Here is a 72,089-nt window from a genome sequence, read left to right on the forward strand (position 1 = left end):
GCGGGGCAGGCGAGACGGCGGGGCGGTGGGACGGGTGAGACGGGCAGGGCGGGGCGAGCGGCTAGGAAGGGGAGAGAAGGACCCCATCGAGGAGGTGGCTAGGGTTCTACGGGAGCTGGTGAGCTTTTATACCCAATGGTGAAATGACGAAAATGCCCTGGCACGGTCGAGGTGAAACTGTTCATTGCAACAGTAACTATTTTTTATCCGACGGACGCGGTCATTCCAGGGCTCGGTCCGATGGCCCAGATCCGATCAAGCACGCAGATCCAACGGCCAGGAATCGAAACGGCCGAGGAGCCGGGAGGATGACTCTCATTCTTATTTCTCGATTCCTATGTAAGAAAGATAACCAACGGGTCAACAACTAATTCGTCGAACCCCACACACGACGTGCACTTTATAATCATACACGCATCATGCACGTCCTGCGGTGGAACAACATGTATCGCAACATAAACTCTATGGTTCAAAGCATATATTTAAAGGTTCTATTGAGCAAAATATAACAGTTATTATAGGCAGGGGCACATGACCCAACACTCAAGCTACAAACAACAATGCCGCGACTGCTCCTAAATTTTAGGATCGGGCCCTCCCACATCGCTTCCATGGGCGACGGGGAGGGCACTCTCGTCGTTGCCGCTAGCACCCTCCTCCCTTGCCGCCGCCAGAGGACATGGTCGGGCAAAGTCTAGCCGGCGGCAGCGGGGAGTTTCACCTTCTCGTGCAGGGCCTGTGCCATGGGACGGCACAGCTGGGCTGGGACACTACAATGGCGAGGGTCGTGGTGGTGCGGCGGCAGTGCTCGGGACCAGCGGCGTACGACGTGCTTCGAAGTGGCGAATCGTGCAGGCTAGGGGGTGCCAGCGGATCGGATCTGCCTCGTTCTGACCTCCTTCAGCCGGCGGCGCAGGTTGTGGGCAGCACTGGCCGATGTCCTTTGATACATCTCCATCGTATCTATAATTTTTTATCGTTTCATGCCAATATTCTACAACTTTCATATACTTTTGGCAACATTTTATATTATTTTTTGGACTAACATATTGATCAAGTGACCAATGTCAGTTCAAGTTTGTTGCATGTTTTTTGTTTCACAAAATATCCATATCGAACGAAGTCCAAACGCGACAAAAAATTACGAAGATTTATTTTGGAATGTATGTGATTTTTGGAAAGAAGAATAAACGCAAGACGTTGTTCGAGGGGGACCTCGTAAGTTGGTTGCATCCCTTCTTTCACCGCAAGAAAGATAATATCCGGAAGAAAATCATGTTAAAATTTCAGCCCAGTCAGAGTTACGGATATCCGTGAATTTAAGAAACAGTTTTCGGCCAAAAAACACAAACGCGAAACAGAAGAGAACAGAGAGAGATCCAAGCTAGGAGGGGCTCCTGCCCTCCAGGAGCCATGAATACCAAGGACTAGAGGGGAAACCCTCCTCCCATCTAGGGGGAGGGGGTCAAGGAAAAAGAAGAAGAAGAAGGAGGTGGTCTCTCTCCTCCTCTCTTCCGGTGGCGCTAGAACACCGCCAGGGCAATCATCGTGTGACAGTGATCTACTCCAACAACTCTGTCATCTTCACCAACACCTCCATCACCTTCCCTCATCTATATTCAGCGGTCTCTCCCTCCCGCAATCCGTTGGACCCTCTAGTTGAACATGGTGCTTTATTCTTCATATTATTATCCATCCTATGATGTTTGAGTAGATTTTTTTGTCCTCTGGGGTAATTGGTGAATTGCTATGATTGGTTTAATTTGCTTGTGGTTATGTTGTTGTTCTTTGGTGCCCATCATATGAGCGCGTGTGTGGATCACACCATAGGGTTAGTTGTATGTTGATAGGACTATTCATTGGAGGGCAAGAGTGACAGAAGCTTCTTCCTACCATAGAACTTGATTCATACGGTATTGAAGAGGGACCAATATATCTTAATGCTATGGTTGGATTTTACCTATAATGAACGTTAGTAGTTGCGGATGCTTGATAATAGTTCCAATCATAAGTCATAGAATTCTAAGTAAGGGATGGCATGCTAGCAATGGCCTCTCCCACATAAAAACTTGCTATCGGTCTAGTAACTTACCCAATTGCTTAGGGACAATTCTGCAAATCATACCACCACTTTTCCACACTCGATATACTAATTTAATCGTTCTTTTAGTAAAACAACACCTAACTTTTATTCTCACGTTCTTTACTGTCTTGCAAACCTATTCCTTTACACCTACAAAATACTTCTAGTTTCATACTTGTTCTAGGTAAAGCAAATGTTAAGTGTGCGTAGAGTTGTATCGGTGGCCGATAAAACATGAAGGGAATATAAATTCTACCTTTAGCTCCTCATTGGGTTCGACACTCTTATTTATAAAAAAGCAACAATTCATCCCCTTGTGGGTTGTCATCCTCTGTCGTGGCAGTGATGGTCTCGGCGTGGTGGAGGAAGCGGTGTGGTGGCGGTCCTAGTGCTCTTATCGCATCACGGCCACTGTTCAAGAATTCATCTGATTAATCAGTTAATTGGCCAGTTAATTGCTACCCATCGGGTGGTCGACTCGAATAACACCTATTTATCGTGTTAACTTGCCAGGTCGATTAAATGGTCTGTTAGACCGATTAATCGGTTGTTAAGTTGACTAATCATTGCTAGCGAGTTAACTCGTGGGAAAATGAATCCCGATTATTAGCCCATAACCCTCCCAGCTCCCTCCTGTTGGGGAACATTGCATGGGAAACAAAAAATTTCCTACGCTCACTAAGATCAATCTAGGAGATGAACATCTACGAGAGGAGAGATTGCATCTACTTACCCTTATAGATCGCTAAGCAGAAGCGTTGAGAAACGCGGTTGATGTAGTCGAATGTCTTCGCGATCCAATCATGATCCGTCCATGATCTCCTGATCCAAGCGCCGACCAGATGGCACCTCCGCGTTCAACACACATAGGGCTTGATGACGCCTTCTGTGACACCCCGAGACCGACGCTCCAGAAGACTTCCAATTATTCTGAGTTTCTCCATGTGTTTGTTTTGCTTGTTGCATTCATCACTGCATCATTTGCATTGCATCATGTCATCATGCAACCCCCTTTTTAAAAACTCACCTAAATAAATTGCATAGATCTTTGATCTATTTAAATCGAGGGAATTCAAATGGTGATTTCTCTTTATAACATATATCCTCCCAATATTATTAGGGAGCTATAAAAATTATATTCCATTAATTTGGAATTTACCACAATACACGTGCATGTTAAATCCCTTGGCCTTTCCTTCTTCGAGTTTTGACTCTGTAACCTTGCCTATAATTCTTTTCCCCTTTATTGAGGCTCCTCCTTAAATCTCAACATTTTTGACCACACCAAACCTAGTACCAATTCAAACCATTTGAATGATATTCAAATGAGTTTGAATTTAAATCTTGCATTCGTGCCTCTTTTCTATTTTTCTCGGATCAAGCTCATTTTTATGAGTCTGAGAAAAATACCCTCCTGCTCAAGCTCCACCTCTAACCTCCTTTTCTTTTCTCTTCTCATCTTTGTTTTGTTTTTATTTTTTAGAGTGAGAGAGAGCCGAGCAGGCCATCTAGGCCCATCCGTAGCCCAGCTCCTCCATGGCCCAAGGCCCAGTTTGCCCCAACTCTTAACCCTAGCGAGCATCTCCCCTTGTTCCCTCATCTCGTTCCCCCTCCGCCGCCACCCACACGCACGCACGCAGAGGGCAGCGCTCGCGCCCGTTCCCCTCACCAGCCACCGACCGGATTCGTCCGTTTTCACCGTTCCCGGCGCTACCGGAGCCCCAAGGCCCTTGTACCAAGTCCGTCGCCGCGCCATCTTCAAGCCATCGGGCACCGGGTTCCCTGCCTGGCCCGCTCGTTCTCTGCATGAGGGAGATGCAACGCCAGCGCCTCGTCTGCCTCCCCTGCATCAAGCCTTGTCGCCAGGAGCTCGTCCCCAAGTCTCGCCAAGCTGTCGCCATCCCTTCTCCAGTGCCCCGTCCCCGTCGGATTTGCTCAAGCTCACCACCCCTGCGCCTCAAGACTCTCCCGTCGGAGCCCCCGCAGACCCGCGCCATCGCCTCCTCTACATCGAGCGGGAGGACGGCGAGCAGTGCATTCTCTGCGCCCGAGTTTCCCCTCACTCGAGGTCATCGTCCTCGACAGCGCCAAGTCCCTTGTCGCGCCGCCCTTCGCCAAGTCCCGCTCACCGATGCTCCTTGACTCCGTCCTTCCCGCGCAGAACCTGCCTCGCCAAGCCCCTATTGCGTCGTTGTTTCCTCTCCTTCAACCCGCGTCGCCTTTGCCAGCCCTGTGCTGCTGCTTGCATCCGCCAAGCTCCTCTTCCCCGTTTCGCTTGGCCTCGACTGAGAAGGACGAGCAGCATTGTTGCCTGCTTGATCCGCCTGCACGCGCGCCTTGCGTGTTGACCGCGACCAGCTCCATGCCCAAGCAAGCACGCTCCTGATCCCGATGCCCAACACCGCCCAAGTTGTCGCCTCTACGCACCATGCAGTGTTACCGTGGACGCATGCACCCCCGGATCGGAACCTCAAGCACCAAGTACACCACCGACAAGACCCAGACTCCGAACGCCAAGTACAACTACGAATCGAAGACCTCAGATGCATCAAGTTCCTCTACGACCTGTGTACAACTACCGTCGCCAAGACCAGACCGACAAGTACCCCGACAACGTGTGTACCACTACCGTCGACCCTCGAAGACTCTGTGGACGTCAAGTTCCTCGCCGTGACCCCGAACATCTACGAAACGTGAATCCACTACTTCCACTACCGTCGCCGTGTACCACTACTTCCACTACCGTCACGAGAACGTCTACTTCCATCTACTCCGCATTGAACTCGTTCTGCCCCGAAAAGACACGCTTCGAAGGTATAACCGCCGAGACGACCGCCGAATGCATGTGTGTGTGAGATGCACCCTATGTTTGCACTGTGTCCGAGTTGTCATTGCACGTCCCTCCTCGTTTGCCATGCCGTCGACCCGTGGGAACCCGATTACCGGGATCACCCCACCATCCTTACATGACTCGCTCACGTCTCACGTCCTTTTGCACCGGTATCTCCATGAGCTACCGGAACCGATATGTTGCCGTGGCATCATTTTTGGATTCGTTGTCGTGGCACCCCTTTTGTTCTGCCATGGTGACCAAATACTTCATAACATGCTCATGTTAACATTTTCATGAAATTGCATATAACTTGTATATGTCATCCGCATCATGATAACAACATTTAAATGCTTAAAATTTGTTGTTGCTTTAAATTGCTAAATGACATGTGGGGATTTTCCGGAATTCTTGTTTGTTGTTCCGGCCTCATTTAAATTTGCTTAAATAGTTAGTTTACTTATGCCTCACCTCTTGCCATGTTTAACAACATTTAATATTGTTGAGTAGCTTATAACGAGATCAAACTAAATAATTGCATGTGGTGTTTTGTCAATATGCAACTCGTTGCATATTGAGCTCCACTTAACTTGTAGTATTGTTTGTTGCACTTTGCCATGCCATGCCTCATTAAACCGGGCATGCATCATATTTGATTGTGCATCATGCCACGATTATGCTTGTGTGTTTACCATGTTGTTTCCTCCTTTTTGGTTTGCTTCTCTCGTTAGCTTCGGTTTCGTTCTAGAGTTGTGAGGATTCGTTCGAAGGTTCGAAACCGAAGCTAACGAGGGAAGCAAACCGGAAAGGAGGAAACAACATGGTAAACACACAAGCATAATCGTGGCATGATGCACAATCAAATATGATGCATGTCCGGTTTAATGAGGCATGGCATGGCAAAGTGCAACAAACAATACTACAAGTTAAGTGGAGCTCAATATCCAACGAGTTGCATATTGACAAAACACCACATACAATTATTTAGTTTGATCTCGTTATAAGCTACTCAACAATATTAAATGTTGTTAAACATGGCAAGAGGTGAGGCATAAGTAAACTAACTATTTAGGCAAATTTAAATGACTCCGGAACAACAAACAACAATTCCGGAAAATCCCCACATGTCATTTAGCAATTTAAAGCAACAACAAATTTTAAGCATTTAAATGTTGTTATCATGATGCGGATGACATATACAAGTTATATGCAATTTCATGAAAATGTTAACATGAGCATGTTATGAAGTATTTGGTCACCATGGCAGAACAAAAGGGGTGCCACGGCAACGAATCCAAAAATGATGCCACAGCAACATATCGGTTCCGGTAGCTCATGGAGATACCGGTGGAAAAGGACGTGAGATGTGAGCGAGTCATGTAAGGATGGTGGGGTGATCCCGGTAACCGGGTTCCCATGGGTCGGCGGCATGGCAAACGAGGAGGGACGTGCAATGACAACTTGGACACGATGCAAACATAGGGTGCATCTCACACACACATGCATTCGGCGGTCGTCTCGGCGGTTATACCTTCGAAGCGTGCGTTTTCGAGGCGGAACGAGTTCAATGCGGAGTAGATGGAAGTAGACGTTCTCGCGACGGTAGTGGAAGTAGTGGTACACGCCGACGGTAGTGGAAGTAGTGGATTCACGTTTCGTAGATGTTCGGGGTCACAGCGAGGAACTTGACATCCACAGAGTCTTCGAGGGTCAATGGTAGTGGTACACACGTTGTCGGGGTACTTGTCGGTCCGATCTTGGCAACGTAGTTGTACACAGGTCGTAGAGGAATGATAAGTCTCCAACATATCTATAATTTTCGATTGTTCCATGCTATTATATTACCCCTTTTGGATGTTTATGGGCTTTATTTTACACATTTATATCATTTTTGGGACTAACCTACTAACTGGAGGCCCAACCCGTATTGCTTTTTTTTTGCCTATTTCAGTATTTCGAAGAAAAGGAATATCAAACGGAGTCTGATAACCCACAATTGTAGGGGATCGCAACAATTTTTGATAAGTAAGAGTGTCGAACCCAACGAGGAGCTAAAGGTAGAATAAATATTCCCTCAAGTTCTATCGACCACCGATACTACTCTACGCACGCTTGACGTTCGCTTTACCTAGAACAAGTATGAAACTAGAAGTACTTTGTAGGTGTGATAGGATATGTTTGCAAGAATATAAGGAGCACGTAAATAAAAAGTAGGGGCTGTTTAGATAAAGATGCAATAAAGTAAATATTAGTAGAGAGCTTTTTGTTACGAGAAAGTTATTTGTCCAAGGCAATCGATAACTAGACCGATAATCACTATTGTAATTTTATTTGAGGGAGAGGCATAAGCTAACATACTTTCTCTACTTGGATCATATGCACTTATGATTGGAACTCTAGCAAGCAATCCGCAACTACTAAAGATTCATTAAGGTAAAACCCAACCATAGCATTAAAGCATCAAGTCCCCTTTATCCCATACGCAACAACCCCCTTACTCGGGTTTAAGCTTCTCTCACTCTAGCAACCCACTATAAGCGAATCATGAACATATTGCAACACCCTACAGCGGGAATCCCTCACGCTTGCGCGACACGGAGGGCACCATAGGACAGCACCAATAATAAAACATGCCACTCAAACCAATCACGATCATCAATTAACCCATAGGACAAAACGGATCTACTCAAACATCATAAGATAGCCATACATCATTGGGAAATAATATATAGCGTTGAGCACCATGCTTAAGTAGAGATTACAGTGGGTAAGAGAGAGGTTACACCACTGCATAGAGGGAGGAAGAGTTGGTGATGAAGGCGGTGAAGTTATTGGTGAAGATCGCGGTGATGATGATGGCCCCCGACAGTGTTCCGGCATCACCGGAAGCAAGGGGGAGAGGGCCCCCTTCTTCTTCTTCTTCCTTGACCTCCTCCCTAGATGGGAGAAGGGTTTCCCCTCTGGTCCTTGGCTCCCATGGCGTGGGAGGGGCGAGAGCCCCTCCGAGATTGGATCTATCTCTGTGTTTCTGCGTTCTCAAATTCTGCCCCTTCACCATTTCTTTTATATCCGAAGATCCGTAACTCCGATTGGGGTGAATCTTTCGCCCAGATCTGATACGTCTCCAACGTATCTACTTTTCCAAACACTTTTGCCCTTGTTTTGGACTCTAACTTGCATGATTTGAATGAAACTAACCCGGACTGACGCTGTTTTCAGCAGAACTGCCATGATGTTGTTTTATGTGTAGAAAAGAAAAGTTCTCGGAATGTCCTGAAAATCCACGGAGGCACTTTTTGGAAAAAATAAAAAATACTGGCGAAAGAATCAAGACCAGGCGGCCCACACCCTGTCCATGAGGGTGGGGGGCGCGCCCCCTCCCCCTGGGTGCGCCCCTGTCTCATGGGCCCCCTAGACCTCCACCGACCTCAACTCCAACTCCATATATTCACATTCGGGGAGAAAAAAATCAGAGAGAAAGTTTCATCGCGTTTTATGATACGGAGCCGCCGCCAAGCCCTAATCTCTCTCGGGAGGGCTGATCCGGAGTCCATTCGGAGCTCCGGAGAGGGGGATTCGTCGCCGTCGTCATCATCAACCATCCTCCATCACCAATTTCATGATGCTCACCGCCGTGCGTGAGTAATTCCATCGTAGGCTTGCTATATGGTGATGGGTTGGATGAGATTTACCATGTAATCAAGTTAGTTTTGTTAGGGTTTGATCCCTAGTATCCACTATGTTCTGAGATTGATGTTGCTATGACTTTGCTATGCTTAATGCTTGTCACTAGGGACCGAGTGCCATGATTTCAGATCTGAACCTATTATGTTTTCATGAATAGATGTGTGTTCTTGATCCTATCTTGCAAGTCTATAGTCACTTATTATGTGTTATGATCCGACAACCCTGAAGTGATAATAATCGGGATACTTCTCGGTGATGACCGTAGTTTGAGGAGTTCATGTATTCACTATGTGCTAATGCTTTGTTCCGGTTCTCTGTTAAAAGGAGGCCTTAATATCCCTTAGTTTCCGCTACGACCCCGCTGCCACGGGAGGGTAGGACAAAATATGTCATGCAAGTTCTTTCCATAAGCACGTATGACTATTTACGGAATACACGCCTACATTACATTGATGAACTGGAGCTAGTTCTGTGTCACCCTATGTTGTAGCTATTACATGAGGAATCACATCCAACATAATTATCCATCACTGATCCATTGCCTATGAGCTTTTCACATCTTATGTTTCGCTTATTTATTTTTCCCTTGCTTTTGTTACAATCACTACAAAACCCAAAAATATTACTTTTGCTACCGTTACCTTTATTATCATACTACTTTGCTACTAAATACTTTGCTGCAGATACTAAGTTATCTAGGTGTGGTTGAATTGACAACTCAACTGCTAATACTCAAGAATATTCTTTGGCTCCCCTTGTGTCGAATCAATAAATTTGGGTTGAATACTTTACCCTCGAAAGCTGTTGCGATCCCCTACACTTGTGGGTTATCAAGACTAATTTCTGGCGCCGTTGCTTGGGAGCATAGATCTATTCTCTGAGTCACTTGGGATTTATATCTGTTGATCACTATGAAGAACTTGAAAGACGACAGAACTACGATTTTCCCCTCAACTACGAGGGGAGGTAAGGAACTGCCATCTAGCTCTGCACTAGATTCTCCTTTTGTTTTGAGTAAACTTGCGACACCTAAACCTACTACTGCTATGAATTCTGATATGTCGCATGTTATTGATGATGCCACCTCTTCTATGCATGATACTTATGATGAAACTACTTCTATGCGTGATACTACTTTGCCATTAGGTGAACTTTTGGATGAACAACTTGCTAGAGTTAGGGGGAATAAAATTACTGAAGATGCTATTATTGATGATAGTGATGGTGAAAATTCTCCCAATGATTATGAATTGCCTGTTTTTCCTGAGGGTTATGTTATGAATGAAGAAGCTGCTAGAGCCATCTTTGCTTGCAATGATAGATATGATTTTAAGAAATTATTAGCTAAATGGAAGTAGCAGTCTCTTAATGCTAGAATGAAACCTGACCCTGCTTTTGCTACTTCACCTATCTGTGTTACTGATAAGGATTATGAATTCTCTATTGATCCTGAGATTATTACTTCAGTTGAATCTGATCCTTTTTATGGCCTTGAATCTGAAACTGTTGTGGCACATCTTACCAAGTTGAATGATATAGCTACCCTGTTTACTCATGATGATAGATCTCGCTATTTTTATATCCTTAAGATATTTCCATTCTCATTAAAGGGTGATGCTAAGACTTGGTATAATTCTCTTGCTCCTGGTTGTGTGCGTAGTCCCCAGGATATGATTTATTACTTCTCTGCTAAATATTTCCCTGCTCATAAGAAACAAGCTGCCTTGTGGGAAATATATAATTTTGTGCAAATCAAAGAAGAGAGTCTCCCACAAGCTTGGGGGAGGCTTCTCCGTTTACTTAATGCTTTGCCTGATCATCCTCTCAAGAAAAATGAAATACTTGATATCTTTTATAATGGACTAACCGATGCTTCCAAGGACTACTTGGATAGTTGTGCTGGTTGTGTTTTCAGGGAAAGAACAGTTGACGAAGCTGAATTGCGATTGAATAATATGTTGACTAATGAAAATAATTGGACTCTTCCTGAGCCAATTCCTGAGGCAATTCCTGAACCAATTGAGCCAACTCCTGAGCCTATTCCTAAAACCACTCCGAAGAAGCGAGGTGTTTTATTTCTCAGTCCTGAAGATATGCAAGAGGCAAAGAAATCAATGAAAGAAAAAGGTATTAAAGCTGAAGATGTTAAGAATTTACCTCCTATTGAAGAAATACATGGTCTTAATATACCGCCTATTGAAGAACCACATTGTCTTGATAACCCGACACAGGTAGTAAAGGTAAATTCTCTCTATAGATATGATAAAGTTGAAATCCCCTCTACTAAATTTCATAGCCCATGCTTAGATGAATTTGATGATTTTATGGCTAAACAAGAAAGTTTTAATGCTTATGTTGGTAGAGAGTTAAAGAATAATGCTTTTGAGGTAGGACGTGTGAGCGATAACATGGCTAGAGTTAAAGGTGAACTCAAACTCATTAGCAAATATACTTCTATGGTTGCTACTCAAGCTGAGCAAGTACTTAAAGCTCAAAATGATTTGCTTGATGAAATAAATAATAAAAATGACTTTGTTGTTAGAGTGGCTACTAGAGCTGGTAGAATGACTCAGGAACCTTTGTATCCTGAAGGCCACCCTAAGAGAATCGGGCAAGATTCTCAGAGAAAGAATTTAGAGGCACCTAGTTCTTCTAAAAAGAAGAAAAAGAAAAACGATAGAACTTTGCATGCTTCTAGTGAACCTACTGTAGACACACCCGAGAATCCCAATGATATTTCTATTTCTGATGCTGAAACTCAATCAGGTAATGAACATGAACCTAGTGATAATGTTAATGATAATGTTCATGTTGATGCTCAACCTAGCAAAAACAATGAAGTAGAGATTGAACCTGTTGTTGATCTTGGTAACCACAATCAAAGAATCAACGTTATGATAAGAGAGATTTTGTTGCTAGGAAGCACAGTAGAGAAAGAGAACCATGGGTTCAGAAACCCATGCCCTTTCCTCCTAAACCATCCAAGACAAAGGATGATGAGGATTTTGAGCGCTTTGCTGAAATGATTAGACCTATTTTCTTACGTATGCGCTTAACTGATATGTTTAAAGTAAATCCTTATGCTAAGTATATGAAGGATGTCATTACAAATAAAAGAAAGATACCGAAAGCTGAAATTTCCACCATGCTTGCTAATTATACTTTTAAAGGTGGAATACCTAAGAAACTTGGAGATCCAGGGGTACCAACTATACCGTGCTCCATTAAAAGAAATTATGTTAGAACTGCTTTATGTGATCTTGGAGCCGGTGTTAGTGTTATGCCTCTCTCTTTATATCGTAGACTTGAATTGAATAAGTTGACACCTACTGAAATATCTTTGCAAATGGCTGATAAATCAACTGCTATACCTGTCGGTGTTTGTGAGGATGTGCCTGTTGTGGTTGCAAATGTCACTATCTTAACGAACTTTGTTATTCTTGATATTCCCGAGGACGATAGTATGTTGATTATCCTTGGTAGACCTTTTCTAAATACTGCAGGGGCTGTTATTGATTGCAACAAAGGCAATGTCACTTTTCATGTTAATGGTAATGAGCATACGGTACACTTTCCGAGGAAACAATCTCAAGTCCATAGCATCAATTCTATTGGAAAAGTTCCAACTATCATTATTGGAGGTTTTGAATTTCCTCTCCCTACTATCAAGAAGAAGTATGATATTCTTATTGTTGGGGATTTTCATATCCCCGTTGAGGTAACTTAGTGTTATTCGAAATTTCTCTGGTTCTGTGTTATTCGGAATGAGTTTGTTAACAAGACTTGATCAACCTTGTTAGCGGATTCATTTTGATGATCATGAGATGAATGAAACTAGAAGCACAACCTTCTGTACCCTCTTTTTACTTTCTGTTATTTAGAATAAATAAAGCAAAAATAGTATTATCTGTCTGTTTTCTGAATTATCCGTGCATTAAAAAATATCCCTAAAAAAGTGCTCCAAATGCCCTGCAAATTTAGTATGATTTTTTATGGAATATTTGAGGATTTTAGGCACTGAAATCAGTGCAGGAGGGGCAAGCACCAGGCCACGAGAGTGGAGGGCGCGCCCAGGTTGATTTTTTATGGAATATTTGAGGATTTTAGGCACTAAAATCAGTGCAGGAGGGGCAAGCACCAGGCCACGAGAGTGGAGAGCGCGCCCACCCCACCTGGGCGCGCCCCCTGTCTCGTGGGCCCCTGGTGGCCCCCCTCCACTTATGCCAGCACCCACACACTTCATCTTCTACCAAAAAAAAATCCCCATCCAGCTCAAGCACGAGTTCTAGCTCATTTTGCTGCGATTTTTCGATCTCCTTGCTCAAAGCTCCATTCACAAAACTGCTTTGGGAGATTGTTGCTTGGTATGTGACTCCTCCATTGGTCCAATTAGTTTTTGTTCTAGTGCTTTATTCATTGCAAATTTTTGCTGCATAGGTGACCATGTTCTTGAGCTTGCATGTTAAATTTATGAGGTCCCAAGCAATTCTAATGCATGATATAGGCTCTAGGCACTTGTAGGAGTGGTTGCTACCAATCTTGTGTAATTTTATTCACTTTTATTTCGAAGTTACTAAAATTTCAGAAATTTTTCAGAAAAAGAATTATGTCTAGGAGAATGTACCAAGGTGGTTCCTTGGTAAAGAAAGGACCCAGAATTGCTATACATGAGCAAGATGTTGAATTACCGAGGGACGCGGATGTACGAGCTTGTGAGTGGCCATCCGATGCTTTTATGGTCGAAGCAGGCTTCAAGGAGGAATTTGACGCGTATGTGCATAATGCTGAGCTGGAGGACTTCTTACAAGATAAATGTCCTCAGTACTATCAATTGACTGATTCCTTTGTGCGGCGGTTCAAATATAACTGTACGCGTAATTCTCCTAGTGTCCTATTTGATATTTATGATACATCTTATACCATGGACTTAGAGGATTTTCGACTGCTTGCAAACTCCCGCAGTGGGGTAATATTAATGATCCTCACAAATCTGAATTTAGAGATTTCCTTTGCTAGTATTACTGTGGGAGAATCTAGGGACATAGCACAAGCTACCATAGAGAGCATTCATTTTCCTACCGTACATTATTTTGCTCTCTTCATTGGTAGATGCATTAACGGTAAAGATGAAGCATGTCACATGTGTGTCCCTGATCAGTGTGTCCTCAAGAGTGCTATGTTAGGATATAAAGGTTATAACTTGGGGGCAATAGTTGCGCGTAGGCTGCAGAATAATAATAGAAAGGGAGATTTATTTGGAGGAATTTATGCAACCCGTGTGGCTAATTATCTTGGTATAGCCCCACGAGAGGGAGATATGTTGATACCTCCTGTTTATTTGAATTATGAAGCTATGGCCAATCATCAATTTCTAAGGAGGAATGAACGATTCCTCCAATATCGACTAATCTATAACAGACGCAACGTCGTCCATGTTACTCTTCCTGCTCCCCACCTTTTTGATTACCAGGCAAAGGGAAGATATGTTGTCACCAGGGAGGAAGCAGCTAAACACGAGGGGAGAGCGGAGGCAGCTCGCCAACATGCCGCAGCTCAGGAGGCAGTTGCTGCTGCATCTCAGTACGACCCCAGCTACAACTACGGATATCAGCCAGGCGGTCCTTGGTATTAGACCAACTTAGGCCAAAAGCCTAAGCTTGGGGGAGTACGTATTTCTCACCGACTTTACATTCATGTTCACACACTAGTCATTGGTTCTCATACTCTTTCATTGTATTATCCATGATAGTTTAAATTTCTTTTTCTAGTTTTCTTCTTGTGTGTTTGATAAACCTTAAGAAAAACCAAAAAAATTAGTTAGTTTAATTTCCATGCTTGTAGTAGAAATTAAAATGAAAACCGAAAAAGATTTCTTGTTCTTCTTTTTTACTTGTTGGGAGCTTTCCCGTGTAAATAGTTTCCTTTCCTTTCCTTTCCTTTGGGGGTCTAGAAGACCATATTGAAAATGTTTAGTGGCTCTCATATGCATAATTGTTTATTTAACTTAGAGCCCATATTATTTTGTCTTCTCTCTTGGTCCAATGCACGTGCACTCTTATTATTATACACATCGTTCGGTCCTGCAATTGAAAGGCAATAATGACGATATATGATGAACTTATTGAGATGAGAAAAGCTGGTATGAACTCGACCTCTCTTGTTTTTGTAAATATGACGAGTTCATCGTTTCTAATTCAGCTTATTATTAAGTAAACATATTTGCAATGACATTTAGAGATTATAGTTGCTTGTGCCATGCTTGATTAGCTATGAGTTATAATGGTTTACCTTGCGTGCCAACATGCTATTAGAATGATTATGACGTGGTATGATGGGATGGTATCCTCCTTTGAATGTATTTAGTGACTCGACTTGGCACATGTTCACGCATGTAGTTGAAACAAATAAACATAGCCTTCATGATATTTATGTTCATGGTAGATTATATCCTACTCATGCTTGTACTCGGTGTGAATTAATTTTAATGCATATTTATGACTATTGTCGCTCTCTCAGTTGGTCGCTTCCCAGTCTTTTGCTAGCCTTCACCTGTACTAAGCGGGAATACTGCTTGTGCATCCAAACTCCTTAAACCCCAAAGTTGTTCCATATGAGTCCACTATACCTTCCTATATGCTGTATTTACCTGCCGTTCCAAGTAAATTTGTATGTGCCAAACTCCAAACCTTCAAATGAAATTCTGTTTTGTATGCTCGAGCAGCTCATGTTTCAACTAGGGCTGCCTATATCTTCCATGCTAGGTGGGTTATTCTCAAGAGGAGTGGACTCCGCTCCTCATTCACGAGAAAGGGTTGGTAACCGGGATGCCCAGTCCCATGATCCAAAAAGATCAAAGCAAATCAAAATAATTAAACAAAACTCCCCCAGGGCTGTTGTTAGTTGGAGACTCGTTGTTTCGAGCAAGCCATGGATTGATGCTTGTTGGTGGTTGGGGGAGTATAAACCTTTACCATTTGATTTGGGAACTGCCTATAATGCATGTAGTATGGAAGATACAACCATCTCATAGTTGTTGCGTTGACAGCAAAAGTATGCCGCTCAAAATGTTATTCAATCTCTATTTTAAAATCAAGCTCTGTCACCTCTACAAATCCCTGCTTCCCTCTGGAAGGGCTATCTATTTACTTTTATGTTGAGTCATCACCCTTCTTATTAAAAAGCACCCGCTGAAGAGCACACTATCATTTGCATTCATTACTATTAGTTTATATTGGGTATGACTTGACTGGATCTCTTTTACCATGAATTACAATGTTTAGTCAGTCCTTGATCTTTAAAGGTGCTCTGCATTTATGTTTTGCGGTCTCAGAAAGGGCTAGCGAGATACCATTTTGTTATATCATGCTATGACTGTTTTGAGAAAGTGTTGTCATCCGAGTTTTATTATTATGGCTCGCAGCTGATTATGCTATTGATATGAGTAGTTGTGAGACCTGGGTGTTATTATGAGTATGGTTAGTTCATAATATTTGCTGAAACCTGAATGATGGCTTTGCATGTTTACAACAACAAGAGCAAACAGAGTTTGTAAAAGGTTTTCTTTATCACTTTCAATTTATCAACTGAATTGCTTGAGGACAAGCAAAGGTTTAAGTTTGGGGGAGTTGATATGTCTCCAACGTATCTACTTTTCCAAACACTTTTGCCCTTGTTCTGGACTCTAACTTGCATGATTTGAATGAAACTAACCCGGACTGATGCTGTTTTCAGTAGAACTGCCATGATGTTGTTTTATGTGTAGAAAAGAAAAGTTCTCGAAATGTCCTAAAAATCCACGGAGGCACTTTTTGGAAAATATAAAAAATACTGGCGAAAGAATCAAGACCAGGGGCCCACACCCAGTCCACTAATGACCCACAAGTATAGGGGATCTATCGTAGTCCTTTCGATAAGTAAGAGTGTCGAACCCAACGAGGAGCAGAAGGAAATGATAAGCCGTTTTCAGCAAGGTATTCTCTGCAAGTACTGAAATAAGTGGTAACAGATAGTTTTGTGATAAGATAAATTGTAACGAGCAACAAGTAACAAAAGTAAATAAAGTGCGGCAAGGTGGCCCAATCCTTTTTGTAGCAAAGGACAAGCCTGGACAAACTCTTATAATAAGAAAAGCGCTCCCGAGGACACATGGGAATATCGTCAAGCTAGTTTTCATCACGCCCATAGGATTCGCGTTCGGTACTTTGATAATTTGATATGTGGGTGGACCGGTGCTTGGGTTCTGTTCTTACTTGAACAAGCATCCCACTTATAATTAACCTCTATTGCAAGCATCCGCAACTACAACAAACGTATTAAGGTAAACCTAACCATAGCATGAAACATATGGATCCAAATCAGCCCCTTACGAAGCAACGCATAAACTAGGGTTTAAGCTTCTGTCACTCTAGCAACCCATCATCTACTTATTACTTCCCAATGCCTTCATCTAGGCCCAAAAAATGGTGAAGTGTTATGTAGTCGACGTTCACATAACACTACTAGAGGCTAGACAACATACATCTTATCAAAATATCGAACGAATACCAAATTCACATGACTACTAATAACAAGACTTCTCCCTTGTCCTCAGGAACAAACGTAATTACTCACAAAGCATATTCATGTTCATAATCAGAGGGGTAATAATATGCATAAAGGATCTAAACATATGATCTTCCACCAAATAAACCAACTAGCATCAACTACAAGGAGTAATCAACACTAGTAGCAACCTACTAGCACCAATCCTGTTCTTGGAGACAAGAATTGGATACAAGAGATGAACTAGGGTTTGGAGATGAGATGGTGCTGGTGAAGATGTTGATGGAGATTCCCCACTCCCGATGAGAGGCGCGTTGGTGATGACGATGGTGATGATTTCCCCCTCCCGGAGGGAAGTGTCCCCGACAGAACAGCTCTGCCGGAGCCCTAGATTGGTTCCGCCAAGGTTCCGCCTCGTGGCGGCGTAGTCTCATCCCGAAAGGTTTCCTTCTATTTTTTTCTCATCGAAAGACTTCATATAGGAGAAGATGGGTGCTAGAGAGCCACCAGGGGGCCCACGAGGTAGGGGGGCGCGCCCCAAGGGGGGGCGCCCCCACCCTCGTGAGCAGGGTGTGGGCCCCCTGGCCTTCATCTTTGGCGACGATTTTTCTTTATTTATTTTAAGATATTCCGTGGAGTTTCAGGACTTTTGGAGTTGCACAGAATAGGCCTCCAATATTTGCTCCTTTTCCAGCCCAGAATTCCAGCTGCCGGCATTCTCCCTCTTCATGTAAACCTTGTAAAATAAGAGAGAATAGCCATAAGTATTGTGACATAACGTGAAATAACAGCCCATAATGCAATAAATATTGATATAAAAGCATGATGCAAAATGGACGTATCAACTCCCTCAAGCTTAGACCTCGCTTGTCCTCAAGCGAAAAGCCGATAACAATAAATATGTCCTCATGTTTAGAGGTAGAGGCGTCGATAAAAATAAGATACGGACATGAAGGCATCGTGATTATTTCCATAAAAACAACATATATAGATTTTGTCATATGATTACTTATGTTCAAGTGATGATCTTTTCACAATGCAAGAGTATGAATCAGAAACCTTATTGAGCACCAACAAATTATAACCTCAGTCATTGAAGCAATTGCAATTTATCATAACATCGGAAAGAGTCTATGTCAGAGATTAAAACCAAGTCCACATACTCAACTATCACTTAGTCCTTCATAATTGCTAACACTCACGCAATACTTGTGGTTACAGAGTTTTAATCGGACACATAGAAAGATAGGGGCTTATAGTTTTGCCCCACAACCTTTTACCTCAAGGGTAATGTCAACAATAATAATTCATGCTCCCCTACATACAATTAGATATATATATCATGTTCTTTCCAACATGCTGAGCTTGCCAAAGGATAAAATGAAAAAGGAAAGGTGAAGATCACCGTGACTCTTGCATAAGGTAGAGGATAATAATATAAGATAGGCCCTTCGCAGAGGGAAGCAGAGGTTGTCATGCGCGTTTAGGGTTGATGCACAAAATCTTAATGCAAAAGAACGTCACTTTATATTACCCCTTGTATGTGGACCTTTATTATGCAGTCCGTCGCTTTTATTACTTCCACAACAAGTTCGTACAAAGCTTATTTTCTCTGCACTAATAATTCATGCATATTTAGAGAGCAATTTTTATTTCTTGCACCGATGACAACTTACTTGAAGGATCTTACTCAATCCATAGGTAGATATTGTGGACTCTCATGGCAAAACTGGTTTAAGGGTATTTGTAAGCACAAGTAGTATTTCTACTTGGTGCTGAGAATTTGGCTAGCATGAGGGGGGAAGGCAAGCTCAACACGTTAGAGTATCCATGACAACATACTTTATCTCAGATGTAAGAAAACATAACTCAGTATGTGGTCTTCCTTGTCCAACCTCAACTCTTTAGCATGTCATATTTTAATGAGTGCTCCCAATCATAAAAGATGTCAATGATAATATATCTATATGTGAAACCTCTCTTTCCTTATTACTTCCTATTAATTGCAACGATGACCAAAGCTATATTTGCCAACTCCCAACAACTTTTAATCATCGTACTCTTTCTATGTGAAGTCATTACTTTCAATAAGATCAATATGAACTCTTTGATTCTTTTTATTCTTTTTCTTCTTTCTATTTACCCAAGATCATGGCAAAATAATCAAGCCCTCGACTCAACACTAATCTTTATTATATAGCTCACGGACTCGATTACAAAGAAGGATCATAAAGCAAAACTCAAAACTAGATCATGCCATGACTTTATTCTACTAAATCAAGATACTACTAATAGGATCAAACTAAGAAAAAGGGTAAAGATAGGAGTTGTGATGGTGATACGATACCAGGGCACCTCCCCCAAGCTTGGCAGTTGCCAAGGGGAGTGCCCATACCCATGTGATTATGTCTCCTTATTTGTTGTTGGTGAAATATTCTTGGCGATGATTCCCCTCAAGATACGGTTCTCCTCCTCGAGCTTATTGACTTGCTGCTTGAGGTCCATTATTTCCTTGCGAAGCTTTCCTGTAACGGCTAAAGCTCCTTGCACCCAAGGGTGTTGCATAGCTGCGGGAGAACAAGAGACACTCCTCCTCATATTTTCATAGGAAAGAAATCTAACATTGGAAGGGATAACCGAGTTTGGAATAGCTGAGCTATGTAGTTCCCCATCGTAAACCCAGCTCGGAGGCGAGAGGTGACTTCTTGATCTTCCATGGCATATACCCTCATCAGGTCAGCCTCCATCTCTTCCTCCGTTGCTGGCCCAAAGTGGTCAGCGTCGCTGTTTGCCCTTGGTTCCGGTGCCGGGTTAGATACCCGGCTCTCCCCGACTGACTCTTGAGAAGACATCTTGCTCTAATCTGCAGCAACAACAGCTCGAAACAAAAACAGGGGAGATTTGCGTGATACGAGAGTCAAAACCTTCGGGAGAATATATAATGAATTTTTACCGACCAAAATACGTATCATGAAAGAAAACGGAGTCCAGAGGGCACACGAGGTGCTCACGAGGTAGGGGGGCGCGCCCAGGGGGTAGGGCGCGCCCACCACCCTCGTGGAGGCCTCTTGTCCTTCCCGGACTGCTACTTATTTTTCTATTTTTCTGAATATTCCAAAATGGAGAAATATTGCCTTAAAAATTGTTTTGGAGTCGGTTTACTTACCGTACCACATACCTATTCCTTTTCGGAGTCTGGAACGGTCTGGAAGGTGTCCCTTATGTATTCCTCCGGGGTTATGGTTTCAATAATATTGGTTTCAACATTTATAGGATTACCTGAGATATAATGTTTGATCCTTTGACCGTTTACCACCTTCGGATTTGTGCCCTCTAAGTTGTTGATTTTTATGGCACCGGAATGACAGACCTCCTCGATAACGTAGGGACCTTCCCATTTGGAGAGAAGTTTTCCTGCAAAAAATCTTAGACGAGAGTTGTATAGCAATACATAATCACCTACATTAAACTCACGCTTTTTTATCCTTTTGTCATGCCATCTTTTAACTTTTTCTTCAAACAACTTGGCATTTTCATAAGCTTGGGTTCTCCATTCATCAAGTGAGCTAATATCAAATAACCTCTTCTCGCCGGCAAGCTTGAAATCATAGTTGATCTCTTTAATAGCCCAATATGCCTTATGTTCTAGTTCGAGAGGTAAGTGACATGCTTTTCCATAAACCATTTTATACGGAGACATACCCATAGGATTCTTATATGCAGTTCTATACGCCCATAATGCGTCATCCAGTTTCTTGGACCAATTATTTCTAGACCTATTAACAGTCTTTTGCAAAATTAATTTGAGCTCTCTATTGCTCAATTCTACTTGACCACTAGACTGCAGGTGATATGGAGATGCAATTCTATGATTAACGTCATATTTAGCAAGCATTTTACGGAAAGCACCATGAATAAAGTGTGGACCACCATCAGTCATTAAATATCTAGGGACTCCAAACCTCAGAAAAATAACTTCCTTAAGCATTTTAATAGAAGTGTTATGATCAACACTACTAGTTGGAATAGCTTCTACCCACTTAGTAACATAGTCAACAACAACTAAAATATGTGTATATCCATTAGAGGCAGGAAAAGGTCCCATATAATCAAAGCCCCAAACATCAAATGGTTCAATAACAAGTGAATAGTTCATAGGCATTTCTTGACGTCTACTAATATTACCAATTCTTTGACATTCATCGCAAGACAAAACAAACTTACGGGCATCCTTGAAGAGAGTGGGCCAGTAAAAACCGGATTGCAATACCTTATGTGCAGTTCTATCTCCAGCGTGGTGTCCTCCATAAGCTTCAGAGTGACACTTGCGTAGGATCTGTTCCTGTTCATGCTCAGGTACACAACGTCTAATTACACCATCTGCTCCTTCTTTATAAAGATGTGGGTCATCCCAAAAGTAATGTCGCAAATCATAGAAACACTTTTTCTTTTGTTGGTAAGTGAAGCTAGGTGGTATAAATTTAGCAACAATATAATTAGCATAATCAGCATACCATGGGGTGCTACGAGAAGTGCTTATGACATTTAATTGTTCATCAGGGAAGCTATCATCAATAGGTAGTGGGTCATCAAGAACATTCTCTAACCTAGATAAGTTATCTGCAACGGGGTTCTCAGCTCCTTTTCTATCAACAATATGCAAATCAAATTCTTGCAGCAAGAGAACCCATCTAATAAGTCTAGGTTTTACATCTTTCTTTTCCATAAGATATTTAATAGCAGCATGATTAGTGTGAATAGTTACTTTAGAATCAACAATATAGGGTCTGAATTTATCACAAGCAAATACAACTGCTAAAAGTTTCTTTTCGGTAGTAGCATAATTTCTCTGAGCATTGTCTAGAGTCTTACTAGCATAATGGATAACATTTAGTTTCTTATCAACTCTTTGCCCTAGAACAACACCTACAACATAATCACTAGCATCACACATAATTTTAAATGGTAAATTTCAATCCGGTGGCTGAACAATAGGTGCAGAGACTAATGCTTTCTTAAGTATTTCAAATGCTTCTACACAATCATCATCAAAGACAAATGGTACATCTTTTTGTAGTAAATTAGTCAGAGGCCGGGAAATTTTTGAGAAGTCCTTAATGAACCTCCTATAAAATCCGGCGTGACCAAGGAAACTTCTTATACCTTTGATGTCCTTGGGACATGGCATCTTTTCAATAGCATCAACCTTGGCTTTATCAACTTCAATACCTCTTTCAGAAACTTTGTGCCCCAAGACAATACCTTCATTGACCATAAAGTGGCACTTTTCCCAATTCAAGACAAGATTAGTTTCTTCACATCTCTGCAAAACTCGATCAAGATTGCTCAAGCAATCATCAAAAGAGGAACCATAGACGGAAAAATCGTCCATGAAAACCTCACAAATTTTTTCACAAAAATCAGAGAATATAGCCATCATGCATCTTTGAAAGGTAGCAGGCGCATTACATAAACCGAAAGGCATACGTCTATAAGCAAAAGTACCAAAAGGGCATGTAAAAGTAGTCTTTGATTGATCCCTAGCCGACACAAGTATTTGAGAGAAACCAGAATAACCATCTAGAAAGCAATAATGTGTATGTTTGCATAATCTTTCTAGCATTTGATCAATAAAAGGTAAGGGGTAATGATCTTTCTTAGTAGCCTTATTTAATTTGTGGAAATCAATTACCATCCTATAACCTGTGATAATTCTTTGCGGAATCAATTCATCTTTATCATTAGGGACAACAGTAATACCTCCCTTCTTAGGGACACAATGGACAGGACTTACCCACTGACTATCAGCAACAGGATAAATTATACCTGCATCCAGAAGCTTGAGTATTTCTTTTCTTACCACTTCTTTCATTTTAGGATTCAAACATCGTTGAGGATCAAGAACTGGTTTGGCATCTGCTTCCAAATTTATTTTATGTTAACATAGAGTGGGACTGATGCCCTTAAGATCATCAAGAGTATATCCAATAGCGGCACGGTGCTTCTTCAGAGTTTTCAATAATCTTTCTTCTTCATGCTATGAAAGGTTAGCACTAATAATGATAGGATATATTTTCTTTTCATCAAGATAAGCATATTTAAGATTATCAGGCAATGGTTTAAGCTCAAACACGGGATCACCCTTGGGTGGAGGAGGATCCCCTAGGATTTCAACAGGCAAATTGTGTTGCAGAATAGGTTCCTGTTTAAAGAATACTTCATCTATTTCCCTTCTTTCATTCATGAACATATCATTTTCATGGTCTAGCAAATAGTCTTCTAAAGGATCACTAGGAGGTACGGCAATAGAAGCAAGACCAATAATTTCATCCTTACTAGGCAATTCTTCCTCACGATGTTGTTTACTAAATTTAGAGAAATTAAACTCATGAACCATATCATCCAAGCCAATAGTAACAACATTCTTTTCGCAGTCTATCATAGCACTAACAGTATTCAAGAAGGGTCTACCAAATATAATGGGACAAACGCTATCTTGTGGAGAACCAAGAACAAGAAAATCAGCGGGATATTTGGTTTTTCCACACAAGACTTCAACATCTCTAACAATTCCCAGTGCAGATATAGTATCTCTATTGGCAAGTTTAATTGTAACATCGATATCTTCTAACTCAGCAGGTGCAATATCATTCATAATTTCTTTGTATAAGTCAATGGGTATTACACTAGCACTAGCACCCATATCACATAAGCCATGATAACAATGATCTCCTATTTTAACAGAAATAATAGGCACGCTTACCACAGGTCTATGTTTATCTCTAGCACAAGGTTTAGCAATTCTAGCAGTTTCACCACAGAATTGAATAACATGCCCATCAATATTATCAGTCAGGAGATCTTTAACAATAGCAATATTAGGTTCTACTTTAACTTGCTTAGGAGGTGTATAAGTTCTAATATTGCTTTTACGAACAACAGTTGAAGCTTTAGCATGATCCTTCATTCTAACAGGGAAAGGTGGTTTCTCAACATAAGAATTGGGAATAATAGGATCATTATAAGTGACAGCCTTTTCTTCAACTTTAATAGGTGCAGCTACTTTTACTTCTATGGGAGGATGATATTTAAACCATTTCTCCTTGGGGAGATCAACATAGGTAGCAAAAGATTCACAGAAAGAGGCTACTATCTCAGAGTCAAGTCCATATTTAGTGCTAAACTTACGGAAAATATCGGTATCCATAAAAGATTTAACACAATCAAACTTAGGTGTCATACCTGACTCCTTACCTTCGTCGAGGTCCCAATCTTCAGAGTTGCGTTTAATTCTATCCAATAAATTCTATTTAAATTCAATAGTATTCATCATAAAAGAGCTAGCACAAGAAGTATCGAGCATGGTGCGATTATTATCAGAAAGCCGAGCATAAAAACTTTGCATAATTACTTCTCTTGGGAGATCATGATTGGGGCATGAATATAACATTGATTTAATCCTCCCCCAAGCTTGAGCGATGCTTTCTCCTTCGCGAGGCCAAAAATTATATATATAATTGCGATCACGATGAACAAGATGCATAGGGTAATACTTTTGATGAAATTCCAATTTCAATCTTTTATAGTTCCATAATCTCATATCATTACATAGCCTATACCATGTCAGTGCGTCTCCCTTCAAAGATAAAGGGAAGGCCTTCTTCTTAACAACATCATCGGGTATACCTGCAAGCTTAAATAGTCCACAAACTTCATCCACATAGAGTAGATGTTCATCAGGATGCTTTGTTCCATCTCCTGTAAAAGTGTTAGCTAGCAGTTTTTCCATCATACCCGAAGGAATCTCAAAAGGAGTTTCATTTTCAATAGGTTTAGTAGGTTGAGGAGCAACTCTTTGCTCTACTGGACGGGGTGAAGATACCCCGAACAAGCTCCTCAGAGAATTAGTTTCCATAGTAACAAGTGACAGAAAATTTCAGCACACTATATAATTTTTTCCTTACCAAATTCCACCTACCAAAGGCGCTACACTCCCCGGCAACGGCGCCAGAAAAGAGTCTTGATGACCCACAAGTATAGGGGATCTATCGTAGTCCTTTTGATAAGTAAGAGTGTCGAATCCAACGAGGAGCAGAAGGAAATGATAAGCGGTTTTCAGCAAGGTATTCTCTGCAAGTACTGAAATAAGTGGTAACAGATAGTTTTGTGATAAGATAAATTGTAACAAGCAACAAGTAACAAAAGTAAATAAAGTGCAGCAAGGTGGCCCAATCCTTTTTCTAGCAAAGGACAAGCCTGGACAAACTCTTATAATAAGAAAAGCGCTCCCGGGGACACATGGGAATATCGTCAAGCTAGTTTTCATCACGCTCATATGATTCGCGTTCGGTACTTTGATAATTTGATATGTGGGTGGACTGGTGCTTGGGTGCTGTTCTTACTTGAACAAGCATCCCACTTATGATTAACCTCTATTGCAAGCATCCGCAACTACAACAAAAGTATTAAGGTAAACCTAACCATAGCATGAAACATATGGATCCAAATCAGCCCCTTACGAAGCAACGCATAAACTAGGGTTTAAGCTTCTGTCACTCTAGCAACCCATCATATACTTATTACTTCCCAATGCCTTCCTCTAGGCCCAAATAATGGTGAAGTGTTATGTAGTCGACATTCACATAACACCACTAGAGGCTAGACAGCATACATCTTATCAAAATATCGAACGAATACCAAATTCACATGACTACTAATAGCAAGACTTCTCCCTTGTCCTCAGGAACAAACATAATTACTCACAAAGCATATTCATGTTCATAATCAGAGGGGTAATAATATGCATAAAGGATCTGAACATATGATCTTCCACCAAATAAACCAACTAGCATCAACTACAAGGAGTGATCAACACTACTAGCAACCTACTAGCACCAATCATGGACTTGGAGACAAGAATTGGATACAAGAGATGAACTAGGGTTTGGAGATGAGATGGTGCTGGTGAAGATGTTGATGGAGATTGCCCTCTCCCGGTGAGAGGAGCGTTGGTGATGATTTCCCCCTCCCGGAGGGAAGTGTCCCTGACAGAACAGCTCTGCCGGAGCCCTAGATTGGTTCTGCCAAGGTTCCGCCTCGTGGCGGCGGAGTCTCGTCCCGAAAGGTTTCCTTCTATTTTTTCTCATCGAAAGACTTCATATAGGAGAAGATGGGCGCCGGAGAGCCACCAGGGGGCCCACAAGGTAGGGGGCGCCCCCACCCTCGTGAGCAGGGTGTGGCCCCCCTGGCCTTCATCTTTGGCGACCATTTTTCTTTATTTATTTTAAGATATTCCGTGGAGTTTCAGGACTTTTGGAGTTGCGTAGAATAGGCCTCCAATATTTGCTTCTTTTCCAGCCCAGAATTCCAGCTGCCGGCATTCTCCCTCTTCATGTAAACCTTGTAAAATAAGAGAGAAGAGCCATAAGTATTGTGACATAACATGAAATAACAGCCCATAATGCAATAAATATTGATATAAAAGCATGATGCAAAATGGACGTATCATCCACGAGGGTGGGGGGCACGCCCCCTCCCCCTGGACATCCACCGACCTCAACTCGAACTCCATATATTCACGTTCGGGGAGAAAAAAATCAGAGAGAAAGTTTCATCGCATTTTACGATACGGAGCCGCCGCCAAGCCCTAATCTCTCTCGGAGGGCTGATCTGGAGTCCGTTCGGGGCCCCGGAGAGGGGGATTCATTGCCGTCGTCATCATCAACCATCCTCCATCACCAATTTCATGATGCTCACCGCCGTGTGTGAGTAATTCCATCGTAGGCTTGCTGGACGGTGATGGGTTGGATGAGATTTACCATGTAATCAAGTTAGTTTTGTTAGGGTTTGATCCCTAGTATCCACTATGTTCTGAGATTGTTGTTACTATGACTTTGCTATGCTTAATGCTTGTCACTACGGCCCGAGTGCCATGATTTTAGATCTGAACCTATTATGTTTTCATGAATATATGTGTGTTCTTGATCCTATCTTGCAAGTCTATAGTCACCTATTATGTGTTATGATCCGACAACCCCGAAGTGACAATAATCGGGATACTTCTCGGTGATGACCGTAGTTTGAGGAGTTCATGTATTCACTATGTGCTAATGCTTTGTTCCGGTTCTCTATTAAAAGGAGGCCTTAATATCCCTTAGTTTCCGCTAGGACCCCGCTGCCACGGGAGGGTAGGACAAAAGATGTCATGCAAGTTCTTTCCATAAGCACGTATGACTATTTACGGAATACATGCCTACATTACATTGATGAACTGGAGCTAGTTCTGTGTCACCCTATGTTATAGCTATTACATGAGGAATCGCATCTGGCATAATTATCCATCACTGATCCATTGCCTACGAGCTTTTCACATCTTTAGTTTCGCTTATTTACTTTTCTGTTGCTTTTGTTATAATCACTACAAAACCCAAAAATATTACTTTTGCTACTGTTACCTTTATTATCATACTACTTTGCTACTAAATACTTTGTTGCAGATACTAAGTTATCCAGGTGTGGTTGAATTGACAACTCAACTGCTAATACTTAAGAATATTCTTTGGCTCCCCTTGTGTCGAATCAATAAATTTGGGTTGAATACTTTACCCTCGAAAGCTGTTGCGATCCCCTACACTTGTGGGTTATCAATATCTTTCTCATAAAATTAGCTTTCTTGCGGCAAAAGAAGAGCGTCAACCACCTTACGAGGGGCCCAAGAGAGTCCAGGGCGTGCCTGCCTCCCTGGGGCGCGCCCCCTATCTCCTGGCCCCCTCGGGCACCGTCTCGCATTGATTTTACTTCCGAAAAATCACAAATATTCCAAAATAATTCTCCGTCCGTTTTTATCCCGTTTGGACTCCGTTTGATATGGGTTTTCTGCGAAACATAAAACATGCAACAAACAGGAACTGGTACTGGGCACTGGATCAATATGTTAGTCCCAAAAATAGTATAAAAAGTTGCCAAAAGCATATGAAAGTTGAATAATATTGGCATGGAACAATCAAAAATTATAGATAAGATGGAGACGTATCAGAGTCCAAACTGAATCAAACCTTCGGGAGTGTGATTTTTGGAACGAACGTGATCCAGAGGACTTGGAGTGCAAGTTAAGAAGCAATCAAGGCGGCCAGGAGATAGGAGGGCACGCCCACCCCTCCTGGGGGCGCCCCCTGTCTCCTGGGCCCCTCGAGCGGCCACCAACATACTTCTTCCTCCTATATATACCCACGTACCCCGAAAACATCCAGGGAGCCAACGAAAAACAATTTCCACCGCCGTAACCTTCTGTATCCGCGAGATCCCATCTTGGAGCCTTCGCCGGCGCTCCGCCGGAGGGGGAATCGACCATGGAGGGCTTCTACATCAACACCATAGCCCTTCCGATGAGTTGTGAGTAGTTTACCACAGACCTTCGGGTCCATAGTTATTAGCTAGATGGCTTCTTCTTGCTTTTTGGATCTCAATACCATGTTCTCCCCCTCTCTTGTGGAGATCTATTCGATGTAAACTCTTTTTGCGGTGTGTTTGTCGAGATCCGATGAATTGTGGGTTTATGATCAGGTTTATCTATGAGAAATATTTGAATCTCTTTTGAATTCTTTTATGCATGATTGAGTTATCTTTGCAAGTCTCTTCGAATTATCAGTTTGGTTTGGCCTACTAGATTGATCTTTCTTGCCATGGGAGAAGTGCTTAGCTTTGGGTTCAATCTTGCGGTGTCCTTACCCAGTGACAGAAAGGGTTGCAAGGCACGTATTGTATTGTTGCCATCGAGGATAAAAAGATGGGGTTTATATCATATTGCTTGAGTTTATCCCTCTACATCATGTCATCTTTCTTAATGCGTTACTCTGTTCTTATGAACTTAATACTCTAGATGCATGCTGGATAGCGTTCGATGTGTGGAGTAATAGTAGTAAATGTAGGCAGGAGTCGGTCTACTTGTTGCGGACGTGATGCATATATACATGATCATGCCTAGATAATCTCATAATTATTCACTTTTCTATCAATTGCTCGACAGTAATTTGTTCACCCACCGTAATACTTATGCTATCTTGAGAGAAGCCACTAGTGAAACCTATGCCCCCTCGGGTCTATCATTTATCATATAAGCTTCCAATCTACTTTTATTTGCATCTTTACTTTTTGCATCTATATTATAAAATACCAAAAATATATTTATCTTATCATACTATCTCTATCAGATCTCACTTTTGCAAGTGGCCGTGAAGGGATTGACAACCCCTTTATTGCGTTGTTTGCGAGTTCTTTGTTTGTTTGTGTAGGTGCGTGGGACTTTTGAGGAGCCTCCTACTGGATTGATACCCTGGTTCTCAAAAACTAAGGGAAATACTTACGCTACTATTGCTGCATCACCCTTTCCTGTTCAAGGAAAACTAACGCAAGCTCAAGACGTAGCAAGAAGTATTTCTGGCGCCGTTGCCGGGGAGGTCTTTGCTCAAGTCAAGACATACCAAGTACCCATCACAAACTCATCTCCCTCGCATTTACATTATTTGCCATTTGCCTCTCGTTTTCCTCTCCCCCACGTCAACCCCCACGTCACCCTTGCCGTTTTATTCGCCCTCTCTTTCCCAATCTTCTCCTCTCTTTCCCGCTTGTCTTTTTGCGTGCTTGTTTGTCCTTATGGCTTTACCTAAGGGTACCGACCTCCTTCTTAGGAGATTGGAAGAGATTGAATCAAACATTAGAAGTTTTATGACCTTGCAATTTGAGCATAATAATTTCTTCAGAAAAGAGCTTAAGGAACAAAAAGGTTTTTTGGATTTTATGAACAAGGAGCTTGATGATATGTCTAAAGAATTTTATGGTGTGAACTCCCAAATTACCCGGCTTGAAAATGCTATAGCCCAAATTTCTGATAAGCAAGCTACCTTAGTCAATAAGATGGCTGCCAAACCAGAAAAACTAGGTGAAAATAATGATGAAGATCTTAAAGTTATGGATGTGTCTCCTATTAGATCTTTGTTTTGCAATATGAATCTTAATAACAATGGGACTGGAGATGAGTCAACTTTAGTAGAAGGCGTCCCAATAATTCGGAGTTTTTAGATCTTGATGCTAAATTTGGTAAAAGTGGGATTGGAGAGGTCATGACTTTAAATAGCATTGAACCCACTATCTCGGATTTCAAGGAATTTGATTATGATAATTGTTCTTTAGAAGGTTGTATTTCCTTGTTGCAATCCGTTGTTAATTTTCCTCATGCTTATAGTCAAAATAAAGCTTTTACCAAACATATCATTGATGCCTTGATGCAATCTTATGATGAAAAACTTAATTTGGAAGTTTCTATACCTAGAAAACTTAATGATGAGTGGGAACCTACTATAAAGATTAAAAATTAAAGATCATGAGTGTTTTGCTTTGTGTGATTTGGGTGCTAGTGTTTCCACGATTTCGAAAACTTTATGTGATATTCTAGGTTTCAATGATCTTGATGATTGCTCTTTAAATTTGCACCATGCGGATTCCACCATTAAAAAGCCAATGGGAAGGATCAATGATGTTCTCATTGTTGCAAATAGAAATTTGGTGCCCGTAGATTTTATCGTTCTTGATATTGATTGCAATCTTTCTTGCCCTATTATTCTTGGTAGACCTTTCCTTAGAACGATTGGCGTGATTATTGATATGAAGGAAGGGAATATTAGATTCCAATTTCCATTAAGGAAAGACATGGAGCACTTTCCAAGAAAGAAAGTCAAATTACCTTATGAATCTATCATGCGGGCTACTTATGAATTGAGTGCCAAAGGTGGCACTACTTAGATCTATCTTCGCTTTTATGCCTAGCTAGGGGCGTTAAACGATAGCGCTAGTTGGGAGGCAACCCAATTTTATTTGTGTTTTTTGTTTTTGTTTCTGTTTAATAATAAATTTTGCATCTACCTTCTGTTTAGATGTGTTTTTATGTTTTAATTAGTGTTTGTGCCATGTAGAACCTATAGGATAACCTATGATGATAGTTAATTTGATTCTGCTGAAAAACAGAAACTTTGCACGCACAAAATTAGTTTTGTTAAATCACAGAAACGTGCTTTTGCGTTGATTCTTTTTTCTACCGATCAATAGACAAATTTTACAGGACTTCCTATTTTGGTAGGATTTTTAGAGTTCCATAAGTTTGCATTAGTTACAGATTGCTACAGTCTGTTCTGTTTTTGACAGATTCTGTTTTTCGTGTGTTGTTTGCTTATTTTGATGCATCTATGGCTAGTAAAATAGTCTATAAACCATAGAGAAGTTGGAATACAGTAGGTTTAACACTTAAATAAATAAATAATGAGTTCATTACAGTACCTTATGTGATGGTTTTGTTTTCTTTCACTAACGGAGCTTATAAGATTTGCTGTTGAGTTTTGTGTTGTGAAGTTTTCAAGTTTTGGGTAAAGCTTTGATGGACTATGGAATAAGGAGTGGCAAAAGCCTAAGCTTGGGGATACCCATGGCACCCCAAGATATTCAAGAATAGCCAAAAGCCTAAGCTTGGGGATGCCCCGAGAAGGCATCCCCTCTTTCGTCTTCATTCATTGGTAACTTTACTTGGAGCTATATTTTTATTCGCCACATGATATGTGTTTTGCTTGGAGCGTCGTGTATTATATTAGTCTTTTCTTTTTAGTTTACCACAATCATCCTTGCGGTACAAACCTTTTGGGAGAATCCTACTTGATTGAAATTTATTAGAATATGCTATGTGCTTCACTTATATCTTTTGAGCTTGATAGTTTTTGCTCTAGTGCTTCACTTATATCTTTTAGAGCATGGTGGTGGCTTAATTTTGTAGAAATTGCTAGTCTCTCGTGCTTCACTTATATTATTTTGAGAGTCTTTTATAACAACATGGTATTTGCTATGGTTATAAAATTGGTCCTAGAATGGTAGGCATCCAAGTTGGGTATAATAAAAACTATCATAGGAAGTGAATTGGATGCTATGATCAATTTGATGCTTGATAATTGTTTTGAGATATGGAGGTAGTGATATTAAAGTCATGCTAGTTGGGTGATTATGAATTTAAAGAATTCTTGTGTTGAAGTTAGGAAGTCCCGTAGCATGCACGTATGGTTAAAGTTGTGTAACAAATTTGAAACATGAAGCATACCTGGCTTGTGCATCCTTATGAGTGGCGGTCGGGGACGAGCGATGGTCTTTTCCTTCCAATCTATCCCTCTAGGAGCATGCGCATAGTGCTTGGTTTTTGATGACTTATAAATTTTTGCAATAAGTATATGAGTTCTTTTGACTAATGTTGAGTCCATGGATTATACGCACTTTTACCTTTCCACCATTGCTAGCCTCTTCGGTACCGTGCATTGCCCTTTCTCACCTTGAGAGTTGGTGCAAACTTCACCGGTGCATCCAAACCCCGTGATACGATACGCTCTATCACACATAAACCTCCTTATAACCTCCTTAAAACAGCCACCATACCTACCTATTATGGCATTTCCATAGCAATTCCGAGATATATTGCCATGCAACTTTCCACCATTCCGTTTATCATCATGACACGCATTACTTTTGTCATATTGCCATTGCATGATCATGTAGTTGACATCGTATTTGTGGCAAAGCCACCATGCATAATTTTTCATACATGTCACTCTTGATTCATTGCACCACCCCGGTACACCGCCGGAGGCATTCATATAGAGTCATATCTTGTTCTAGTTTCGAGTTGTAATTCATATGTTGTAATCAATAAAAGTGTGATGATCGTCATTATTACATCATTGTCCCCAAAAAGAAAAAAAAGAAAAGAAAAAAGGAAGGCCTAAAAGAAAAAAAGAAAGGCCAAAGCAAAAAAGAAAAAAAAGAAAAAAAGAAAAAGAAAAAAAGAAAAAAAGAAAAAAAGAAAAAGGGGCAATGTTACTATCTCTTTTTCCACACTTGTGCTTCAATGTAGCACCTTGTTCTTCATGTAGTGAGTCTCATATCTTGTGCTTCAAAGTAGCACCATGTTTTTCATATAATGAGTCTCATAGGTTGTCATTTTCATATACTAGTGGGATTTTTTCATTATAGAACTTGGCTTGTATATTCCTACGATGGGCTTTCTCAAATGCCCTAGGTCTTCGTGAGCAAGCAAGTTGGATGCACACCCACTAGTTTTCTTTTTGTTGAGCATTCATTTATAGCTCTAGTGCATCCGTTGCATGGCAATCCCTACTCCTCATGTTGACATCAATTGATGGGCATCTCCATAGCCCGTTGATTATCCTTGTCAATGTGAGACTTTTTTTGTCTTCTCCACACAATCCCCATCATCATATTCTATTCCACCTATAGTGCTATATCCATGGCTCACGCTCATGTATTGCGTGAAGATTGAAAAAGTTGAGATTATTTAAGTATGAAACAATTGCTTGGCTTGTCATCGGGGGTGTAGAATTTGGGAACATTTTTGTGTGACGAAAATGAAGCATAGCCTAACTATATGATTTTGTAGGGATGAACTTTCTTTAGCCTTGTTATTTTGAGAAGACATGATTGCTTTGATTAGTATGCTCGAAGTATTACTATTTCTTTTATCAATATGAACTTTTATTCTGAATCATTTGGATCTGAACATTCATGCTACAATAAAGAAAATTACATTGAGAAATATGCTAGGTAGCATTCCACATCAAAAATTCTGTTTTTATCATTTACCTACTCGAGGACGAGCAGGAATTAAGCTTGGGGATGCTTGATACGTCTCCAACGTATCTATAATTTTTTATTGTTCCATGCTATTATATTGACCCTTTTGGATGTTTATGGGCTTTATTTTACACATTTATACCATTTTTGGGACTAACCTACTAACCAGAGGCCCAGCCCGTATTGCTGTTTTTTTTGCCTATTTCAGTATTTCAAAGAAAATGAATATCAAACGGAGTCCAAACGGAATGAAACCTTCGGGAGCATGATTTTTGGAACGAACGTGATCCAGAGGACTTGGAGTGCAAGTCAAGAAGCAATCGAGGCGGCCACGAGATAGGAGGGCGCGCCCACCCCTCCTGGGCACGCCCCCTGTCTCTTGGGCCCCTCGAGCGGCCACCGACGTACTTCTTCCTCCTATATATACCCACATACCCTGAAAACATCCAGGGAGCCAACAAAAAACAATTTCCACCGTCATAACCTTCTGTATCCGCGAGATCCCATCTTGGAGCCTTTGCCGGCACTCTGCCGGAGGGGGAATCGACCATGGAGGGCTTCTACATCAACACCATAGCGCCTCCGATGAGTTGTGAGTAGTTTACCACAGACCTTCAGGTCCATAGTTATTAGCTAGATGGCTTCTTCTCTCTTTTTGGATCTCAATACCATGTTCCCCCCTCTCTTGTGGAGATCTATTCGATGTAAACTCTTTTTGCGGTGTGTTTGTCGAGATCCGATGAATTGTGGGTTTATGATCAAGTTTATCTATGAGAAATATTTGAATCTCTTCTGAATTCTTTTATGTATGATTGAGTTATATTTGCAAGTCTCTTTGAATTATCAGTTTGGTTTGGCCTACTAGATTGATCTTTCTTGCCCTGGGAGAAGTGCTTAGCTTTGGGTTCAATCTTGCGGTGTCCTTACCCAGTGACAGAAAGGGTTGCAAGGCACGTATTGTATTGTTGCCATCAAGGATAAAAAGATGGGGTTCATATCATATTGCTTGAGTTTATCTCTCTACATCATGTCATCTTTCTTAATGTGTTACTCTGTTCTTATGAACTTAATACTCTAGATGCATGCTGGATAGCGGTCGATGTGTGGAGTAATAGTAGTAGATGCAGGCAGGAGTCGGTCTACTTGTTGCGGACGTGATGCCTATATATATGATCATGCCTAGATAATCTCATAATTATTCGCTTTTATATCAATTGCTCGACAGTAATTTGTTCACCCACCGTAATACTTATGCTATCTTGAGAGAAGCCACTAGTGAAACCTATGGCCCCTCGGGTCTATCTTTTATCATATAAGCTTCCAATCTACTTTTATTTGCATCTTTAATTTTTGCATCTATATTATAAAATACCAAAAATATATTTATCTTATCATACTATCTCTATCAGATCTCACTTTTCGCAAGTGGCTGTGAAGGGATTGACAACCCCTTTATTGCCTTGGTTGCGAGTTCTTTGTTTGTTTGTGTAGGTGCGTGGGACTTTTGAGGAGCCTCCTACTGGATTGATACCTTGGTTCTCAAAAACCGAGGGAAATACTTACGCTACTATTGCTGCATCACCCTTTCCTCTTCAAGGAAAACCAACGCAAGCTCAAGACGTAGCAAGGAACTTGATGCATCCGAGGTCTTCGTGTTCGTGTTGTACTTGGCATTCGGAGTCCAGGTCTTGTCGGTGGTGTACTTGGTGCTTGAGGTTCCGATCCGAGGGTGCATGCGTCCATGGTAACACTGCATGGTGCGTAGATGCGACAACTTGGGCGGTGCTGGGCATCGGGATCAGGAGCGTGCTCGCTCGGGCATGGAGCTGGTCGCGGTCAACGCGCGAGGCGCGCATGCAGGCGGATCGAGCAGGCAGCAACACTGCTCGTCCTCCTCGGTCGAGGCCGAGGCGAAACGGGGCAGAGGAGCTTGGCGGATGCAAGCAGCAGCACAGGGCTGGCAGAGGCGATGCGGGTTGAAGGAGAGGAAACAACGACGCGATGCAGGGGCTTGGCGAGGCGGGTTCCGCGCAGGAAGGACGGACTCAAGGAGCATCAGCGAGCGGGACTTGGTGAAGGGCAGCGCGACAAGGGACTTGGCGCTGTCGAGGACGACGGCCTCAGGTTAGGGGAAACTCGGGCGCAAAGAAGGCACTGCTCGTCGTCCTCCCGCTCGATGCAGAGGAGGTGACGACGCGGGTCTGTGGGGGCTCCGACGGGAGAGTCTTGAGGCGCAGGGGTGGCGAGCTTGAGCAAATCCGACGGGGACGGGGCACTAGAGAAGGGACGGCGACGGCTTGGCGAGACTTGGGGACGAGCTCCCGGCGACAAGGCGTGATGTAGGGGAGGAAGATGAGGCGCTGGCGTTGCATCTCCCTCGTGCAGAGAACGAGCGGGCTAGGCAGGGAACCCAGTGCCCGATGGCTTGAAGATGGCACGACGACGGATTTGATACAAGGGCCTTGGGGCTTCGGTAGCGCCGGGAACGGCGAAAACGGACGAATCCGATCGGTGGATGGTGAGGGGAACGGGCGCGAGCGCTGCCCTGTGCGTGCGTGTGTGTGGGTGGCGGCAGAGGGGGAACGAGATGAGGGAACGAGGGGAGATGCTCGCTAGGGTTAAGAGTTGGGGCGAACTAGGCCTTGGGCCATGGAGGAGCTGGGCTGCAGATGGGCCTAGATGGCCTGCTGGGCTCTCTCTCACTCTAAAAAATAAAAATAAAACATAGATGAGAAAGAAAAGAAAAGGAGGTTAGAGGTGGAGCTTGGTCAGGAGGGTATTTTTCCCGGACTCATAAAAATGAGCTTGATCCAAGAAAAATAGAAAAGAGGAACGAATGCAAGATTTAAATTCAAACTCATTTGAATATCATTCAAATGGGTTTGAATTGGGACTAGGTTTGGTGTGGTCAAAAATGTTGAGATTTAAGGAGGAGCCTCAATAAAAGGGAAAAGAATTATAGGCAAGGTTACAGAGTCAAAACTCGAAGAAGGAAAGGCCAAGGGATTTAACATGCATGTGTATTGTGGTAAATTCCAAATTAATGGAATATAATTTTTATAGCTCCCTAATAATATTGGGAGGGTATATGTTATAAAGAGAAATCAACATTTGAATTCCCTCGATTTAAATAAATCAAAGATCTATGCAATTTATTTAGGTGAGTTTTTAAAAAGGGGGTTGCATGAGGACATGATGCAATGCAAATGATGCAATGATGAATGCAACAAGCAAAACAAACACACGGCGAAACTCGAAATAGCTGGAAGTCTTCTGGAGCGTCGATCTCGGGGCGTCACACCTTCACCTCCTCAATCCAACGAGCGATGGTGATAGCTCGAGTCCTCTGTTAGCATGACGGTGTGGCAGCGATGGTGGTGGGGCAATCCCAGCAAAGCTTCGCTAAGCTAGCGAATAGAGAGAGAGAGAGAGAGGGGAACTATGAGGGAGAGGGAGGGCAGCATCGTGGCATAGATGGTTGCAACTGCCCTTCCTCTACCCCTCTATATATAGGGGGAAGGGAGGAGGGGGCGCCTAGGGTTTGGGTGGCCCCCTAGGTGGCTTGCTCCCCAAGAAAGGGGGAGGCAGCCCTAGGGTGCACAACAACCTTCTGGTGCTCATGGGATGGGTGAGGGGGGCGCACAACCCGTTAGTGGGCTGGTGTGCTCCCTCCCCTTGGTCCATGAGCCCCCAACACTTGTCTGGGGTCCCCGAAACCCCTTTCGGTCCTCCTGGTCATAGCCCAGTGGCCCCCCAGGTGGCTTGCCCCCCAAGCAAGGGGGAGGCATCCCTAGGGTGCACAACAACCTTCTGGTGCTCATGGGATGGGTGAGGGGGGCGCACAGCCCCTTAGTGGGCTGGTGTGCTCCTCCCCTTGGTCCATGAGCCCCCCAACACTTGTTGGGGCCCCCCGAAACCCCTTTCGGTCCTCCTGGTCATAACCCAGTACCCGCGGAACACTTCCTGACTCTAATACCCTTCGTCCTATATATAAGTCTTCACCTCCGAACTATTCCAGAGTTACTCGTCATGTCCGGGATCTCATCTGGGACTCCGAACAACCTTCAATCACCACCATAACAACTCAACTATGCTTATATCATCACCAAATGTTAAGTGTGTAGATCCTGCGGGTTTGAGAACTATGCAGACATGACCGAGACACCTCTATGGTCAATAACCAATAGCGGAACCTAGATGTCCATATTGGTTCCTACATATTCTACAAAGATCTTTATCGGTCAAACCTCAATGTTAAGGATTCAGATAATCCCGTATGCAGTTTCCTTTGTCTATCGGTATGTTACTTACCTGAGATTCGATCATCGGTATCACCATACCTAGTTCAATCTCGGTACTAGCAAGTCTCCTTACTCGTTTCACAATACAAGATCCCGTGGCTAACCCATTAGTCACATTGCTTGCAAGATTATTGTGATAATGTATTACCGAGTGGGCCCTGAGATGCCTCTCCGCCATATGGAGTGACAAATCCCAGTCTTGATCCATGCCAACTCAACAGACACCCTCAGAGATACCTGTAGAGCACCTTTATAGTCACCCAGTTATGTTGCGACGTTTAGTACACACAAGGTACTCCTCCGGTTTCAGTGATTTGCATGATCTCATGGTCATAGGAACATATACTTGACATGCAGAAAACAATAGCAATAAACTTGATACAATCATATTCTACGTTCATAGTTTGGGTCTTGTCCATCACATCATTCTCCTAATGATGTGATCCCATTATCAAATGACAACTCATGTATATGGCTAGGAAACCACATCCATCTTTGATCAACGAGCTAGTTCGGTAGAGGCTCACTAGGGACATGTTGTTGTCTATGTATCCACACATGTATTTGAGTTTCTGATAATAAAATTATAGCATAGATAATAAACGATTATCATGAACAATGGAATATAATAATAACCACTTTTTTATTGCCTCTAGGGCATATTTCCAACAGTCTCCCACTTGCACTAGAGTCAATATTCTAGTATTACATGGTAATGAATCTAACACCCATAGAGTTCTGGTGTTGATCATGTTTTGCCCTTGGAAGAGGTTTAGTCAACGGATCTGCAACATTCAGATCCGGATGTACTTTGCAAATGTTTATGTCCTCCTCCTTGACTGCATCACGCATGGAGTTGAAGTGTCGCTTTATGTGTCTGGTCCTCTTGTGAAACCTTGGTTCCTTGGCTAGAGCAATGGCACCAGTGTTGTCGCAGAAAGAGTCATTGGGTTCAGTACACTGGGCACAACTCCAAGATCTGTCATGAACTGCTTCATCCAGAGACCTTCCTTCGCTGCCTCTGAGGCAGCTATGTACTCCGCTTCGCATGTAGAATCAGCTAGCACGCTTTGCTTGGAACTGCACCAGCTTACCGCTCCCCCATTTAGAATATATACATATCCGGTTTGACACTTAGAGTTATCCGGATCAGTGTCAAAGCCTGCATCGATGTAACCCTTTATGACGAGCTCTTGATCATGTCCATAAACGAGAAACATTTCCTTAGTCCTTTTCAGGTACTTAAGGATATTCTTCACCATTGTCTAGTGATCCATTCCTGGATTACTTTGAAACCTTCCGGGCATACTTATGGCAAGGCTAACATCCGGTCTTGTGCACAACATCGCATATATGATAGAGCCTATGGCAGAAGCATAGGAATGGCACTCATCTTTTCTCTATCCTCTATAGTCGCTGGGCATTGAGTCTGACTCAACTTCACACCTTGCAAAATATGCAAGAACCCCTTCTTGGACTGATCCTTTTTGAACTTCTTCAAAATCTTATCAAGGTATGTGCTTTGTGAAAGTCATATTAAGCGTTTGATCTATCTCTATAGATCTTGATGCCTAAAATGAAAGCAGCTTCTCCTAGGTCCTTCACTGAAAAACTCTTGTTCAAATATTCATTCGTTTTCCAAAAGTTCTATATTATTTGCAATCAACAATATGTCATCCACATATAATATTAGAAACGCTATAGAGCTCCCACTCACTTTCTTGTAAATACAAGATTATCTGAAAACTTGTATAAACCCAAATGCTTTGATCACCTCATCAAAGCAAAGATTCCAACTCCGAGATGTGTGCATGTGACGCCCTGAGTCTGATGCGCCAGGTGTCTTCCATTTATTCGCCGTCATTGCCATGCCATTTCCTTGTGTGTTGCATCGTGCCATGTCATCATGTGCATTTCATCTGCATGTTTTTCAAAACTTGCATAAGTTCGGGTTCCCCCGGTTCTCTCCATTGTCCGTTTGGAGCCCAACCACACTCGCACGTGCCCGCGGCACCTCCAAAATATTATTTTATAAGTGGCATAAAAATATTCTCGGAATGGGATGGAAGTTGGCATGAGGTCTTATTATAGTGTAGGTAGACCTCCTGCCAAGTTTCGTCGCATTCGGAGTCCGTTTGATAGCCCAACCGTTAAACATATAGTGGTACCGTTGCCGGTATCTTCGTTGGATGTTTTTGGTCTCCGGAAACCGTGCTGGGCCGCATTCCCCCCCTCTCTTCTCAGCCCGAGGCCTTCTACACAGTCACTTGCAGCCCACCTAAGCCCATCCTAAAACCCCCCCTCCGACCGAAGCCATCGGATCGCGATCGGAGGGCTCTGAATCACCCCAAAACCCCTAACCCTAGACCCCCTACTCTATTTAAACACACCCACATGCCATTTTTGGCCTTCTCCTTCCTCCTTCTCGAAATCCGTGCCCCCAATCATCCCCTAGCCTCCTCCGACCTCGGGGGCCGCGCCACTAGCATCCCACCATCGTGCCGCCACCTTCCCCTCCAGATCCGGCCCGCGCCCGCCACTTGGCGCGACCTGATTCGCAGCGCCGCCACCCGCCAGCACCCGCAGCCAACCAGGGGCGGCCGCGTCCCCTCCCCCTCAGCCCCCGCCGCGACGGCCCGCAGGGCCCGGATCAGGCCCGCCCGAGCCCATCTGGGGCCCGGGTCAGCCTGCGTCGCGCCGCTGCCTCCGAGCTCCCGCTCCAGCTCCTGTGCGCTGTCCCTATTGCCCGGACCTCATCGGAGGCCGTGCCCCGCCGCCTGGCGGCCCCCGGCGAGCCTCGCCGTCGACTCCCCTCGCCATCGCCTCGCTTCGCCGCCCCAGCCACCAGGGCTTCGCCGGAGTTCCGACTGAGCACCGTCCCGGGCTCGAACCTCCGCCCCGCATCTCGTCGCCGACCCCTCCTCTGGCCGGATCCGGCACCCCGGCGACCGGATCCGCCCGTTCCGTGCCTGTGGCCCTCGCCGAAGGCCCACTTCGCGGCTCCTCTTGTCGCCGGAGCCGGCCGCCGCCCTTGCCCTCCCCGATCCAGGCGAGATCAGGAGGAGGACGAGCGCCTCCAGCGCCCGTGCGTGGGCCCGCGGCCCAGCCCGACCTCCTCTACTTCCAGCCCAAGGGCCCATGGGTGAGAAACCCCCAGATCCCGCCTGTGCGTCATTTTACTAAACTGCACTCACTCCATTTTTTTCCTGAAAAATGACCGTCCCAGAAACTCATATCATATGTGTGCATGTTTGAGTGATGATATTTTTGTGCATGTTGCTCCATTTTGAGTGTATGATATGTCAAAATGTTCATATCAGAGTGCTCTTCATGATGGAGTAGTTTGCATGCATGTTAGTATTCAGCTTGATGCCTTAACCTTTGTTGCAAAACTGCTATATGATATTAACTGCTGGAATCTGCTGATTGTCAACATCATTTGTGCATCTTGTGAGTGCCACAACTTTGTCCCTGTTGATGCTATGTTGATGATCTTGATATGCAAATATTATGCTCTTCATGCTCTACATGTTGGTATGCTTTGCATTCATGTTAGGGTGCATCTTAATATCTTAGTCTCTGTTGCAAAAGTGCATGTTGCTGTTAACTGCTGAAAACTGCTGTAACTTGCTAATTTGTCATTTTTGTTGCATTTTGTGCGTGCATCCTTTGAGCATGAGGTCTACATGTTTTAGAAGCATTTTCATGCCATATTTACAGTGGTGCCATCCATGTATTTATATGTGTCCTGTAGTGAGTGCATCAATCTTGTGAAGTGGGCTACTTGTTGTTAACTTTCTATCAAGTCTGTTTCTGCCATATCATGATGCCATCTTTGCTTCATGCTACTAATTAATCCATGCATATTCTGGAGATTCTTAGATCACATGTTTTGATGTATATATTATCCTATATCATGCCATGCCTTTTGATGCCCTATATATTTCCTGTAGCATATGTTTTCATTGCCATGAACATGCTTATATAATGTTCCAGATTTCTGTTAACTTCATGATGTCTTGTTGTGAACTTGTTATTGAGTGATCCATGCATCTTCTGGAGATTCTCTAGTTACATGTTTTGTAGTATATTATGGGTACTCTGTTCACATGCCATGTTTGATAATTTTGGATGTCATATGCCTCTGTTCTATGCTTGCAAACATGCTATCATAATGTTGTTGTATTACACTTGCTGAAACTGTTTCAAAATTCAAACTTGTCTTGTTGGTTCCCACTAATCCATAAGCCATATGTATATTATTCCATGATTTTATTTGCTATTTTTATGTGTACTTTGATTCCATGCCCTTGGTTGCTATGTTAACTTGCTGTAGCTTGTCTATTTCTTGCTCTCTAGTTTCCATCATATTAACTCTGCTCATGTATATACTCATGTGTTATAAAGTTGCATTTTGCATTGTTCATATTGGTTTAATCTTGATGCCTATGAACCCGAACCTTAGTGATATTTGAAGTATGTTATCTGTACTTGAAGTGCATGTCAAGTTTGTGCTCATAAGGTTCATGTAGCATGTTGTTTCGATGCTTGCAAAGTGCCTACTTGCTGTTTTGGGCAGATTGTTGTTATATCTTGTTTGGACTGTATGTGTTGCACCGTTGCTCTGTTTTGAGCATGCTCTATATGAAACTTGCTTAGAATTGCATGTAGTTTCATATTATCATGTTGCATCCTTGTTTTGAGGTGTTTGCTTGATGTTTGGATGCATTTTGCATCAATGCCATGTTTAACTTGTTTTGCTCATATCTTCTAGGCCGTAGCTCCGAACTAAATGAACTTTATATGTAACTTGACTAGAATTTCATGTAGATCATCATGGTGCTCTTTAACTTGCTGGCTAACCACTTCAACTTAATGTTTGTTCATTTCTGGACCAATTTCGAAATTTGCATATAAGGACTTACCGGATTTGTTATATGTTGGTTCCGGCCTCATTTAAACTTGCTTTGATGTGTTGTTCTTGTATGCATCATCTCTTGCCATGAGTAGCATCATATAGCCTTGTCATGCATCATGCTTGGTTGTGCATCATGTCATGTTTAAGTGTTGTGTGTTTACCATGTTGTTTGCTTCTTTCCGGTTGTGCTTCTTCTCGATACTTCCTGTTTCGTTGCGATCGCGAGGATTCGTTCGTCTACGCTTGGTTCATCTTCACCCATTCATCTTCTTAATGGACTCATTCTTCTTCCTAGTGGGATTTCAGGCAAGATGACCATTACCCTGGATCTCACTACTATCATTGCTATGCTAGTTGCTTCGTTCTATCGCTATGCTGCGCTACCTATCACTTGCTTATCAAGCCTCCCAAACTGCCATGTCAGCCTCTAACCTTTTCACCCTACCTAGCAAACCGTTGTTTGGATATGTTACCGCTTTTGCTCAACCCCTCTTATAGCGTTGTTAGTTGCAGGTGAAGTTGAAGATTGCTCCATGTTGGGACAAGATTATTTTGGGATATCACAATATCTCTTATTTAATTAATGCATCTATATACTTGGTAAAGGATGGAAGGCTCGGCCTTATGCCTGGTGTTTTGTTCCACTCTTGCCACCCTAGTTTCCATCATACCGGTGTTATGTTCCTTGATTTTGCGTCCCTAACATGGTGTGGGTTTATGGGCCCCTCTTGACAGTTCGCTTTGAATAAAACTCTTCCAGCAAGGCCCAACATTGGTTTTACATTTGCCATAATAATAATTAAACTAAATAATTAATTGGCATAGGGCGTCATGAACCCGAGGATTTTTCTACATAGCAGGGGGACCAGTGCTGATGGTGTTGGTCCCAAACTAGAGCAGCTTGCGGCGCCGCCCCTTGGCAACTTGGGTTATTTTGGTCGCTGTAACCATAGCTCATCCGTCGTGGCCTGAGACAAGATACGTGCGGCTACTATTAGGGTGTTGGCACGTCGGGAGGTCTTGCTGGACTTGTTTTACCATTGTCGAAATGTCTTGTGCACCGGGATCCCGAGTCTGATCGGATGTCCCGCGATGGAGGATTGTCTCCGCAGATCGTGAGCTTATAATGGGCTAAGTTGGGACACCCCTGCAGGGTTTAAACTTTCGAAAGCCGTGCCCACGGTTATGTGGCAGATGAGAATTTTTAATGTCCGGTTGTAGAGAACTTGACACCAGATTCGAATTAAAAAACACCAACCGTGTGCATAACCGTGATGGTGTCTTTTCGGGTGAGTTCGAGAAGAGAACACGGTGGGGTTATGTTTGAACATAAGTAGTTCAGGATCACTTATTGATCATCACTAGTTTGCGAACGTTTGCGTAGCTTCTCATCTTATTCTTGTACTCGTAAGTTAGCCACCATATCATGCTTAGTCGCTTGCTGCAGCCGCACCACTTATCCATTCCATACCCCTTTAAGCTTTGCTAGTCTTAATACCCATGGAAATGGGATTGCTGAGTCCTCGTGGCTCACAGATTACTACAACAATAGTTGTAGGTACAAGTAATGCGATGATCATGACGTGAGAGCGATGCTTGCCTGTTTTTGAGTTCTTCTTCTGCTTCGTCGTTCAGGGGATAGGTTCCTGGTCGGCAGCTTGGTCTAGCAGGGTGGATGTCGTTTGAGTTTCTGTTTGTGTTTCATCTGTAGTCGGATGTTGCTCTTATGTATGACGTTGTTGAATTCATGTGGCATTGTATGCCTTTTATATGTATCCCCAACTATTATGTAATGGTACGTTGTAATGATATCCACCTTGCAAAAGCGTCTCCAATATGGGCTTCTATCCTTGGTGGGACCTTCGAGTTCCTTTAGGATATGGTCGCATATTGGGCGTGACAGTGCACCAGTCCATAAATGGATCCTGGAGTTTGCACACTTTGTCAGCATTCCCTGGATTGACAAAACCTTCCGGTTGCATCATATACAACTCTTCCTTAAGGAAACCATTAAGGAACACTGTTTTGACATCCATCTGCCAGATTTCATAATAAAAAAATGCAAGTATAGCCAACATGATTCTGACGGACTTAAGCATCGCTAGGGGTGAGAAAGTCTCATCATAGTCAACTCCTTGAACTTGTGAAAAACCTTTTGCCACAAGTCGAGCTTTATAGATGGTGACATTACCGTCCGCATCCGTCTTCTTCTTGAAGATCCTTTATTCTGAATGGCCTTTCGCCCTTCAGGTAATCATTCCAAAGTTCATACTTCATTTTCATACATGGATCCCATCTTAGATTTCATGGCCTCTAACCATTAATTGAAATTTGGGCCCACCATCGCTTCTCCATAGCTCATAGGTTCACCGTTGTCCAACAACATGACTTCTAAGACAGGGTTACCGTACCACTCAGGAGTTGTACGTACCCTTGTCGACCTATGTGGTTCAATAGTAACTTGATACGAAGCTTCATGATCATCATCACTAGCTTCCTCTTCAACTGACGTAGGTGCCACAGAAACATCTTTCTATGATGTGCTACTCTCTGGTTGAAGTAAAGGTTCAACAACCTCATCAAGTTCTATCTTCCTCCCACTCAGTTCTTTCGAGAGAAACTCTTTCTCAAGAAAGGAACCATTCTTAGCGACAAACACTTTGTGTTTGGATGTGAGATAGAAGGTATACCCAACCATCTCTTTTGGGTATCCTATGAAGACATATTTGTCTGCCTTGGGTTCGAGCTTTTCTGGCTGAAGCCTTTTGATGTAAGCATCGCAGCCCCAAACCTTAAGAAACAACAACTTAGGTTTCTTGCCAAACCACAGTTCATACGGTGTCGTCTCCACGGACTTAGATGGTGCCCTATTTAAAGTGAATGCAGTTGTTTCTAATGCATAACCCCAAAAAGATAGTGGCAAATCGGCAAGAGACATCATTGAACGAACCATATCCAATAAGGTATGATTACGATGTTTGGACACACCATTACACTATGGTGTTCCAAGTGGTGTCAACTGCGAAACAATCCCACATTGTTTTAAGTGATTGCCAAACTCATAACTCAGATACTCCCCCTCGATCAGATCGTAGGAATTTGATCTTCTTGTTATGATGATTCTCGAGTTCACTCTGAAATTGCTTGAAACTTTCAAACGTCTCAGACATGTGCTTCATTAAGTAAATATACCCATATCTACTCAAATCACCGATGAAGGTGAGAAGGTAATAATATCCATCGCGCGCATCAACGCTCATCGGACCGCACATATCAGTATGTTTGATTTCCAACAACTCACTTGTCCGTTTCATTGTTCCGAAAAACGGGGTCTTAGTCATCTTGCCCATGAGGCATGGTTCACATGTATCAAGTGATTCAAAATCAAGTGACTCCAAAAGTCCATCAGCATGGAGTTTCTTCATGCGCTTTACACCAATTTGACCTAAGCGACAGTTCCACAAGAAAGTGGTACTATCATTATCAACTCTACATCTTTTGGCATCAATGTTATGAACATGTGTATCATCACTATTGAGATTCAATAAGAATAAACCCCTCACAATGGGTGCATGACCATAAAAGATATTATGCATATAAATAGAACAACCATTATTCTCTGATTTAAATGAGTAACCATTTCGCATTAAACAAGATCCAGATATAATGTTCATTCTCAACGCAGGCACTAAATAACAATTATTCAGATTCATCACTAATACCGATGGTAATCAAAGAGCGAGCGTGCCGACAGCAACCACATCAACCTTGGAACCATTTCCCACGTGCATCGTCACTTTGTCCTTTGCTAGCATCCTTCTATTCCATAATTCCTGCTCTGAGTTGCAAATGTGAGCAACCAAATCGGTATCAAATACCCATGCACTACAACGAGAGTTCGCAAGGTAGACATCAATATATCATATATACCTTTGTTGACGTTGCCCCCCTTCTTGTCAACCAGATACTTGGGGTAGTTCCGCTTCCAGTGGCCAGTTCCCTTGCAATAGAAGCATTCAGTCTCCGGCTTGGGTCCAGCCTTGGGTTTCTTCACGGGAGGAGCAACTGCCTTGCCACCTTTCTTGAAGTTTCCCTTCTTTCCCTTTGCCTTTCTTGAAACTAGTGGTTTTATTCACCATCAACAGTTGAGTCTCCTTCTGGATGTCTGACTCAGCAACTTTTAGCATCGCGAATAGCTCAGAGACTGACTTGTTCATCACCTACATGTTATAGTTCAACACAAAGATCTTGTAGCTAGGTGGTAGCGATTGAAGAACCCTGTCAGTGACAGCCTCTGGCGGGAGCTCAACTCCCAACTCAGCCAGACGGTTGTAGTACCCAGACATTCTGAGTATGTGCTCATTGACAAACCCGTTCTCCTCCATCTTACAGGCATAGAACTTATGGGCGGTCTTATACCTCTCGATCCGGGTATTTGATATGTCTCCAATGTATTTATGATTTTTGATTGCTCCATGTTGTTATATCATTCTTGTATGTTTTACAATCATCGTATAGCAACTTCATATCATTTTTTGGGACTAACTTATTGACATAGTGCCCAGTGCCAGTTCCTGTTTTTTGCTTGTTTTTTACTTCGCAGAAAATCAATACTAAATGGAGTCCAAACGCAGCAAAACTTTTTGGAGAATTTTTTGGGGCCAAAAAACAGGGGATGGGCCAAAGAAGTACCAGAGGGGTGCCCCGAGGGGAGCACAACCCACCTGGGCACGCCTGGGGGCCCAGGCGCAGCCTGGTGGGTTGTGCCCACCTCGGTGGCCTCCCGCACCGCCTCTTTGCTTTATAAATACCCCAATATTCTAGAAACCCTAGGGGAGTCGACGAAAAACAATTCCAACCACCGCAAGTTCCAGAAACCATAGATCCAATCTAGAAACTAGCACAGAGGGGTTCATCATCCTCATTTGTGCCTCTTCGATGATGCATGAGTAGTTCGTTGTAGACCTACGGGTCCGTAGTTAGTAGCTAGATGGCTTCTTCTCTCTCTCTTTTAATTTTCAATACAATGGTCTCGTGGAGATATTTTTGATATAACTCTTTTTGCGGTGTGTTTGTTGGGATCCGATGAACTTTGAGTTTATGACCAGATCTATGGTTTTATCCATGAAAGTTATTTGAGTCTTTTGATCTCTTATATGCATGATTACTTATAGCCTCATATTTCTTCTTTGAATCTTTGGTTTAGTTAGGCTGAGTAGATCGATTTTTCTTGCCATGGGAAGAGGTGCTTTGTGATGGGTTCGATCTTACGGTGCTCAATCCCAGTGACAAAAGGGGAAATGACACATATGTATCATTGCTATTAAGGATAACAAGATGGGGTCTATTCCTACATGATTAGATCTTGCCTACATCATGTCATCGTTCTTATCGCATCACTCCGTTTCTCCATGAACTTAATACACTAGATTCATGCTGGATAGCGATCGATGTGTGGAGTAATAGTAGTAGATGCATGCAAGAGTCGGTCTACTAATCTTGGACGTGATGCCTATATAATGATCATTGCCTGGATATCATCATAATTATTTGAAGTTCTATCAATTGCCCAACAGTAATTTGTTTACCCACCGTATGTTTTTTCTCGAGAGAAGCCACTAGTGAAATCTATGACCCCTGGGTCTATTTTCTCATCATATATTTTCAGACCTATTTTGCTATTTGCCTTTTCGTTTGTTTACAACTTTTATTTTCAGATCTATTAATCCAAAAAACCCAAAATACCTTGCTGAATTTTATTTGCTTTTATTTGCATCTATCAATCTACTACAATTTTATACCGTCAACTTGACAATTTCTGGCACCGTTACCCGAAAGGGATTGAAAACCCCTTTAACACGTCGGGTTGCAAGTATTTGTTCTTTATGTGTATGTACCATTTATGTAGTGTTGCGTGGTTCTCCTACTGGTTCGATAACCTTGGTCTCATCACCGAGGGAAATACCTACCGTTGCTGTGTTGCATCACCCCTTCCTCTTTGGGGAAATACCGACGTAGTTCAAGCCACATGAAAAAGGAATTCCTGGCACCATTGCCAGGGAGGATTAAGTCAAGGTAGTCTCCCGACCACGTGCCAATTTCCGGCATCGTTGCTGGGGAGACATCATCAACATCTACAAGGTTCCCAATCACAAATCTCATCCCCTTGCAATTTACATTATTTGCCATTTGCCTCTCTGTCGGCGTTATGGGAACTAGGGTACCCAGACTTGCCTGCCTGCAGCCCATGGCATGGCTCCATCGACGTCCTGGTAAGGCCCATCTTCACCCGCAGCAAGACAAGACCCTCGCGAGGCGGGCGACATCAAGACCTCCTGAGGGAGCGGCCTCCTCAGGTGGCCTCCTGACGGAGCGGAGATTTCTATGCAAGACCCAGCCTCACGAGGCTGAAATGATATCACCCATGACGTCCAAGGCCAGGTGCGCGCCAACGGGCGTAGAGCGGCAGGTTTCCTGTTTGGTGCTAAGGAGGCAAGCGCAGGTGTGGCGTCCCAAGGAATCAGCCAAAGGTTGCCATTTGCGTGTAACAAGACCAGGACCGCCAGAACGGCAGGATGGATGTCATCGCCGAGCCCACCACAACGTCACGATCAAAAGCTTTCTAGTGAAAGACCACCTTTCGTTAGGATCATATGTACTTCTTGCCTCCCTTCAAATTTGGCCGTTGTGGGATCCCTTCCCGCCTAAGTTTTGGAGGAAGAGGACCAAGGCCACTATAAATATAGCCTAGCCACCACCGTAGAAGGCATGGGGTGATCAGCTCATCGAACCACCAAGACCTCATCACAAGAACACGCCTTTTGAGGCTGTTCTTCCACTTGTACTAGTTCATCCTCAGCCTCCCGCGAGGCTAATCCACCACAAAGCAGGAGTAGGGTATTACACTGCAAGGTGGCCTGAACCTGGGTAAACTGCTATGTCTTTCTCCTCCTTGTTCATTGAGCTGGGTCATGAGAGCAGCGGATCGATCGATTTGAGAGGTTGAGTTCTTCGCACACGCCCCTGAGTTTGAACCTTTCTTGGGTCTGTGGAGCCCGGAGTCCGACATTTGGCACTCCAGGTAAGGGGCGTGTCGAAGCCTCTCTTCTGTCAGTCGCTTCGTCCCTGCTTTGTAGTTCTTATGGTGGAGGTTCCACGAGCTGGCGGTGAGCAGTGGAACACCCGTGCCACCCAGGCGACTCTTCCCGGGCACAAAATCCATCATCACCTCACGCTTGCCGGAGCAGGGTTGGGCGTTGGCGACTGTAGTCGCCGGCGCCGTGAGCCGCTTCCATCCCCTCCCGCTCAACACCGCAACCGAGCGGCGGCAAGGTCCTCTAGTTATGTCGCGGCGACGTCCCTGCACACTCGCTGGGAACAGGCAAACGCGCGGGCCGCGTTAGTCATGGCCCGCTAGTTGTTGCGTTGCAGGCTGGCCGAGGGCGGCCGTGATGCCCTGCTCTCCCGCATCGCCGAACTACTCGACGCCGCCTGCGAAGGCATGGCGCCTTTCCGCATCATGTTGGATGCTCGGACACCTCAGGACGCTCATGCTCACACCAGCCGTCTCCACTTGCTCCTCCGGTAGGAGCTCGAGGGGCTCAGTGGAGGAAGCTCGGCATATGAGATCGTCCACTCGACCCGGGGGCTCATTCCCACGGAGCAGTCGGGGCAGGCGACTTCTACCTCAATGATAGCGAGGAGTCGGTCTCGGGCCAGCGAGTCATGGCCCCAAGCATGGCGGGCGATGCGGCACGGGGCTCGGGGGCTGGTCTCAGGCCAATAGCCCCTGAGGTCCTGGTACGACCCATGGCAGGCATGTTGCGCGAGCAAGGGAGAAGCCCGTTCATGCTTCTTGCGCTGGCTCTGGCATCAGGATCACCAAGGTCGCAAGAGATGGGGGCTCCTCACGAGTCGGCTCAGCACTCCGCCAACATCTTCGACGCCAACAACCACCGGTCACAGTCAACCTATTTCAGACGCAATTACGCTAACCTTGGGTTGCAGGTGAATCCCACCACGATGGCGTATCTTGAGACGCTGGACCTGCCCCGAGAGCCGCGTGGAGGGAGCCCAGCGCCAGGGCTCCCTCCGTGCCTCATGGCGCAGGACGCCACCCCAGCGGTGGCGCACGTCGTCCGGGGGTAGGTCCACTGCCGGGGAAGGCGTCGACGAGTGATACGTCTCCAACGTATCTATAATTTTTGATTGTTCCATGCTATTATACTATCCATCTTGGATGTTTTATATGCATTTATATGCTATTTTATATGATTTTTTGGACTAAACTATTAACCTAGAGCCCAGTGCCACTTTCTGTTTCCCCTTGTTTTCGAGTTTTACAGAAAAGGAATATCAAATGGGGTCCAAACGAGCTGAAAATTCCCGGTGATTTTTTATAGACCAGAAGAAGCCCCCGAAGCAAAAGAGTTGGGCCAGAAGAGTCTCGAGTCATCCACGAGGGTGGAGGGCGTGCCCTACCCCCTGGGTGCGCCCCCTACCTCGTGGCTGACTCGGAGACCCCCCTGACGTGAAACCGACGCCAAAAATTCCTATAAATACAGAAATCCCCAAAAAGAAACCTAGATCGGGAGCTCTACCGCTGCAAGCCTCTATAGCCACGAAAAACCAATCGGGGCCCTGTTCCGGCACCCTGTCGGAGTAGGGATCCATCACCGGTGGCCATCTTCATCATCCCGGCGCTCTCCATGACGAGGAGGGAGTAGTTCACCCTCAGGGCTGAGGGTATGTACGAGTAGCTATGTGTTTGATCTCTTTCTCTCGTGTTCTTGATATGGCACGATCTTGATGTACCGCGAGCTTTGCTATTATAGTTGGTCTTATGATGTTTCTCCCCCTCTACCTTCTTGTAATGGATTGAGTTTTCCCTTTGAAGTTATCTTAGCGGATTGAGTCTTTAAGGATTTGAGAACACTTGATGTATGTCTTGCATGTGCTTATCTGTGGTGACAATGGGATATTCACGTGATCTACTTGATGTATGTTTTGGTGATCAACTTGTGGGTTCAGTGACCTTGTGAACTTATGCATAGGGGTTGGCACACGTTTTCTTCTTGACTCTCCGGTAGAAACTTTGGGGCACTCTTTGAAGTTCTTTGTGTTGGTTTGAATAGATGAATCTGAGATTGTGTGATGCATATCATATAATCACACCTGCGAATACTTGTGGTGACATTGGAGTATCTAGGTGACATTAGGGTTTTGGTTGATGTGTGTCTTAAGGTGTTATTTTACTATGAACTCTAGGGCTGTTTGTGACACTTATAGGAATAGCCCGATGGATTGATCAGAAAGAATAACTTTTAGGTGGTTTTGTACCCTACAATAATCTCTTCGTTTGTTCTCCGCTATTAGTGACTTTGGAGTGACTCTTTATTGCACGTTGAGGGATTGTTATATGATCCAATTATGTTATTATTGTTGAGAGAACTTGGACTAGTGAAAGTATGAACCCTAGGCCTTGTTTCGAAGCATTGTTATACCATTTGTGCTCACTTTTATCATTAGTTACCTTGCTTTTTTTAAGATTACAAAAACCTATATCTACCATCCATATTGCACTTGTATTACCATCTCTTCGCTGAACTAGTGAACCTATACAATGTACCATTGTATTGGGTGTGTTGGGGACACAAGAGACTCTTTGTTATTTGGTTGTAGGGTTGTTTGAGAGAGACCATCTTCATCCTACGCCTCCCACGGATTGATAAACCTTAGGTCATCCACTTTAGGGAAATTTGATACTGTCCTACAAACCTCTGCACTTGGAGGCCCAACAACGTCTAGAAGAAGAAGATTGCATAGTATACATCAAGCTCTTTTCTGGCGCCGTTGCCGGGGAGGTTAGTGCATGAAGGTATATCTTGATATCTTGCAATCGAATCATTTAGTTTCTTGTTTTATCACTAGTTTAGTCTATAAAAGAAAACTACAAAAAATGGAATTGAGGTTGCCTCATATGCTTCATCTTTAGCATGTCTTTCTTGAAAATGATGGATCGGAAAATTGTGCCAAAGTGTTAGAAGAAGAATGCATTAAAATGCTTGGCACTAAATCTTTGAATGATGAGCATGATTGTAATGTTGTTAGTATGAATTCCTTGAATATCCATGATGCTAATGATATGCAAAGCCACAAGCTTGGGGATGCTATGTTTGATGAATATGATAGTTTTAGTCCCCCAAGTTTTGATGAGAATATTTATTATGATGAAAGCATGCCTCCTATTTATATTGATGAAAGTGGGTTCGGAAGAGTGTCAACTTTAGGAAGTAATGATCCCACTATTTTGGAGGGTATTGAATCTTATTGTGATAATTATGGAAGTGGATTTGGAGAGGTCATGACTTTATTTAATGATGAATCCACTATTTTGGAAGAGGTTCTAGTTGATTAATAAAACAAAGTTGCTATCTATGATGATTATTGTGATGAAATGTATGCTATAAAGAATAATGATTACCATGAAACTTGTCATCTTGACTTTAATTTTCAATTGGATTATGCCTCACATGATAGTTATTTTGTTGAGTTGCTCCCACTACTATTCATGAGAAGAAATTTGCTTATGTGGAGAGTAATAAAAATTCTATGCTTATGCATCATGAAAATAATGCTTTATGTGATGGTTATATTATTGAATTCATTCATGATGCTACTGAAAATTACTATGAGGGAGGAACATATGCTTGTAGGAATTGCAATAATATCAAGTTTCCTCTCTATGTGTTGAAAATCTTGAAGTTATGCTTGTTTTGTCTTCCTATGCTAGTTGATACTTGTTCCCATAAGTTGTTTGCTCACAAAATCCCTATACATAGGAAGTGGGTTAGAATTAAATGTGCTAGTCATATTCTTCATGATGCTCTCTATGTGTTTCAATTATTATCTTTTATGTGAGCATCATTGAAATCATCATGCCTAGCTAAAAAGGCATTGAAGAAAAGCGCCTGTTGGGGACAACCCAATATTTACCCTCACTGTTTTTGTGTGTCCACATGATTAATCTACTGTAGTAATTATGTTTTATAGATTTTGTTTCGATAAAGTGCCAAGTAAAGCCTTTAGGATAGCTTGTGGTGATAGTTGTGTTGATCTGCTGAAAATCAAAAACTTTTGCGCTCAGTAAATAATTTCCAGAATCTTATTGAAACGTGATTTTGACCTGATTCTTTTTTCTATGGATTGGTGAACATATTTCTCATGTGTAACTATTTTTTTCATAATTGTTGGAGTTACAGAAGTATTCGAGAGTTACAGATTACTACAGACTGTTCTGTTTTCGACAGATTCTGTTTTCTATGTGTTGTTTGCTTATTTTGATGAATCTATGAGTAGTATCGGAGGGTATGAACCATAGAGAAGTTGGAATACAGTATATATTACACCAAAATAAATAAATAATGAGTTCACAACAGTACCAAAAGTGGTGATTTATTTTCTTATACTAATGGAGCCTATGAGATTTTCTATTGAGTTTTGTGTTGTGAAGTTTTCAAGTTTTGGGTAAAGATTCGAAGGACTATGGAATAAAGAGTGGCAAGAGCCTAATCTTGGGGATGCCCAAGGCACCCCAAGGTAATATTCAAGGACAACCTAGAGCCTAAGCTTGGGGATGCCCCGGAAGGCATCCCCTCTTTCGTCTTTGTTCGTCGGTAACTTTACTTGGAGCTATATTTTTATTTACCACATGATATGTGTTTTGCTTGGAGCGTCATCTTCTTTTATTTTTTGCTTGCTGTTTGAATAATATCCCAAGATCTGAAATTCTTAAATGTTAAAGAGTCTTCACATAGTTGCACAATTATTCAACTACTCATTGATCTTCACCTATATCTTTCGGAGTAGTTTGTCATTTGCTCTAATGATTCACTTATATCTTTTTAGATCATGATTGTGGTTTTATTTGTAGAAATAGATGAACTCTCATGCTTTAGTTATATTATTTTGAGAGTCTTAAACAGCATGGTAATTTTGTTAGGTTATGAATTTAGTCATAATATGATGGGCATCCAAGAGGGATATAATAAAAACTTTCATATAAGGTGCATTGAATACTATGAGAAGTTTGATTCCTTATGATTGTTTTGAGATACGAGGATGGTGATATTAGAGTCATGATAGGGGAGTAATTGTGAATTTGAGAAATACTTGTGTTAAGGTTTGTGAGTCCCGTAGCATGCACGTATGGTGAACCATTAGGTGATGAAGTCGGAGCATGGTTTATTTATTGTTTGTCTTCCTTATGAGTGGAGGTCGGAATCGCGCGATGGTTAACTCCTACCGACCCTTCCCCTAGGAGCATGCACGTAGTGCTTGGTTTCGATGACTAATAGATTTTTGCAACAAGTATGTGAGTTCTTTAGGACTAATGCTGAGTCCATGGATTATACGCACTCTCACCCTTCCAGCATTGCCAGCTTCTCTAGTACCGCGCAACTCTCGCCAATACCATACACCCACCATATACCTTCCTCAAAACAGCCACCATACCTACCTATTATGGCATTTCCATAGCCATTTCCGAGATATATTGCCATGCAACTATCCACCGTTCCGTTTATTATGACACACTCCATCATTTTCATATTGCTTTGCATGATCATGTAGTTGGCATCGTATTTGTGGCAAAGCCACCTTTCATAATTCTTTCATACATGTCACTCTTGAATCAATGCACATCCCGATACACCGCCGAAGGCATTCACATAGAGTCATATTTTGTTCTAAGTATCGAGTTGTAATTCTTGAGTTGTAAGTAAATAAAAGTGTGATGATCTTCATTATTAGAGCATTGTCCCAGTGAGGAAAGGATGATGGAGACTATGATTCCCCCACAAGTCGGGATGAGACCCCGGATGAAAAATAAAAAAATATTAAAAAAATAGGCCAAAAAAAGAGAGGGCCCAAAAAACAAAAAAAGAGACAAATAAACAAAAAAAGAGAAAAAGACAGAAGGGGCAATGCTACTATCCTTTTTACCACACTTGTGCTTCAAAGTAGCACCGTGATCTTCATGATAGAGAGTCTCCTATGTTGTCACTTTCATATACTAGTGGGAATTTTTCATTATAGAACTTGGCTTGTATATTCCAATGATGGGCTTCCTCAAATTTCCCCGGGTCTTCACGAGGAAGCAAGTTGGATGCACACCCACTTAGTTTCTTTTTGAGCTTTCATAAACTTATAGCTCTAGTGCATCCGTTGCATGGCAATCCCTACTCACTCACATCGATATCTATTGATGGGCATCTCCATAGCCTGTTGATATGCCTAGTTGATGTGAAACTATTTCCCTCTTTTTTTTCTCCACAACCACTATTCTATTCCACCTATAGTGCTATATCCATGGCTCACACTCATGTATTGCGTGAAAGTTAAAAAAGTTTGAGAATACTAAAGTATGAAACAATTGCTTGGCTGAAACTAGGTTGTGCATGATTTGAATATTTTGTGTGATGAAGATGGAGCATAGCCAGACTATATGATTTTGTAGGGATAAGCTTCTTTGGCCATGTTATTTTGAGAAGACATAATTGCCTTGTTAGTATGCTTGAAGTATTATTGTTTTTATGTCAACATTAAACTTTTGTTTTGTATATTATGGATATGAATATTCTTGCCACAATAAAGAAGATTTAATTGATAAATATGTTAAGTAGCATTCCACATCAAAAATTCTGTTTTTATCATTTACCTACTCGAGGACGAGCAAGAATTAAGCTTGGGGATGCTTGATACGTCTCCAACGTATCTATAATTTTTGATTGTTCCATGCTATTATATTATCCATCTTGGATGTTTTATATGCATTTATATGCTATTTTATATGATTTTTGGGACTAACCTATTAACCAAGAGCCCAATACCAATTTCTGTTTTTTCCTTGTTTTTGAGTTTTATAGAAAATGAATATCAAACAGGGTCCAAATGAGCTAAAAATTCCCGGTGATTTTTTATGGACCAGAAGAAGCCCCCGAAGCAAAAGAGTTGGGCCAGAAGAGTCTCGAGTCATCCACGAGGGTGGTGGGTGCGCCCTACCCCCCGGGCACGCCCCCCTAATGTGAAACCGACACCAAAAATTCCTATAAATACAGAAACCCCCGAAAAGAAACCTAGATCGGGAGTTCCGCCGCCGCAAGCCTCTGTAGCCACGAAAAACCAATCGGGACCCTATTTCGGCATCCTGCCGGGGGGGGGATCCATGACCGGTGGTCATCTTCATCATCCCGGCGCTCTCCATGACGAGGAGGGAGTAGTTCACCCCCGGGGCTGAGGGTATGTACCAGTAGCTATGTGTTTGATTCTTTCTCTCATGTTCTTGATATGGCATGATCTTGATGTACCGCGAGCTTTGCTATTATAGTTGGATCTTATGATGTTTCTTCCCCTCTACCTTCTTGTAATGGATTGAGTTTTCCCTTTGAAGTTATCTTATCGGATTGAGTCTTTAAGGATTTGAGAACACTTGATGTATGTCTTGCATGTGCTTATCTGTGGTGACAATGGGATATTCACGTGATCTACTTGATGTATGTTTTGGTGATCAACTGCGGGTTTAGTGACCTTGTGAACTTATGCATAGGGATTTGCACACATTTTCGTCTTGACTCTTCGGTAGAAACTTTGGGACACTCTTTGAAGTTCTTTGTGTTGGTTTGAATAGATGAATCTGAGATTGTGTGGTGCATATCATAGAATCATACTCGCGGATACTTGTGGTGACATTGGAGTATCTAGGTGACAATAGGGTTTTGGTTGATGTGTTCCTTAAGATGTTATTTTACTACGAACTCTAGGGCTGTTTGTGAAACTTATAGGAATAGCCCAATGGATTGATCGGAAAGAATAACTTTGAGGTGGTTTCGTACCCTATAGTAACCTCTTTGTTTGCTCTCCGCTATTAGTGACTTTGGAGTGACTCTTTGTTGCACGTTGAGGGATTGTTATATGATCCAATTATGTTATTATTGTTGTGAGAACTTGCACTAGTGAAAGTATGAACCCTAGGCCTTGTTTCGGAGCATTGCAATACTGTTTGTGCTCACTTCTATCTTTAGTTACCTTGCTATTCTTATATTTTGAGATTACAAAAACATATATCTACCATCCATATTGCACTTGTATCACCATCTCTTCGCCGAACTAGTGCACCTATACAATTTACCATTGTATTGGGTGTGTTGGGGACACAAGAGACTCTTTGTTATTTGGTTGCAGGGTTGTTTGAGAGAGACGATCTTCATCCTACGCCTCCCACAAATTGATAAACCTTAGGTCATCCACTTGAGGGAAATTTGCTACTGTCCTACAAACCTCTGCACTTGGAGGCCCAACAACGTCTACAAGAAGAAGGTTGCCTAGTTGACATCAGTGAGCCCTTCCCCAGATGGAGGGCCTGCGATCGCCCGACCACCACCAGCGTACCCCCTTGCCCCTTGGTCTCGTCCTGGTCTCCAGACTCCCCAACGATGCCAACAAGATGTGTTTGGCGGGGTCGCCACGAGGAGAGAGGAGCGCATGCGAAGATCACTTCCTGTGACACTCATGTAATAATGAGTGGGGCTGTACACGCCCCGAAGTCTCCTGAGTGCCGCCCGTGGGCCTCATTGGGGCTCCGGCCCACGTCGTAGTGGAAGCACCATGCTCCGCGCTGGCAGTCGGCACTGTCCCCCAATGACTATGCCCACGCCCAGTGGAAGCAATTAGCTCTGCGCTGGTGAGAAGACTAGCATAAGCACCGGACGCGGCTGTTCTCTTTGCCCTTTTTCTGTAACCCGATTTATTTCCTTCGAGTGAATTTGGAGTTTCTTGTGCTTATTAAAAGAAAGGGGGAGGGATTTTTTCGACTTGCAGTGTTTTTCCTCTTCGATTTTCGCTTCAAAAGCATAGTGCCTGCTTGCTACCCCTCCCCGCGAGCCCCCGCGAGTAGGTGCTGGGTGTGGCGTGTGCACCTAGGTAGGCCAAGGCCCCCTCAGGGCCAAGTACGCCGCCGCCGCGTGCCCGCCTACACGCACACCTCACCAAGAGTTTTGGCGTTGGCTCCTCGTGCGATGCCCACGATCGGGCCAGCAATTACGTTAGGAGGCCCCTCCAGCGAGAGCCCCCTGAAGGCTCACCGAGGCGGAGGGCGTCTCCGTGGCGCAAGAACCAACCCAAGGCCGTGAACATAAAAGGTAAATTGCACCAACTACTCTAGTCGAGAGCTCCTTGGCTCACGACAATGCATTCTGAAATTAACTCAGGAAATATACCATCATTCCATGCACCATAAGGAGATCATCCTCCCCCGAAGGAAAAATGCTTTCACTCCCCCCGGGGGCACATCCAAAAAATCTTTATAGGAAGAACAGAGAAGTACAGGCCTAGCGGGACGCGCTGTCGCCCGTGTCCCCATCATCACCATCATCATCAGCTCCATCCTCCGCAGCCACGAGCATGGCTACGTCGTCAGCAAGAGCAAACTCCTGGACCAGGTCATCCACGTGATCGTCCACCCAGCTCGCAATGTCACCCTGTACAACTCCGGGCAGGGGGGCTATCGCAACATTGAAGTCAAAATACGGATCCCAGTTGAGAAGATGGCTGAAGACGCGCGAGAACGCGTGCCCAAGGAGATCCCGACTCTTCTCCTCGACGAGCTGGTGAGCCCTCACGGCCTTGCTTTTGAGGCATGTCATGACTTGGGTGAAGAAGTGCAGGTAGCCAGCGTCGTCGGACTCGTGCGAGTGGGCGATGTTCTCTTTGCACATGGTGTCAAAGGCGTGGTTGGCCCTCGCCCTGAGGTTGTCAAGCATCTTGGAGCGCTCTTGCTGCAGCATTCGGTGGTGGTTCGCGTCGGCCGACGCCCTCTCCACGAGGGACGAGACGCCGGCGACCTGATGACGAAGAGAAGATAGCTCGTCCTCAGCAACGGCTCGGGCTTCCTCGACGACCTTTCCATGCCGCTCTGCCGCGGCAAACTGGGCTTGGAGAGCATCGTCTTTACCTTGTAGCTTGACCTGCCGTTGCTTGAAGTGGGCCTCCCAAAGCCCCAACTTCCGGCGATACTCTGTGACAAGGGACTCGCAAATTTCTGCCACCTTCTGGTCGACCTCCAGCTGAATTTTCGCCACCCAGGAAGCAAGGGCCTCCTTGCCGAAGTCACTTGATGCTCCATCACCACTAGTCGGTCATGCTCCAAGCTTTGCGCCATCGCCTCGAACGCCAGCGCCTCCTCGCGACCCCGAGCCTCGGTCATGTCGGCAGGGGCCCCACCTGGCCGCACCGCAAGGGTGACCTTGTGTGTCTAGAGCTGCCGCTCAAGATCAACATCCATGGCTCGAAGCTCCTTATCGCACTCCTCGGCTGCCTTGCGGCACTGCTCCGCAGCCCGCGCCTCCTCCTGAGTACGGATGCAGGCATCACGGGAGGCTGCAAGGGACCCCTCGACATCTGCTTGGGTGCGCTCATGCTGCATGCGCACAAGATTGACCGTGACCTTCAGCTGATGCCACTCGCGCGCCACACACAGGTTTTCCACCTCAAGGCGAGAGTCGACATCAGCAAGTTCCGCTCCAAGCTGGCGAAGCGCGCCTGCTGCTACCTAGAGGAGGTTATGACGGACGGTGCTCTGCCCACGTGCAAGCCCCAGCGCTTGGCCGGGCCTCTCTTCCGTGTCATGGCTTGCCAGAGAGGAGTGGGGCAATTCGCCTGTCCTCGAGAAGGGCTCGGTGGCCGGAGCCTCTTCGTCCACCCTTGGGCTTCGGGCTCCGTGCAGTGGGGCGCAGCTCCGCCACTTGAAGATGAAGCCGCCATGTTAGACGCCCAGCTGCTTGCAAGAATCATCGAAAGGCTCCTCGGTGTGGCCCCCACATCACGGGGGCTACCATAGCAGAGAGGCGCTGGGAGAGTGGGCTCGCGATCTTCCTCCGGCGACTGCGGCTCTTGGGCCAGCACCGCCTCCCGGACGGCTGCTTGCTTCACGAGGCTCGGGGTGGCAACCGGCCCCGGGGCTCGCGAAGGGCGCGTCAAGAGTGGGCTTGTCGCCAAGGAAGGAGGAAGCTGAAGGGCAAATGTCAGGAGGGAACCCGTCACGCAAGAATCCAAGGGGAAAGGTACTTAATCATCATTGGCCATCCAAATCCTCTGTTTCAGGGCCCGTGGGGCGATGCCGCTGCAGCTCCCGAGTCCCCTCTTGCAGGAGACCTTGATGGCTGGAGGAGGCGTGCCGGAGCGGGACGCGCTGCCCCTGGAGGCGGCGGAGGCGATCGTAGCGACGAACGGGGCTCCCCTCGGGTCGCCCTCAGGGCCACGGGGAGTCACCTCAGGAGCACCGGGCGGTGCCAGGCCCTTGAGGGCTGACTCGAGGGTACCAGGAAGCGTCCGACTTCCTGGGGATGCCTCGAGAGTGGTTGGTGGCATGTGCGTCACCACCACCATTTGAAGGGCAAGCACGGGGGTCACCACCATAGGGTTCTCGCGAGGCCCCTCGTGGCCCATGGGAAGCAGCCCCCACTCGTCAAAGCGCGACATCTGCCTGACAAAGTCCTCCGCATTCGAGCAATGGTACAAGAGGAGGCCCCCCTTAGCAGGGAGCTCGGCAGGAGCCGGGCTGCCTGTCAGGAGCTCAAGCACGGTGCCCACCGTCGCGGCAGGAAGCAAAGTCACCTGAAGCCTCATGGGATCTTTGGGGCCTGTGAAGGTCCACATTGGGCGCGAATGGCGCTGAAGCGGTGCGATGCACCGTCGGATAAACTCCCTCGCCACCATCGGCGCCTCATGCCCGCCTCCCTCAGCTTGGCCAACCTGGACCAGACACGCCCAAGGTGACAATTGACCAGCTCCGCGTGCCCCCAGCCAGAGCTTGGGATCGCCGGCACGTGCGGAAGAAGGAGCAGGGGGATGAGCACGGCGGTGTCCACATACACCCACCGCCTCCAGAACCCCATGGTATCCGTGCAGAACATGAAGTCGATGCCTGAGCCTGCCGTCGCCGCCACCACCTGGAGCGACACGCACCCGGAGCGTTGCCGGCCATCGACAAGATGGAGCGAGAAGAAGTGGGGAGCAAGGCCATGGATGGGGTAATGCCCACGAGAGCCTCACATAGGAAGGCGGAGATGGAAAGGAGGATGATGGAGGCGGGATCCAGATGCAATGCCTGGATTTGGTAATGCGAGAGCACGACATTGAAGAAATCAGAGAAGGGAGGATCAGACCGGCCGAGAGGGCATGAAGATGAAGTGGAATTTCAGTGTCCCCCATCTCGATGAAGCAGGCCAGGCTTTCTTCACCTTCCACTAACTAGAATCGGCTACAAGGGACAGGCGGACCTTGTCCAGCCCTTTCTGGTTGACCACTATTGATCAGTCCAACGCAGGCTCCAGCCCCGGCAGGGGATCCTTGGGTGCACGAGCTCTGCTCTTTTTCTTCGACTTGGGAGCCATGGCAGCGGAGGAAGATGAGCAAGGTGCGGCGACTAGAGGAGGGTGCACAAGCTCGCAATACGAAGGAGGAAGCAAAGGACGAACGCGGCGGACAATGATGGCTAGGTTGCGCTCGCAACAGGCAGTTGTCAAATCAGACAGTTGCCAAGGCAGCATGGGGAAGCGGAGGCACCCACGTCTTATCAAGCGCCACGCGTCGACCCGGCCCGTAGGAAATTGGGGCCCGCAGTGTTCCACACATGCCCTTTGGCTTTGCCTCCAAGCCAAGTGCGAGCGTGCTGATGTCTACTACGCAACCTTCTTCTTGTAGACGTTGTTGGGCCTCCAAGTGTAGAGGTTTGTAGGACAGTAGCAAATTTCCCTCAAGTGGATGACCTAAGGTTTGTCAATCCGTGGGAGGCATAGGATGAAGATGGTCTCTCTCAAACAACCCTGCAACCAAATAACAAAGAGTCTCTTGTGTCCCCAACACACCTAATACAATGGTAAATTGTATAGGTGCACTAGTTCGGCGAAGATATGGTGATACAAGTGCAATATGGATGGTAGATATAGGTTTTTGTAATCTGAATATATAAAAACAGCAAGGTAACAAGTGATAAAAGTGAGCACGAACGGTATTGCAATGCTAGGAAACAAGGCCTAGGGTTCATACTTTCACTAGTGCAAGTTCTCTCAACAATAATAACATAACTGGATCATATAACTATCCCTCAACATGCAACAAAGAGTCACTAATAGCAAAGAACAAATGAAGGGATTATGGTAGGGTACGAAACCACCTCAAAGTTATCCTTTCTGATCGATCTATTCAAGAGTCCGTAGTAAAATAGCACGAAGCTATTCTTTCCGTTCGATCTATCATAGAGTTCGTACTAGAATAACACCTTAGGACACAAATCAACCAAAACCCTAATGTCACCTAGATACTCCAATGCCACCTCAAGTATCCGTGGGTATGGTTATACGATATGCATCACACAATCTCAGAATCATCTATTCAAACCAACACAAAGTACTTCAAAGAGTGCCCCAAAGTTTCTACCAGAGAGTCAAGATGAAAACGTGTGCCAACCCCTATGCATAAGTACATTGAACCCACAAGTTGATCACCAAAACATACATCAAGTAGATCACGTGAATATCCCATTCTCACCACAGATAAGCACGGCAAGACATACATCAAGTGTTCTCAAATCCTTAAAGACTCAATCCGATAAGATAACTTCAAAGGGAAAACTCAATCCATTACAAGAGAGTAGAGGGGGAGAAACATCATAAGATCCAACTATAATAGCAAAGCTCGCGATACATCAAGATCGTATCACCTCAAGAACACGAGAGAGAGATCAAACACATAGCTACTGGTACATACCCTTAGCCTCGAGGGTGAACTACTCCCTCCTCATCATGGAGAGCGCCAGGATGATGAAGATGGCCACCGCTGAGGGACCCCCCCTCCGGCAGGGTGCCGGAACAGGGTCCCGATTGGTATTTGGTGGCTACAGAGGCTTGCGGCGGCGGAACTCCCGATCTATTGTGCTGTCAGATGTTGGGTTCCGGCAGACCCTTGAGGTTCGAACTCTGGGGTGCGCGCGAAGATCTTCCCCCTACCAATCCACGTCCAATTGCCTCGCGAGAATCTAAGCTAAACGATGAACAACACGAGAGACACAAGATTTATACTGGTTCGGGCCACCGTTGTGGTGTAATACTCTACTCCAGTGTGTGGTGTGGTGGATTGCCTCAGGGGCTGATGATGAACAATACAAGGGGAAGAACAACCTCATGAGAGGTGTTCTTGAGCTAGTGTGGTGTTCTCGCAGGAAGGGATTCGGTCCTCGTTGGCTTGGTGAGAACTCGATGCCTTCCTACTATGGTGGCTATCTCTATATATAGAGGCCCTGGTCCTCTTCCCAAATATTGAGCGGGAAGGGAGCCAACAATGACCATTTTGAAGGGGAACATCCAGTACAAGTTATCATGACTAAAGTTGGTCTTCGGCTGCCAAAGGTACTGGCGATGACGCCGTCTTGGGCTCCACGGTGATCTCCATCCTGCCGCTCCACTGGTCTTGGTCTCGTTGCACCAAAATGGTAACCTTTTCCTGATGCCTCGGTACTCCACGCCTGTGCTTGCCCCCTTTGCACCAAAGAGGAAACAAGGACACTGCATGGGCCGGCGCCCGCCTGGTGCCCGCCTGGACTCGATCGTCATGGTTTGCGTCACGAGCACCTCACGAGGTACCCTTGCATTGATCTCTCCGCCTCCTCACGAGCCTGCCTGGCGAGGCCGCTCCTGAGGTAGCCTTGCGTTGGACGCCCCGCGAGGCTTGGCCCCTCGCGAGGGTCTTGAGTTTGCGTTGATGAAGATGGGCCGTACTGGGCCACCACTTGAGCCACGCCGCAGGCCGCAGGCAGGCTAGTCTGGGGACCCCCGTTCCCAGAACGCCGACAGTAGCCTCCGGGCCCAAGGCGCGCTCGGACTTGGCTTAGTGGAGAAGCGAAGGGGCAAGTGCGGAGCGCCGTGGGCCCCAAAAGCCCGCGGCCTTGGGCGCCGCATGGCGGTTGATTGGACGTGGACGTCTCTGCTTCCCCATGCTGCCTCGGGAACTACCCGACTTGACAAGTCCCTGCATGCAAAAACTGGTCATGATTACCTGCGATCATGGAGGCCGATGGTTGGCCTCCCCTGGACTATAAGTACGGATGGGCGAGAGCCCCTGCAGTCCATCTCTTCCTGCTTCACTCCCTCTTCCTCGCCCCTCCTCCATCTTCACGCCAATGGCGCCGATCCACCGGTTCTCAGCGGAAGAGAAAGGGAAGGCCCCCCGAGAGGGTCCCGACCTGCTCCTGCTGAAGAAGCGGCCAGTCCCCGGCCGCCGCGACGAGGTCGCGCGTCAGGAGACGTCGAGGCCTTGGTATGAGCGGCCACCGCCTGGGTTTCCACTGCCTTTGTACACCCGGGCCGAGGGCCCTAGAGAAGGAGACGCCGAGCGGCACTGCCCGCACCGCCGGCGACGCCGACGAATCACGGCGGTGCGCGTCGTTGCCCCTGGAGTCCACACCGAGGGCTCTTCTCGCGAGCTCGTGCTTCACACCGCCATGCCTCCAAGCTCTTGGATTCACCTTCCTCCCTCTTTCGTGTTCGAGATGCCGCCGAGGGGGCCTCTTGAGCTCTGGCTGCAGCATGCTAACTGCAGTACCCCTACGACCGGAGCGGAGGTTGGGGTTGTCGCTCTGGGCAAGGTCTACATGACCCGGGGCTAGGGCAAGATCGCCCGGGTCTGCCGAACTGGAGGTGCTCTTGTGATTCATTTCGAATACGATGGCGCCTCCTTGATGTTCTTCAAGGTCTTCGATGCGGAAGGACGCCGGCTGGAGTGCTGCCCCAGGGCAGGCGGCCGGGGCATCAAAGTGGCGAGGGCTAGGCCCGCCAACTCCTTCCCCAGCAGCTCCTCTGGTAGCAACGGAGAGGCCGGAGGGTCCAGCGACTCTCCCGAGCTTCTCGTGACTCCGGAGATGAGCGACGACAACTACGAGCCCCTGAGCTCGCGTCGTGCTCGGAGCAGGGCAGCCGCATCAGGCCGCCGGCGCGGCTGATCTGGATGGGGTTGGCGCCGGTGCTTGGTGGCCCACTGTTGATGATGGCATCGACCATGGAGGTGCGCGTAGTTAGTGTCCCTTAGGATTAGCACCTTTTGTTCCCTGCGAGGAATCAAGGAAACACCCCGTGGGGGCATGTAAAGCGTTTACTATGTCTTTTGTGAATATTATCCTTATTACGGAGCGGTGCAAGATGCTTGTCCTGCCTCAGCTCGGTTCCCCCTTTCTAACCTCGCGAGGGCTTGGTGCTCTACGCTGACAGGTCCCGGTCCCCAAGCAGGCTTGAGCTGTCGCTGGTATGCCAGGTCGTGATGCCGTGGTCAAGGCCAGGAGCGGCCCGAGGGCTAGTAAGAGCCCCTGAGGCGCGATGCTTAGGAGGTCCCCTTTAGCACTCAAGCAGCCTCCGCTGGGCGAGAAAGGAATGCAACGTCACCGTGACAGAGCCGCATTAGGCGAGGGTTTGGTGTCGCGTTGATTTAGCTTTTCTAGGAGCGTGACTTATCTCGAGAGCTTGGAGTCGTTCCTTGGCGAGGTGCCGAACCTACGCGTCGGTAGCTGGGATGTCGCTGGGTCAGGCCCTCGTGAGCTTCTCCCCTCTTCCCTGTTCTTTCCTTCATGCTCTACGTCCTTAGGTCCTGGCCCTCGAGCGAGCTCAGCCGCCGCTAGTATGACAGGTCGTGATGCCGTGGGTCAAGGCCAGGGGGTGAGGGCTGGAGAGCCAGTAAGAGCCCCTGAGTCGTGATGCCCAGGCGCCCCCCTTTTAACACGCGAGAAGATCACATGGGAGAGAGGGAGATAGAGAGAGAGAGAGAGAGAGAGAGAGAGAGAGCTCACGACGCCCCCCACATTGTTCCTAGGTGGACCCTGTAGACCAGGCGAGGAAAACAAGGACTGCCATTACGATTGCCAGCCAGCCATTGGTTGCTCTGAGGGAGTGATTGAGGCACTGAGGGCCTGGTGAGGTAGCGCCTTGTGGGGCTGCTGCGGCCAGAGCTCGACCACTCAGATTTGTCGATGTTGCAGGGACGGACCCATGCACAAGCGCTGTGCAAGAGCGAGCGGCTCCAAAGGTAGGTGTCAATCGAGCAGGCGATTATCACAGGCAGGTTAAGCATGAAAAGGCAATCCAACTTAGATAGATGCAAGGAAAGGCACATGCCACTGGGTCAAGCTCAAGCACTTGGGGATAATGCAGCCCGAGGGGCACCCCCAACAAGGTAAACTAAAGACATAAGCAAAATAGATACATGTCGCGGGGACAGACCCACGCGACCTGGGAATGATGCAGCCCTGAGGGAGCTCCCAGCTGAAATGAAACTCGGAAGATGTCACCTGATATCGTTGCAGAGCGATTGTTGGAGTAGCTAACGGTGCATGGTGAAGAAGCCAGTCCTCACGAGCCTTCGGAACTCTGAGCCTCGGGAGGCTCTGGAGGTCCGGGCGGCTCGGCGAGGTCCATCTCCATTTCCTCTAGGAACGCGCGGTGCCTGGTCACCCGAGCCTCCAGAATGCTCCTCATCAGATGCTGGTGAGCTGCAACCGCGTTCGGTAGGCCGAAAGGCATGCGAACATAGCTGTGAGGTGGATCCTCGCAACACCCCACGCGCGAAGGCTAGAAGCGCTCCTGAGACGTGACTCAATTGAGTCCTCGGTAGTCGATGCAGACGCGCAGCCCGCCATCCTCGCCTGGATGGGGAGCTACGCCAGGCAGGCGGCGGTTTCCAGGCACGACTCTCGACTCCTGCAGCTCCTGAGTAACCTTGGTGATGAACTCCTGAGGGTTGGGCCCTCCTTGCCTTATGCCTTCCTGAGGGAAACGCGCCAAGAAGCACGCCTCCAAGTGGTGCCCGAGCGCCTCCCTCGTGATCTTGGCAAAGTCAGTGGCCCTCCAGGAGAGAGCCCCCGAGCCTTGCCCGAGGAGGGTGCCGGGCGCGCCTTCCTATGCGACGGAGGGCGGCACCCCTTGGATGGGCGCAGATCCTGATCTGGTGCCACCGGAGGTGCCTGGTTCCTGAGGCCTTGAGCCGGGTGATGTCTTCTTCTTCTTGGGAGCTGCTTCAGGGAGGTTTCCGGTCTTGCTGTCTGGGTCCTCGATTGATGCGGCTTGAAAAGCGCGCTCAAGAGAGCGCACCACATCCTTCTCTTCACAGGGGACTGTGATGACTCCACCACTTGCTAGCATCTTGAGGACGTTGTAGCCATGGTGAGTCACTGCCATGAACTTGGCCAGGGCTGGATATCCGAGGATGGCATTGTATGGCAGGCAAATGTGGGCAACGTCGAAGTCAATGAGCTTGGTACTGTAGTTCTTGCGCTGCCCGAAGGTGACAGGGAGGCGGACTTGCCCTATCGGGATAGTGGAACCATCAGTGACTCCTGAGAAAGGCTTGGTCGGCTGAAGCTGATCGTATGGCACTTGGAGATTGTTGAACATCTCAATGGACAGGATGTTGAGTCCTGGTCCGCCGTTGACGAGGGCCCTGGTAACTTGCACATTGCTGATGACTAGAGAACAGGGTATTGGGAGGACACCAGCTGTTGCCACGCACTTAAGCTGATCCGCTGAGCTAAACGTGATGGCGCACGCGGACCACCTGAAAGGGCGCATGGCCTCGAGCTTGGGAAGGACTGCATTCACCTTGCGAGCAAACTGCTTGAAGATGCGCTGAGAGGCTGGGGCCTGGGCACCGCCCAAGATGCAAGCGATAGCACGTGGCTCCTGGAAGCCCCCAGCCCGCTCGTCCTGATGATGGTCGTCATTCCTTCTTGGCGGTGGTGGCAGAGGAGGAAGGCCTGCGTTGCCTTGTGGGCGATCCTCACGAGGCTAATCTCTCCAAGCCTCCTCGCGAGGCTGGTCCTGCCAGCGGTCCTCGCGAGGCCTGTCACGCCACCCTTGGCGAGGGCCACAGTCGTCCCATCGTCCTCCACTTCTTCCTCCGCCTCGGTCATAGCCCCGATCATTGCGCTCGGGGCGTCGGCCGACACGGCCTTCTCGCACGGCTCTGAGCTCTTGGCATTCATTGGTGTTGTGGGTATGGAGATCGTGGTACACGCAGTACCGGCTGCCCTTGGACGACTCCGGCTGGTCCCTGCCATGCTTCGTATCCGGCTCTGCTGCGAGCTCAGCCGCTCCTTTGCGCTTCACGTCCTTGGCCTTGGCTTTCTTCTCTTCTGGATCTGCAGCTGGGAGCTCGAGAAGGGAGAGGCGCCCCTCCTCAGCCCTTGCGCACTTGGTCGCCAGGTTGAACAGCTCCAGAGACGTGCACAGATCTTTGTGGATCGCCAGTTCCTCCTTCATCTTGACATCACGGACGCCGTCAGAGAACGCTGAGATGATTGCCTCCTCGGTCACCTTGGGAATCTTGAGGCGAGCGCTATTGAAACGCTAGATGTACTTATGCAAGGTCTCTCCGGGTTGCTGCTTGATGCGGTGCAGGTCACCCACGGCCGGCGGACGGTCGCGAGTGCCCTGAAAGTTGGTGATGAAGCGGGTGCGCATCTCGTCCCAGGGGGAGATCATGCCGGGAGGCAGGTTCAGGAGCCAGGTGCGGGCATGATACATCTCCAACGTATCTATAATTTTTGATTGTTCCATGCTATTATATTACCCCTTTTGGATGTTTATGGGCTTTATTTTACACATTTATATCATTTTTGGGACTAACCTACTAACCGGAGGCCCAACCCATATTGTTGTTTTTTTGCCTATTTCAGTATTTCGAAGAAAAGGAATATCAAACGAAGTCCAAACGGAATGAAACCTTCGGGAGCGTGATTTTTGGCACGAACATGATTCGGAGAACTTGGAGTGCAAGTCAAGAAGCTTCCGAGGGCCCCACGAGATAGGGGGTCGCGCCCCCCCTGTAGGGCGCGCCCCCTGTCTCATGGGCCCCTCGGGCGACCACCGACGTACTTCTTCCTCCTATATATATACCTACGTACCCCGAAAACATCCAGGGGCACCATGAAACACAACTTCCACCGCCGTAACCTTTTGTATCCGCGAGATCCCATCTTGGAGCGTTCGCTGACACTCTGCCGGAGGGGGAATCAACCATGGAGGGCCTCTACATCAACATCCTTGCCCCTCCTATGAGTTGTGAGTAGTTTACCACAGACCTACGGGTCCATAGTTATTAGCTAGATGGCTTCTTCTCTCTTTTTGGATCTCAATACAATGTTCTCCCCCTCTCATGTGGAGATCTATTCGATGTAAACTCTTTTTGCAGTGTGTTTGTCAAGATCCGATGAATTGTGGGTTTATGATCAAGTTTATCTATGAATAATATTTGAATCTTCTCTGAATTCTTTTATGTATGGTTGAGTTATCTTTGCAAGTCTCTTCGAATTATCAGTTTGGTTTGGCCTACTAGATTGGTCTTTCTTGCCATGGGAGAAGTGCTTAGCTTTGGGTTCAATCTTGCGGTGTTCTTACCCAGTGACAAAAAGGGTTGCAAGACACGTATTGTATTTTTGCCATCGAGGATAACAAGATGGGGTTTATATCATATTTCATGTGTTTATCCCTCTACATCATGTCATCTTGCTTAATGCGTTACTATGTTCTTATGAACTTAATACTCTAGATGCAGGCAGGGAGTCGGTCGATGTGTGGAGTAATAGTAGTAGATGCCGGCAGGAGTCGGTCTACTTGTTATGGACATGATGCCTATATACATGATCATGCCTAGATAATCTCATAACTATGCACTTTTCTATCAATTGCTCGACAGTAATTTGTTCACCCACCGTAATACTTATGCTATCTTGAGAGAAGCCTCTAGTGAAACCTATGGCCCCCGGGTCTATCTCTTATCATATTTGCTTTCAATCTACCTTTATTTGCATCTTTACTTTCTGCATCTATCTTATAAAATACCAAAAATATATTTATCTTATAACACTATCTTTATTAGATCTCACTTTCGCTAGTGGCCGTGAAGGGATTGACAACCCCTTTATTGCGTTGGTTGCGAGTTCTCAGTTTTCTTTGTGTAGGTGCGTGGGACTTTTGAGGAGCCTCCTACTGGATTGATACCTTGGTTCTCAAAACTGGGGGAAATACTTACGCTACACTTTGCTGCATCACCCTCTCCTCTTCGAGGAAAACCAACGCAAGCTCAAGACGTAGCAGGGCACCGTCCTTGAGCGCCATGGGAAACCAGTTCGCCATGACCTTTTCGTCCCCGTTGGCGGCTTCGATGCCCAGCTCATAAAGCTGCAAGAACTCTGCATGGTCGGCAGTGCCGTCGTAGCGAGGAGGCAGGTCCGGCTTGAACTTGCCCGGCCAGGCGACACTGCGTAGCTCGGTGGTGAAGGCGTTGCAGCCTGCGGTGGCTACCGGAGCTCTCTGCTGACGTGGGGCTTGCTCTTGGGGATTCCCGCGCACCGCTGCCAGGAGCAGCGCGGGGTCTTGACATGCTGGCGCAGGGATGCGGTCATGGCGTGCCGGTGTAGGAAGCACGCGAGCACCTTCTTGGGGACGAGGGATTCCTTGACAGCTTCTTTCTTGTCGCGCAGGTGCTGGACGCGGCGGATCTCATCCAGGGGCCGTGCGCCTTGGAGCCAGGGCGCCTTCTTGGGGAGGAGGTGGTGGAGGCACCTCCTGAGCTTCATCACCCGTGCAGGATGGAGGGCGAGACAGCGAGAGGGACGGCACAGGGAGCCCCCTGCGGCGCTGACGAGCTTGGTGATGCGAGTGAGCCACTCCTTGTAGAGGTCGTCGACGAGGCGGTAGCGCAGGAGCTCACGTGCAAGGAGCAACACGGCGTGCGCGTCTGTGGGAGCGCGACGGGCGTATGACGACGAACCAGCTGGAGTCAGTGATGGGGTGGCGGTGCGGCCTTCCCGCCGCACCGAGGGATGCAGCAACGAGGCCTGCTGCTCGTCCCTCGCCGGGCCGGTGGTGGCGTTGGCGGATGGCGACGGGGAACGACGGGGACACCCGCCGACGGGAGCCGTCTGGGCGACGCGGGCGGCGAGAGCAGCTCGGCGTTCGGCGC

Source organism: Triticum dicoccoides, chromosome 6B, assembly GCF_002162155.2.
Source record: "Triticum dicoccoides isolate Atlit2015 ecotype Zavitan chromosome 6B, WEW_v2.0, whole genome shotgun sequence".
Taxonomy (NCBI): Eukaryota; Viridiplantae; Streptophyta; class Magnoliopsida; order Poales; family Poaceae; genus Triticum; species Triticum dicoccoides.